At 45.4% G+C, this 66,277-nt stretch overlaps 3 protein-coding genes across 3 annotated transcripts in view; all 3 read right to left on the bottom strand.

The window, feature by feature from the left end:
* Positions 1 to 12,542: 12,542 nt before the first annotated feature.
* On the bottom strand, positions 12,543 to 40,167 carry CENPI (centromere protein I). The gene is made up of 20 exons (XM_065411070.1): positions 39,948 to 40,167; positions 39,406 to 39,543; positions 36,752 to 36,870; positions 35,905 to 36,012; positions 34,200 to 34,248; positions 33,730 to 33,776; positions 30,753 to 30,842; positions 28,549 to 28,677; positions 28,096 to 28,260; positions 27,717 to 27,837; positions 27,380 to 27,471; positions 26,918 to 27,035; positions 26,762 to 26,826; positions 25,861 to 25,958; positions 24,790 to 24,925; positions 21,951 to 22,075; positions 18,238 to 18,286; positions 17,849 to 18,082; positions 13,749 to 13,790; positions 12,543 to 12,674 (listed from the first exon to the last, which is right to left on the bottom strand). Exons 1-20 carry the CDS (start codon positions 40,165 to 40,167, stop codon positions 12,543 to 12,545), a joined length of 2,277 nt encoding a protein of 758 aa, XP_065267142.1.
* A 4,731-nt stretch (positions 40,168 to 44,898) lies between these two features.
* Positions 44,899 to 48,589, bottom strand: TMEM35A (transmembrane protein 35A). The gene is made up of 2 exons (XM_065411257.1): positions 48,408 to 48,589; positions 44,899 to 45,297 (listed from the first exon to the last, which is right to left on the bottom strand). The coding sequence occupies exons 1-2, from the start codon at positions 48,525 to 48,527 to the stop codon at positions 44,911 to 44,913; spliced, it is 507 nt and encodes a 168-aa protein (XP_065267329.1). The 5' UTR covers positions 48,528 to 48,589; the 3' UTR covers positions 44,899 to 44,910.
* A 7,429-nt stretch (positions 48,590 to 56,018) lies between these two features.
* The window catches only part of TRMT2B (tRNA methyltransferase 2 homolog B), a 13,193-nt gene continuing 2,934 nt past the window's right edge, over positions 56,019 to 66,277 (bottom strand). The window contains exons 3-13 of the mRNA XM_065411015.1: positions 64,983 to 65,037; positions 64,010 to 64,141; positions 63,368 to 63,467; positions 61,499 to 61,569; positions 60,790 to 60,936; positions 60,275 to 60,369; positions 59,358 to 59,572; positions 59,090 to 59,191; positions 58,245 to 58,364; positions 57,310 to 57,409; positions 56,019 to 56,345 (exon numbers count right to left, since the gene is read on the bottom strand). Coding sequence (XP_065267087.1) covers positions 56,219 to 56,345; positions 57,310 to 57,409; positions 58,245 to 58,364; positions 59,090 to 59,191; positions 59,358 to 59,572; positions 60,275 to 60,369; positions 60,790 to 60,936; positions 61,499 to 61,569; positions 63,368 to 63,467; positions 64,010 to 64,141; positions 64,983 to 65,037 — 1,264 coding nt within the window. The 3' untranslated portion in view covers positions 56,019 to 56,218. The remainder of the gene's footprint in view (positions 56,346 to 57,309; positions 57,410 to 58,244; positions 58,365 to 59,089; positions 59,192 to 59,357; positions 59,573 to 60,274; positions 60,370 to 60,789; positions 60,937 to 61,498; positions 61,570 to 63,367; positions 63,468 to 64,009; positions 64,142 to 64,982; positions 65,038 to 66,277) is intronic.

Below are 66,277 nucleotides of genomic sequence, written 5' to 3'. Positions count from 1 at the left end.
AACCCTGACCGAAGATATCGCCAAGCCCTGCTGTTTTAGGGATAGGAGATATTCAAGTATAAGAGGAATAGGTGCCTGCAAGGGGGGCGTGGCTCACTGCTCGCACCAACAGGAGAACCGTTTCCACTTGGCTAAGTAAGTGGTCCATGTAGAGGGCTTTCTACTTCCCAGCAGAATCTGTTGGACGGAATGCGAGCATTGCCGCTCTGTCCGGTTCAGCCATGGAGCATCCACGCTGTGAGGTGGAGCGATTGCAGGTCGGGGTGAGATAGTCGGCCGTGGTCCTGAGAGATGAGATCTGGGCACAAGGGAAGCGTGATCGGTGTTTGAACCGATAGCTCCAAAAGTGTGGTGTACCAGTGCTGCCTTGGCCAAGCTGGAGCGACTAGAATTATCAAGGTACTGCGTAGCTTGAGCAGTACCCTGTGGACCAGTGGAAATGGAGGGAAAGCGTAGAACAGGTGGTCTTTCCAGGTTAGAAGGAACGCGTCCGACAGAGAGCCCAGAGATCACCCTTGTAGGGAGCAGAACGCGTGGCACTTCCTGTTGGCTCGAGATGCGAACAGGTTGACCTGGGGAAATCCCCACCTCTGGAAGACGGAATAGATGATGTCCGGGCGAATTGACCACTCGTGTGTCTGGAAGGACCTGCTGAGACGGTCCGCTAGCGTGTTCTGGACTCCAGGAAGGAATGATGCCGTGAGATGTATCGAGTGGGCGATGCAGAAGTCCCACAGGCGAATGGCCTCTTGGCATAGAAGCGACGAGCGGGCTCCTCCTTGCTTGTTGATGTAAAACATGGCCATGGTGTTGTCGGTGAGGACTAACACACAACGGCCCTGTAGGAGACTGAGAAATGCCTGGCACGCCAGGCGCACCGCCATCAGCTCTCGAACATTGATGTGCAGGGCTAGTTGGGGTGCGGTCCACATTCCCTGGGTATGGTGCTCCCCAAGCTGAGTGCCCCAACCTAGAGATGAGGCGTCCGTGACCAGGTGCAGGGAGGGTTGAGGGGCGTGGAACGGCACTCCTGCGCAAACCACCTTGCGGTCCAGCCACCAGGTGAGAGAGGCCAGGACCGAGGTCGGGATCGTGACCACCATGTTTAGGCTGTGTTGATGAGGGTGGTACGTTGACGATATCCAGGCCTGCAGTGGGCGAAGTCGAAGTCTGGCGTGTCTGGTTATATAAGTACAAGAGGGCATGTGACCCAATAGGGCAAGGCACATCCTTATTGTGGTAATCGGAAAGACCCTGAGCCCTCGAATGATGCTTATGACGGTATGAAAGCGAATGTCTGGTAGCATAGCTCGGGCACGTCTGGAGTCTAGGACTGCCCCAATAAATTCTATCCTCTGGGTTGGCTCTAGAGTGGACTTCTCTTTGTTGAGTAGAATGCCTAACTCGTGGAATGTTTGTACTATTATGTGGACGTGAGCTTGAACTTGCTCTCTGGTGCGGCCGCATACCAGCCAGTCGTCTAAGTACGGGAACACCTGTATCCCTTGTCGACGAAGGTATGCTGCCACGACAGCCATACATTTTGTGAACACTCTCGGAGCCGCGGACAAGCCGAAGGGAAGGACTGCAGATTGGTAGTGCACCTTGTTTACCACAAATCGAAGGAAGCGCCTGTGAGGGGGATAGATCGCTATATGAAAATATGCGTCCTTCATGTCGAGGGCGGCGAACCGGTCTCCAGGATCCAGGGAAGGGATAATGGTCCCCAAGGAGACCATGTGGAACTTCAACTTTACTATGAATTTGTTGAGTCCGCGTAAGTCTAAAATGGGTCGCAGACCCCCTTTTGACTTGGGGATCAGGAAGTAGCGGGAATAAAACCCCCTGCCCCTTAACTCTGGTGGAACCTCCTCTATGGCCCCCATAGAGAGGAGCCCAAAAACCTCCTGTGTAAGGAGTTGCTCGTGAGAAGGGTCCCTGAAGAGGGACGGGGAGGGGGGGTGAGAGGGGGGGAACGAAGAAAACTGGAGAGCGTATCCCCTCTCCACCGTGCGAAGGACCCAACGGTCCGAGGTTATAAGGGACCAAGCACGGTGGAAACGGGAGAGGCGATCCCGAAAGGAGGGAGCTGGATCCTGGGTAGTGGCTGGGGCGCCGTCCTCGACTGCACCTTCAAAAGTTTTGCCTAGGGCCTGAAGGTGGCCTAGGCGGCCCCTGGTTCTGACCGGGTTGAGGGCCGGTCGACCTCCGCCTACCACCTCGGCCCCGCCTTCTGGCGAAGTCCTGTCTTGGACGAGGCGGGGGAGGGTAGAACCTTTGAGGCTGGGGCCTAAAGGGTCTGTGCTGGGGCCCTGGGACATGCATCCCCAGGGAGCGCATGATCGTTCTCGAGTCCTTGAGGCTCTGCAGCCGAGAGTCCGTCTTCTCCGAGAACAGCCCGTGGCCCTCAAAGGGTAAATCCTGCAGGGTCTGCTGCAGTTCCGGCGGCAAGCCCGAGACCTGGAGCCAGGAGACTCGCCGCATGGCGATACCTGAGGCCAGCGTCCTGGCAGCCGAGTCCGCTATGTCCAATGAGGCTTGTAAGGAGGTCCTCGCCACCTTCTTACCCTCCTCCACTAAGGCCCCGAACTCTTCCCTTGAGTCCTGGGGAACCAACTCTTTGAATTTCCCCATAGAGTTCCATGAATTAAAGTTGTAGCGGCTCAAGAGCGCCTGCTGGTTTGCCGCTCTGTGTTGCAGCCCTCCCGCTGAGTACACCTTACGCCCGAACAAATCGAAGCGCTTAGCGTCCTTCGATTTGGGCGCTGCAGCCTGCTGGCCGTGACGATCTCTTGCGTTCACCGATGACACCACTAGTGAACACGGTGGGGGATGAGTATATAAGTACTCATAGTCCTTAGAAGGGACGAAGTACTTCCTTTCCACCCCTCTGGCTGTGGGTGGAATAGAGGCAGGAGTTGCCATATTGTAGTGGCATTAGCCTGAATCGTCCGAATCAGAGGTAATGCCACCCTGGATGGGGCATCAGCCGAGAGGATGCTCACCACCCGGTCCTGCACCTCTACTATCTCCTCCGCCTGGAGATCCATATTACGCGCCACCCTGCGTAATAGGTCCTGGTGGGCACGAAGATCTATCGGGGGCGGGCCCGAGGCTGTTGTGCCCGCCACCGCCTCATCTGGGGAAGATGAGGAGGATGCCTCAGGGGGCAACGGGTCTAATGGAGGGTCCTGTTCTAAGGGTCCCTGAAGCGGAGCATCGCCTGCCCCTGGGTCCAGGGCCTCAGGTGGTGTAGGCACGGGAGCCTCCATGCCCCCTGGGGGAGGACGGGAGATGGTGGCCTCCGGGACTCTGGGCTCAGAGCGTGCCGAGCGAGAGGCTGATGGTAGGGCCCCTTGCGCCTGGTGATACGCCCACGGGGTCCAGAATGACCAGTGCGTAGGTCCCTGCGCAGGGTCCTCCGCCGCCTCCTGCCAGTGGCCCAAGTCAGCCGCAGCAGCCTGACCCTGAGGAGGGTATGCTGATCTCGAGGCCCCGTCGGAGGAGCGAGACGCTGATCTCAAGGGCCAAGGTGGTGCCGAATGCGTCGGAATCGGCTCAGGACGATACGGTGCCGATCGGTGCCGGTCTGCAGGTGATCGGTCCCTGTGCGGTGCCGGTGAGCGGTACCGGGATCGGGATCGGTGCCGGTGGCCATGTCGGTGCCGAGATCCGGATCTGGACCTAGAAGACGACGACCGCGAGTAGACATGGTACCGGGAGCGGCCCCTCGAACTGGAGCGGCGCTCGTACCGGTGCCGAGAACTACGTCTTGAGTCCGATTGGTACCGATGATCGTGACGGTGCCGAGACGTAGACCGGTGCCGTGAAGAGGATCTTGCCCGCGAGTACGACCGGTGCCGAGGTGATAGTCGGCGCCAGGACTGCGAGCGGCATCGGGACCTGCTCCGAGACCTGGAGCGGTGCCGTGAGTCCACGTCCGGAGACGGCGGGCGTACCAGGGCAGGCTTGCCCCTGGATTGCACTGCGCAAGGAGCCACCGGGGCCGGTGGTTGAGACGGCGCTGGCTCCGTGAGAGCAATAAGGTCTCTCGCCATCACAAAGGTCTCTGGAGTGGATGGGAGACAAGGCTCCACCGCCGACCGAGGTGGTGATCCAGTCCGCACCGGACTCAACGGCCGCGGTGCCGGAGTCGACGGTGTAGCAGGTACTTGCTTCTGGCGCTCTAAAGGCGGACGCGGCTCTACCCCCGGCACCGGGGGAGCCGGCGTCTGCAGGACAGCAGTCTCCTGTGCCTTGCGGGATTTCTTGTGTCCCGGAGACAGGGAACGCCGCCGAGGTCCCTGTGGCGGGCGCGGTGCCGAAGGAGGCCGGTGCCGTGAGGCCTTGTCCGATTCTGCCCGCGGTGCAGTACCGGTCGGTGCCGCAGGGGCGCTGCGCACTGAGGCGCTCGGTGCCGGGGCTGGGCGCGCCGAGGGAGGATCCGGGCTAAGTGCCGCCTCCATGAGGAGCTGCCTAAGCCTAAAGTCCCGCTCCTTTTTGGTTCTCGGTCTGAAGGCCTTACAGATCTTGCACTTATCTGTCTGATGGGACTCTCCTAGACACTTTCAGACACGAGTCGTGTGGATCACTCGTAGGCATAGGCTTAGCGCAGGACGCGCACGGCTTAAAGCCAGGAGCCTTGGACATGAGCCCGGCTATGCGCCGGGGGGAAAAGGGGGGAGAATAACCCCCTTAATCCCTGCTAACTATTTACAACTATTAAAAACGAAGATGAATAACTATCTAACACTATACAACAACTATGACTACAACTGTCTACAGAATTAACAGGATAAGCTAGGGAGAGTGGAGAACAGCTATGCCGCGCTCCACAGTTCCAACGACCGTCAGGGGCGGTAAGAAGGAACTGAGGGGGCGCTGGGTCGGCTGGGGTATATATCCAGCGCCATGAAGGCGCAACTCCAGGGGGCTCCACAGCCAACCCACCGGTGTTGCTAGGGTAGAAAATTCTCCGACGATCGTGCACGCAGCGCGCGCACACCTAATTGGAATCGATATGAGCAAGCACTCGAAGAAGAATGGTTGTTCTTGCGGCACGGTGCGGCCCAGGGAGAGACAGCTGCGTACCAAAGCCGAAGTCCTGACTAACGTGAGACTCACCCAGACAGCGAAGACACTGATTGTGTGGATTGCTTCTGGGCACGGAGTTGCGACAGGAGTCGCACAACTTGAAGCCTGGGCCACGGGGCATGCCTCGAGCCAGGCACTCGCGAAAGAAAGTTCAGCAAGGAAGAGATCAGTGAAACTGGATACCACTAAGGCTAGAAACGCTGCAGCTAAGCTAAGCTGGAGCAAGTTCCGACTACCTTCACTGGCGGCAAGAAGAAACTGAGGGTGGGGGGAGCACGCAGCCCCCTTTATGGCGCGATATGTCCGGGCCCCTCCAGGGGTCGCAACGGTGCTCCCCCTCTACGGATACTGCTAAGGGAAAAACTTCTGGCACCGGTGCATGTGGCGAGCACGCACACCTATAGTGGAATACACATGAGCAATCACTTGAAGAAGAATGAGAGCTGCCCTGCCGTTGGAGAAGCGCGTGGCGATTGCACTTTGGAAGCTGACTTCTCCAGACTGCTACCGATTGGTCGCTAACCAGTTCTGAGTGGGAAAGTCAACCGTTGGACTCGTGTTGACGGAAGCAGTGCCATTAATCGCATCCTGCTTCGAAAGACTGTGACTCTGGGCAACGTCCGTGACATTGTGGATGGATTTGGACAAATGGCCTTCCCTAACTGTCGAGGGGCACGAGATGGCATGCATATTCCAATTCTGGCTTCAGACCACCTAGCCACCGAGTACATTAATTGGAAGATGTATTTCTCAATGGTTCTAAGGCACTTGTGGGTCACCGTGGGCGTTTCACAGACATTAATGTAGGCTGGTCCAGAAAAGTGCATGACGCATACATCTTTTGGAACACTGGCCTGTTCAGGAAGCTGCACGCAGGGACTTTCTTCCCAGACCAGAAGATCATTGTAGGGGAAGTCAAAATGCCCATTGTGAACCTGGGAGACCCCGCCTATCCCTTAATGCCATGGCTTATGAAGCCATACATGGGGCAACTTGACAGCAGCAAGGAGCGGTTCAACAGACTGAGCAAGTGCAGAATGACTGTTGAGTGTGCTTTTGGCCATTTAAAGGCCCGCTGGCGCTGCCTCTGTGGGAAGCTGGACCTGGCCAATGACAATATTCCTATGCTTATAGCCGTGTGCTGTACGCTCCATAATATTTGTGAAGGGAAGGGTGAAAGCTTCACTCAGGGTTGGACCATAGAGACTCAGCACCTGGAGGCTGAGTTTGAACAGCCAGAGACCAGAGCTATTAGAGGGGCAAAGTGTGGGGCCACAAGGATCAGGGATGCCTTGAGGCAGCAATTTGAAGCTGAAAGCCACTAATATTTGTTGCTATGCTTGGGAGTGCAGTGCTTGTAATGCTAGGTGGTGATTGTGATGGATGCAGACGATGCAATATGAAGGTTTAACAATTGTCTGTTGCTTTGCAGGGCTCTGTTTGCTTTCAATTAATAGAATAAAGATTGCTTTCAAACTAACATAATTCTTTTATTAAAAAACAACAACGGAGGAGAGAGTCAAACAAACACAAAAAAACCATCAGCATTGAGGGGGACGAGGGAAGGGAAGGCCCCAGGAGGAGGTGGGGTCCCGGGATGGCTAAAGATTTGTGTATGTCCAGGGATCATATCCAACCTTCTCCTTTGCAGTACAATGCAGCGGGTACTGTACTTCAGCAGGGCCAAACTGCAGAGGGATGAGTGTTGAGTGCAGTGGGTAGTGGGAATCTGCAGTGCTGGACTGTGATAAGAGAGGAGTGGAATGCCATGGGTTTAAACTGGAGCCAGGAGGTTGATAAGAGTGTGTTGGTGGTGTCTGGGGGGGAGCATGGGAAAGAGTTTTGTGACAGCAGCTGCAGGGGAGGGCGGGCACGGAGCTAGTATCGCCTGGAGTGTGTCTGCTTGGCACTCCATAACATTTAAGAGCTGCTCCGTGGCTTCATTCTGGCGTGCCGCGTTCTCCTTTTGATCCTTCTTCTCACTGTCCCGCCACTCCTTCAATTCCTGTTTCTTGGCTGCTGAGTGCATCATAACATCACATAGAAAGTCCTCCTTAGCTCTTCTTGGCTGCTTTCTAATTCTGCACAGCCATTCAGCTGCCGATAACAAAGAGGGAGGCTGGGCTCTGAAGGTTCTCTCTGTGATTGTGAAGTTTAAATGCAATTTTACAGAAGCAGTATTGTTTGCAACACACAGAACACTGATTCAGTGATTTAAAACACAGCCAGTACTCACACACCTGTCACTAACTGGCTGACCCCAGGCAAGCACACATGAGCCACAAGACCTCCAAAATGGTAAGTAGCCGCAGGGGCAGGGTAAATCACTCTTCCCGGACCCTGCTGTACACTGGGCACGTGGCTTTTGGGGAGAGCCAGCACTGGGGGGGGGGGGAGGGGGGCTTGATAATCATTCCTCTTCCCACACTTTCCACAGGATGTGTTCATTATGGAACACATTGGGGGGAGGGATAGCTCAGTGGCAATTCAACAAAAAAACTTCAAAAACAGACTCCAGCAAGAAACTGCAGAACTGGAATTAATTTGCAAACTGGATACCATCAAATTAGGCCTGAATAAAGACTGGGAGTGGATGAGTCACTATAAAAAGTAATTTTCCCCTCTGCTGATATTCACACCTTCTTGTCAACTGTTGGAAATGGGCAATGTCCACTTTGATTACGTTGGCCTCGTTAGCACTACAAAAGTAATTTTCCTCCTTTGATATTCATCCCTTCTTGTCAACTGTTGAGATTAGGTCACTTCCACCTTAATTGAATTGGCCTCGTTAGCACTGACCCCCCCACTTGGTAAGGCAACTCCCATCTTTTCATGTGCTGTAATATTTATACTGCTTTCTGTATTTTTCACTCCATGAGTCTGATGAAGTGGGTTTTAGCCCACAAAAGCTTATGCCCAAATAAATTTGTTAGTCTCTAAAGTGCCACAAGGACTCCTCGTGTTTTTTTCATCAAGTGGGAGAATATTGTGTGACTCTGTATGCAGGGATGGTTAGCTATTAGTGCTGCCAGGTGGACTCTTAAAGGAGCTTATACATAATTCCAAGCTCTTTAGTGACAGATAGTCCAAGTCTCCAAAAATTATAATTGGTGTTGGCCCCAAATAGTGAACAGTTTCCATTTGGTAGAATGTGTAAGTTTGGTAGAATACTTCCTTACGATGAATTAATATATTTTGGACCTCTGAAGAAGATTGGAGGTTAGCCAGCTGGCATCCATGTGTAATGAAGGAGATGTACAGTACCTCCTTCTGGAAGAAGTAGTAAATGTAGTAGAGGATGGATGGATAGTTTTATGTGTTCCAAAGCCACAAGGGACCATCTAGTCTGACTCCCTGTATAACACAGGCCACAGAACTTCCCCAAAATAATTGCTAGACCAGATTTTAGAAAAACATCCAATCTAGATTTTAAATTTATCAGTGATGGAGAATCCACCACAACCCTTAGTAAGTTTTCCAATGGTTAATTACTACTCTCATGCAGTATATGTTAAAAAATTTACACCGTATTTCCTGTCTGAATTTGTCTGTTACAGAGTGGCTGGCCCCTGTGATTAAAAATAGGCCCAGTGCCCCTCTGTCAGAGCAGGTGCTCCCAGTTGAGCCAATTAATGCAGAAGGGCAGCATCTGGGCTATAAAGGGTCAGAGAACATTCAGTGAGGGCAAAACTGCAGCTATCCTGCAAAGGCCCCCAAAGAAGAGTATTGATGCTGGGGAAGAAGACCCATCTCAAGGCTGGGTGGGAGATTTGTGGGGCTTTTCTTGGGGAAGGGGGGGTTGGAGCTTTGCAAATAAAGAAACCTGACCCCAAGGAGGGTTGTGATTGAATGAGAGAGACTATATGGGTTTTGTTTAAGGAACCCTAAATTAGGGGAAAGCTAGGGTGGGGCACCCTGGCCACAAGGAGTTGCTCAGGTGCCAGCCATCATGTTACAGTCTAGCTTCAACTTCTAGCCCTTGGATGGTGTTATACCTTTTGCTGCTAGCTTGAAGAGCCCATTATTAAATACTTGTTCCCCCATGTGGATACTTACAGACAGTAATCAAGTCACCCCTTAACCTTTTTTTTTTTTTTTTTAAGCTAAATAGCCTCAAGGAGCTCAATCTATCACCATAAACATAGGTTTTCTAACCTTTTAATCATTCTCTTCTCTGAACCTTCTCCAATTTATCAACATCACTCTTGAATTGTGGGCACTAGGGCTAGACACGTTATGCTAGCAGCAGATGCACCAGCGCCAAATATAGAGGTAAAATAACTTCTCTACTCCTACGTGAGATTCCTGTTTATGCATTCCATGATCAAATTAGCTCTTTTGGCCACAGCATCACACAGGGATCTTATGTTCAGCTGATTATCCACCACAAACTATCAAATCCAAGAACCAGAATTGCATTGGCCAAGCCAGTAGTGGTGCTACATGATCATCGTGACTGAGCTCTAGCTGAGCTCTGTTAGAACCCATGATATCAAAGCACTTAGCAGGTAAGCATATATCATCCCTGGAGTACAGACATGTAGGAAGGCATCTGACAGGGAACCAGAACTTTGACACACGCACCCCCTGCAGCAAAATGTGTATGGGTGACTATACCTCATATGATGGTGTCTTTGACTGATTACTTGTGGTTGGTTGCAAATTGCCTGCTAAGGTGGTCTGCAAGGACTAGGTCTGCAAACCTAGTAAGTGGAAAGCTCCTGGAGTAATTTCATGGTGAATAAGTGAGGTTTATACCCACGAAAGCTTATGCCCAAATAAATCTGTTAGTCTTTAAGGTGCCACCAGACTCCTTGTTGTTTACATCAGTTCCTGAAACTCTCAGCTTTTTGACATGGGGAGGGGAAGGGAAGGAATAAGAAATAGATCATGCTCAACACTGCCTGCTGCTAACACATTACTGAGGCATTGACTGTCCTGATCTGTCCATCCCTTCATTACAGAATGGAATGCTGCGAATGCCTGATAAATAGCTCCCAAACTCCAGCATGCTTATTTCAAGGCAGACTTCCTGGGAAGTCAAGACTGTGGGTTTGGAGATGGCCTAAGGGGGCTCCCTAGGAGAATGTGGAAGCATGTCAGCGGCAGCCTGATGGCAACAGTAGAAAAAAAGAAGGGTACCCTCCTTGCATACCTTTAGAGAATTCTTCCACAAGTTCAATTGTTATCTGTATAAGCGTAGCATCTAGAAGTCCTAGTCATGGAGCAGGACCCCACTGTACAAACATATAACAAAGATGGTCCCTGTCTCCAAATGAAAATTGGGGAATCTGGTTTCTTTTCATCTAGATGATGTATGTTAGGCAGAGATTTTAACCACTCGCTGCCCAGAGCAGGTGAAGTCTGGCATGCTGTGTTACATAAACACAGGAAGCCACATGCCCTACAAGTCAGAGACAGGCTCTCATGATATTTGTGGATGGGTCTATAACTAGTTGAGATCCACTATGGGGAATGGCCATAGTGAACCCCTAGGTCTATTAAAATAAAATGTGCTCCAGATTCCCTACTGGAGGCAAAGGAATTAAATGAGAGAGACCTTGAAGAGCAATTAGGTGATATCTCCCTGCTATCCTCAGAGGCTGAAAATGAATATTTCACCTCTAAAAGTGGAGTTTACTTAACAGGAGCTCCAGGCAAAACCAGTCTCTGTACTACTACTGCATGGTATTAGTGGCCAGTACCATGAAGGGTATTTTCACCACAGAGGAGAGGTGATTTGGGTAGAGCTTGCACTGCCAGATCATGTGACACCATAAAAGCTTTCGGTACTGGGATTGATGATACCCAGGAGAGCTGGATGGAGGCCATTGGTACTGATGTGGTGGGCTGAGCTTCAGTACTGAGGAACCGTCACCAGGTAAGAGAGCCCAACCTGAGGGGATACTGGAGCACAGTGAGAATGTCAGTAGGATGCATTCTGGGCCTTGAGCTACCCTTTAAAGAGGAAGGATGAGGACATATCTTTTTCCTATTAGGACCCCATGAGGGTGACCTAGTTTTATACTCCACAGAGGGGGGGGGGGGAAAAAGGCCTCAAGACATCACAAGTTAACGTCAAACAAAAGTTAATTCTGTCAAGAGTGAAAGTCTTTCAGCAAAATATTCTCCCCCTATCTGGGAAGATAGGAGCCACACAGGTGGGCATAGCCACAGATGAGAAAGTAAAAAACCATTTCTCAGACCCACTGTTTGAACATAAGAGTTTATTAACAAGATCATTAGCCTTCAACAATGTGACCCCAAGACTAATATGGTATTGGAAACAAAGGAACAAGCAGGATCTTTCACAGGCAAGACACCACCACCATGTTGGTAACCATCGCTGAAAAAGGAAAAACATGTCAACATTTCCTGAAGTGTCTCCTTTTCAGAGGCAGAAAGAAAGTACAAACTACTTGGAATCATGATCAATGTTCTCTCTCTTGTCCTCTGAGCATGGAAGTTGAAGAGTCCCAACCCTGCTTTACACCATCAGTATGAAGTTCACCCAAAATATCCAGCTTAGGAAATGGAGTTCAGTTTCTTTTAACTGGATCTGAGTTTTAAAAAGGGCGGGAGGGAAGAAACATTTCACAAGAGAGAGTTCCTCTGCAGTGGCACTAAGGCAGTATTTTACATAATATAAACATATATAATATACAGTTATGTACATTGCTACAAGTACAAAAGGGAAAACTGCATTTAGACTTGTCACAAGAAAATAGTGAGCTGTTAGCAATGCCCCTAGGGTGCTCAAAGCATCCATAAAACATGAACTTCAGCACTAAATCTTCCAGCTGCAGTGCGAGAATGTCCTACAGACTGGTACAAAGGAAAGCATCCTCAGGAGGTTTCATACTGAAAGCAAAATCTAAGGGGTCAGTTAGGCCAGCCTGTCACAGACCCTCAAAACCAGTATAAATAGACTCCACCACAGAGGACCCAGCAGGTTCCTTAAAGTCCCCGAGTCAATATATACAATACCTTAGAAAGGTGTGTGTGCATGCATGTATGCGTTTATACACACAGGGTGTTCCTCATTATACACTGCAGCGGGAGGTCAGGAATCACTTCTAAGTGAAGAAGCACTGCTAAGTGCCATAATGAAATAAGAAAGGCAGCAGTGTTTGCAGCTTAGTTGAAGTAGACATTCCAGTACGAGGAAGTTGATAGTGAACAGTGACATTGCACAGGATACAAACTCAGCAGCATCACACCACACAAGTTTGGCAGGGACATCCAGGTTCAGTGCACTGTTGAATAAGGTCAGTTCAACCATTCTCTCTGTCCTTGTTTTCCTAAGGTGATGTCAGTATCAAAATGTAATATGGCTAATGGCTCTGTCTACAGTACTTCTTCCCCTAGACAGAGGTGTCAGAGGCAGGGCCTGCTATACTCTGCTTTCCTGGTCTGGACAACCAGAAGAATCCATATGAACCAGTCTGTTACACCTGAACATTCCCTGACTTGGTTTGGGAGACCTGAGAAACACGATTGATGCTGCTTTCGATGAAGAGTTTCAGGCCTTGTAACCCCTGCACGTAGAGATATTCCAGATACCAGTTCCACCGCCTCCCCTATAGAAACAGAAATAGGGCAGTTAAGTGTCTGGGGCCATAGATGCAGTTGTGGCCTCCTTTTGCCTTAACCTGGAAATACGGAAATACAGACAGTAAAAGCCTGAATACACCTGTCCTGCCACATGATTATGCACCGGCACAAAGATTACATCCCACCCCAGGCTCCCAAGTGACTGGATGCCTCATAGGATCTGACACTGAGCCTTTTACCTATAGGTCACCATTTCAAATCTGGCCTACCCCGATAGTGATCTCAAGTCATTACCATTTGGTAACTACTCAGGGCCTACATAAATCCCATTTCTGGTAGACAGAAGCCCACTAGTTGTCTCCTTGGAAGGTCCAGCGAAGTGGCTGAGGATTGAATGAGCCATAAAACTGAACTCCCCATCCCACAATGAGAAGTTACCCTAGTTCAGCTTTGAGGTACATTGACAGGGCAGCACAAGGGGAAGCTTGAACGGTCACTGCCCAGGCTGACCCTATTCAGTGGAGGATTTCTGTCTCTAGCACCGTTCACGTTCACTTTCGCAGTACATTCACTTTAAAATTAAAGAAAAGAATATACCGCTACCCCAGAATGTGAACGCTATTTAGTCTGATATTGGAAATTCTGACAAGCTTAATCCATTTGTGAGAGAAGAATTTTCCCAGGAGCAAATTCTCCAATAGTTAAGAGGTAACTAGAACTTCTTGACCTACAATAAATGCAGCCTCAGGACAGAGGCGTGTAACAGTCTCAGTCCACTGGCTGTACATGGCTGCTACACCAAAATGCTCCCAGACCAAAGTACACTGCTCTAGTCATCAGGTAACACAATGTGCTGTCCTCATTGTGAACAGCTGGAACTTTGTAGTGGACACAACAGAAGCAAGCTTCTCTGGGTCCACAAGTGAGTCTTCATCTTTGATAGAGTTCTCATGTGTCATGACCAGATGAGAGCATAAACCCTCCTTTCGAGCTCCTTATTCTTCTCCTGGACATGGTATTTTTGAAGATGTATTTATATTACTAACCTATAGCTAAATACAGCCAGTTTTCACATAATATTTAAAAATAGAACACATTACCTTAATTAAGTTGAAGTTCAGGGTTTTATCTTCTGGCCAAGCCTTGTGGGGGAAAAAAAAAAATTAAGTAAACAGAAGTCAGATCAGATAAAACCCTCTGTCCTGAGTTGCCAGGCCTCAGCCCTGCTGAGTCCCCTTAAGGCAGGAGCCCCATGAGTGCAAGGAAGCTATGGCAATTGTGAATATGCTGTAGCATATTCTCCTGACACCAGTCCATAAATAGCAAGGTATCATGGAAAGTACTCTACCAGAAGTCAATACTTCTGGACAGAAACAAGTAATATTTATAAACTTATTGAATTCCTGTGCCTCAAAGGCTAAGGAACCACCATCTCAACACTATCAAAGGGAGCAAGAGTAGAGAACCCCATGAGGCTTAGTTTATTACCTCACTATTTCAGGGACTCTTCTCTGAATCTGCTGCAGAGCAGCACCCTCTGGTGCTCTGGAAAGATTTACTCAACAATGGAGCATGTTTTCGGGAAAAGCAGGCACTGTATACAAGAACTTTTCCTCTCCTTTGTTTTCCTAACAATCTTTAAACCAGTTTGTGGTTCCCATGTAGAGAACAGTCTGTACTTCAGGATGAGAAATGCTGGCACTGCCCATCAGCAATGTCTTCTACAGGTGTGGGGAGGTGTAAGAGGACCTCGGGAGAAAGATGGAAGGAAAAGAACTCGACAAAGAAAGTCTTGCTATAATGCTGGAGAAGTCAGAATTCCCTTCTCCCAATTTTTGTTTATCATGTAAAAGCATTTTTAAGGACATAAGGAAAATCCCTTCAAAGTTCAGTTAAGTGAACAAACAGCACAGTTACATTTTGTAATTAGAGCAACTGGGTGGTGCAAGGTAACATGCTGTGGTCTTAGAATCTAAGCGGCTATTCTTGGGGGAATTCTGTGCCACTGCGCAAGAACAGAATTAATGTCCCCTGCAGATTTTACTCTTTCTTCAGAGAACATTTGATTCATGCATCCCTCCCAGGTAGCGGTTGGGGGTGGGGTGGGGTGGGGCAGGGCACATCTGGTTCGGGCATTGAGAAAAGCTGGGAGACACTTAAATCACCACTTTGGGGGTGGTGCTGGGCTCTCTCTGTCCCTCTTGCGGTGCACCCAGAGCCCCGTCGGTGGCTCCTACGCTGCGCTGGGCTCCAGCTGCTAGTTGCAGCTGGGCTGGGAAGAGGGGCAGTATACAGGACTTTTTTCCCCTGAACAGGCCGCTCCCAGGGCCGGATCAGACCCATCCCCAGGTCTGCAGGAAGCTCCACACACCCCCTGCTTCCTGCTCCCATCATGCCCTGGGCGAGGGATCACTGTGCAAGGAGCTGCCCTCCCATCTGCCACCCAGTACCCAGACTCCCCTGCCGAGCCCCACCCCTCTCTATTCAGACCCCCACCCCACTGAGCTCCCAAAAGCTGCACCAGGACCCCCGCCCCACCAACTGCACTTAGATCCCCACCCCACTCAGACTCCCCACCGAGCCTCACTCCCCCAGCACCTGGACCACTCCACTGAGCCCCCTGTACCCAGACCCTCTGGCATACCCCATCCCTCCCATACACCCCTGCTGAGCCCCAACCACCTTCACCTGGATCCCCCCAGCAAAGTCCCATTCCCCCTGCTCCCAATGAGCCCCTGTGCATCCAGATCCTCCCCACTGAGACACCCATACCCAGGTTACCCCACACCTAGATCCACCCACACTAGGATCCTGCTGGGCTGAGCCTGCTTGCCCTACATCTGGATCAGGGGGGTAGAGCTGGGCATATGTGCAAGACACTGTCCCCTCTCGCTCACTGTGGAGCCATAGAGATGTACTAATATTCTTAGCAAGGAAATTATTTGTCAAAAAACATTTCCTGAATCTTTTTTGTTGACTGTATTGTTACAGACATAGTTGCTGATAGGTATTTGAAATAAATTACCAAAATAATTGAAAATGGTGTGATTATTTTATTTGTCAACATAACACAATATATTGTGCCCAGAATTTTTAATATTTTTGGCATAGAATTCCCTCAGGAGTATAACCTGCACCCCTGCACTGAAAGTTCAAGGGTAGGATAGAGCTTGGCAGTTTTCAGAGAATGCATGTTGTGCATATCCCTTACTCTGTTTGCATTCTGTTTGCATGGGCTCCTTTTGGAAATTCTGTCCTGAGACCAAAGACTTCTGGTTTAAGAGCAATGTTTTAAAGTGCTCTAAAACACACCTGTAGACTTTGATTTTACGTTAGAAGTACGGTCAAGGAAATTAGCAATGAGTGACTAGAGAGGAAAGGTGAAATACAGTTAGGATGATGTAATGATGTTTCCTAAACAATGGAATTGAAGGCTTGCCTACAATTGAAAGTTAACTTGGATTAAGGTCAAGAGTGAATCTGAAGCAAAACAGCCAGCTCCAAGTGTACAAGTATCAGGGGGTAGCCATGTTAGTCTGTATCCACAAAAACGACAAGGAGTCCGGTGGCACCTTAAAGGCCTGGTCTACACTGTGTGTGTGTGTGGGGGGGGAGGGTAGGGGGGGAGGAGAGGAGAGGAGAGGGGAGGAGAGGAGAGAGAGAGAGGAGAGGAGAGGAGAGGAGAGGAGAGGAGAGAGAGAAAAACGTTAGACCTCTGAAAACCAGAAATACAAAGTTAGATACATGCCACCCCCACAATGTGACCTTAGCTCAAAGATGGCAGAATAAGGTCCCAGCATGCCAATAAAACACATACTAGTACTTCCCTTACAGATGCTGCAAAACCCTTTGGCAAGACAGCACATGAGCACCAAGTCTAAACACCTGTTTGCTGTGGCAAAACTCACAGGAGTAGCAAACAGGACCTACTTACACTTGGCCTACACTCAAACACTGAGGGTACGTCTACACTGCAGTTAAAAACCCACGGCTATCCAGTGCCAGCTGACTGGGGTTCACGGGGCTTGGGCTAAGGGACTGTTCTATTGCATTGTAGACGTTCCAGCTCAGGCTGCAGCCCAAGCTCTGGGACTCTCTCTCAGAGCCCTAGAGTCTGGGCTCCAGCCAGAGCATCTACACTGCAGTTAAACAGCCCCTTAGCCTGAGCCCCGCAAACCCAAATCAGCTGGCATGGTACAGCCGCGGGTGTCTAACTGCGGTGTAGGCATACCCTGAGCTTACTCTGCACAAGCCACCCCAGATTTGCTAAACGTTACCCCCTTTCACCCATGTCCTGAGGATTCCTTCTGAGACATTGCCTTCATTTCCTCCTCATTAAGCCCTAAAGACCACTGTTATGTATGCCACAGAATGCTGACCATCCCCAAACCAAGACGACACCTATGCACACCTCTGTGGACACACTGTACAAAACTCAGTGCTGAAATGGGGCATACTTCATCCTTCCAAGTACACATGCATCTCATCATATCACAACAGAACCTGCTCCAACTTATTCCTCCCTCATTCAATACAGCTATAAGTAACACAACGAAGGCATTTGGAGTGCATGCAGATAAATGCTGGAATTCAAATCTGTGGAGACCACCACAAACTCCTATAGAACAGCCTCTTCTCTATTAATTATGCTGCCTTCCCTGCTAATTGAACTATTGCCAGTAGTTAGTGCCAGCTCCAGGTGACAGTTAAAGTTGTGTTGCGGGGGGGCATATCTCTTAGTTTTGCATTTCCCTGGTTTTCAAGAGGTTTAAGTTTAGCCACTCTCCACATTCTAGAAGGGCACAAGGCATCACTGGGCAACCTTAATTCCATGCTTATGAAGTTTTTGGGCATTTAATATTTATCTATATTACTTCTACCCATGCCTCAAAATGATTTGGCCACACTATAATCATGGAGTTTAAAAGCAAAGCATGTTTAAAACCATTGCCTTATGTACTTTTATACCAAGCAAACAACCAAAACTAAACTGTTCAGACTGAGCTGCTGGGCTGAGATGAACACAGAGCACTGGTTTCAGCCCACCTAGCAGAGTACCAACGCTTGAAAAACACAAGTGAACTCAAGCAGTGCAAGGGGGGGGGGGGGGGGACAGTTCTCCAGCTGAATTCTCAAGGTGGAGTGACTCATTGGCAGTGCAATAGTGGGGGCCACTCTGAAACACTGCTCACACCCTTACCTGCTGCAGGAAGAGGATAGCATAGCCCATCAGGGCTGGGTGGTGGACAATGTTGAAGCTGTTCCTGACCTCCTGCACTCTGGTTTTCTTCAGTACTTCCGGATCTAGGCGAATGCCCTGAGGGTGGATATCCTTCTGGAATGCACTGGATGTCCACAGACAGCCCACCATGGCCATTATGTACTGGTTGTACTCTTGGTAAGTCTGGCTACTGAACTTGAATTGCAGTATTGTCTGATGGGATCAGAAAACAATTCAGTTGCACAGCACTGGTGCACTACCCTTATTCCTTGCAATTGTGTCATTAAAGCACTTCCTCCCCAACAACTTGTTTATAACCCTTTTATTACCGTCCACAGTACTTTACCGCAAAGGTTTGTTCATGGTACCTTTTTAATCAGCTCATTTTCTTTCGCAGCTACCAAGTTGGTTCGATACCTAAAGGAATGAACAAATGGAAGAGACTAAGGGCTGGTCTACACTAACCCCCCCACTTCGGACTAAGGTACGCAAATTCAGCTACGTTAATAACGTAGCTGAATTCGAAGTACCTTAGTCCGAAGTTACCGCGGTCCAGACGCGGCAGGAAGGCTCCCCCGTCGATGCTGCGTACTCCGCTCGCCGAGCTGGAGTACCAGCGTCGAAGGCGAGCACTTCCGGGATCGATCCGGGGCACTTCCGGGATCGATCCGGGATCGATTTATCGCGTCTTAACCAGACGCGATAAATCGAACTCAGAAAATCGATTGCTTACATCCGGACCCGGATGTAAGTGAAGACGTACCCTTAAGTGCCCTCTGAATTCTAACGCAGATAAATACTAGAGAAGGGCAGGAGTGCTGCTTCAGAACAAGTTAATGGCAGCTTTTATCCTCCACTAGTAAGACTGCTGAGCTTTTCTCCTCCTCATAAGGCTACATTTTAGTCATGGGTATTTTTAGTAAAAGTCATGGACAGATCACGGGCAGTGTCATGTTATTGACTTGAACTGGGACTATATAGATCATTGTTGCAACCAAAGTCCTGTAGTGGCACCAAATCTTGTATAAAGGGGGTCAAATAGGGTGTCTAAGACAAGGTTATGGTTTGCTGGTTATGGTTATGCTACCTGTATATGTGTATCATTTTTGTAGTTGAAGTTATGAATATTGGCTCTGTACGGTCTGTATTTCAAATCTCTGCTATGCTTCTGGGTGACACCCCAGACAAGTTGGTGTCAGTTCTGCCTAGCCTGCTTGATGGCCCATTAAGGACCATCAGCTATACAACTGACCCATTGAGAGAAGGCAGATACGCCTTGTAACTCAAAGTATGCAGGGACTTCCCATGTGACTCCAGTTTGCTCTAATTTTCCACATTAAGGACAAAGAGGTGTTCTTACACCTGGAAAAGACTATAAAAGGCTGATGCCTCATCTCCATCTGGTCTTCAATCCTGCTTCATACCTCTGGAGGGACTTTGCTACAAACAGAAGCTCTACAAAAAGGACTGAATGACCCATCCCAGCTGGGGATGTACTCCAGAGACTTGATTTGAACCTGCAGTTTATTCTATCACTGCTGCAAGCCTGAACCAAGAACTTTGCCATTATTGTATGTAATTAATTCCATTTAACAGATTCTAGCTCTCATCTATATCTTTTTCCTTTTATAAATAAACCTTTAGATTTTAGATTCTAAAGGATTGGCAACAGCGTGATTTGTGGGTAAGATCCGATTTATATATTGACCTGGGTCTGGGGCTTGGTCCTTTGGGATCGAGAGAACCTCTTTTCTTTTACTGGGGTATTGGTTTTCATAACCATTCGTCCCCAAAACGAGTGGCACTGGTGGTAATACTGGGAAACTGGACTGTCTAAGGGAATTGCTTGGGTGACTTGTGGTTAGCCAGTGGGCCAAAACCAAAGTCCTCTCTGTCTGTCTGGTTTGGTTTGTCTTAGAGGTGGAAAAACCCCAGCCTTGGGCTGTAACTGCCCTGCTTTAAGCAATTTGTCCTGAACTGGCACTCTCAGTTGGGTCCCGCCAGAACCAGCATCGTTACAAGCAGTAAACAAAAATTCATGGCCTGTGGCCTGTCCGTGACTTGTACTATATACCCCTAACTAAAACTTGGGCTGGGGGGCCAAGGGTGCTTGGGGGGGATAGGGGTGGTGGTCCGGGAGTGCCGTGGGTGCTGGTGGCCCGAGATCCCTGCTGGTGCTGGGGGTGAAGGGTTGGTGGGACTGGTAGGCTCCCTACCCAGCTTCGCGCAGCTCCCCTGAAGTGGATGGCATGTCCCTGCATCTCCTAGTGGGAGGGAAGGCCAGGGGGGCACCATGCGCTGCCCCCTCCACGAGTACTGGTTCCACAGCTCCCATTGGCTAGGAACCACAGCCAATGGGAGCTGCAGGGTGGTGACTACAGGCAGGGGCAGTGTGCAGAGCCCCATGGCCTCTCTGCCTACAAGCTGCAGGGACATGCCGGCTGCTTCTGGGGAGCTTCTCTCTCTCTCTCCCCCCCCCCCCCCCCCCCCCCCCCCCGGTAAGCTCAACCCCTTACCCCAGCCCTGAGCCCCCGCCCATTCCCGAACTGCTGCTGCTGGCCATGGGGCTGCCCAACTCGGAAGTTGCAGAAGTCATGGAGGTCACAGAAAGTCACGGAATCTGTGACCTCTGTGACAGACATGCAGCCTTAATTATAAACACTGACGGAAGGATGAGTTCAAAGGGACTTCACCACTTGGCACAGGGCCAGCCTCTATCCAGGGACTAGGGAGAAGGAAGATACTAAGAGATGAGCTCTCATTCAACTAACAGACTTTGAGGTTCCTTAGTAATAGAGAACATAGGACTGGAAGGGACCTCCTTATTGCATGAGCAATATGTTCCAACCAAATCAGAGACAAAATCGCCTTCATATGACTCAACAGGCTATATGCAGTGTGCAGCCCTGAAATCTAGCACAAAAATGCAGTGTGCTTTTAAAAAGGAGCCTTTCATTCAGCGAGTATAGAAAATGGAAGCCACTGGAAGTAATGGAACCTGACAGTTGTTCTGTATAAATAAGCACTAGCTGCTCTTATCTCCTGGAGAGCGCCCTGTCACGTTAATTACCCTGCAGTCTTCTCAGAGAGAAAGCCACATGGACAGCCCTATGCCAGCTGTCAGCAATTGGCTACTTTTCTTATCAGATGCAACCACTGGAACTAACACCACCAAGAACAGCAGCAGTTCAGTAGGTCCTACAGAGAAATGAACAATGCTCTCTCCAGATCTGCAGGCAGCCTCCAGGCCTCCGAGACTCAGAAGCAGCAGAACACCTCATACTCAGCGCTGCCCTAAACTCCTCTTTCTGCAAATCTGAGTCTAATGGTTAGAGCAGAGGTTCTTAATCTTTTTCTTTCTGAGGCCCCCACAACATGCTAAAAAACTCCATGGCCCACCTGTGCTGCAATAACTGGCTTTCTGCATATAAAAGCCAGGGCTGGCATTAGGGGGTAGCAAACAGGGCAACTGCCTGGGGCCCCATGTCACAGGGGCCCCCGCAAAGCTACATTGCTCAGGCTTCGGCTTCAGCCCTGGGTGGCAGGGTTTAGGCACCTGGGCTTCAGCCCCATGCAGTGGGGCTTTGGCTTTCTGCCCTGGTTCCCAGCGAGTCTAATGCTGGCCCTGCTTGGAGGGCCCCCTGAAACCTGCTCGAGGACCCCTGGTTGAGAACTACTGGGTTAGAGCACAAGCCTGGGAGTTTGACACTCTAGGCATCAGTCAGGAATTGAACCTATTAGGTGAGTTACTTAAGGTCTCTCAAAGTATTAAAGGAACACCTACCTACCTCAGAGATGGCATCCTGGGGAGGGAGCAGTGACCTGAAACTTGGTTTTATTGTTACTTGGGATAATAACATGGAAAAGGTTGAGAATCACTGCTGTAAAGTATATGGCCAGCACTCAGAATAGCCCAAGAACTCCCCCTCCAGCCCCTTTCACACAGAGAGAGGGAGAGAACACAGAAGACTTCATGGAATTCCAATGCTCTTGTTTCGCAACACAAAGAGTGGCATCTCCACAACGGATGATCAGAATAGAAGATGTGATAAAGTTGAAAGCCCTCCCCCATCTTTGGTACCTGTACATAATGTAGCAGAGCTGGTTCAGACTGACAGCATCCATGCTGAGCAGTGCTGGGTAAAAAACTCCAGGAGGAGGCATCACCAACAAGGGTAGGTTATACTTAAGATACACATCGCACACCTGCAGGAAGGAAACAAATCCAGACAGGTTGTTACAACCACCGTTATCAATCCCCACAACACCTACAGGGAAAAATGAGCATTACGTCACTTGTCTGTGCTCCTGTTAACTCGGATACCTTGGAAGGGAAGGTGGGAGAGAAGCAATTCCATTTGTTCTCTCCCCAACCACATCACCAAGTCCTTCATAGATTCCAAGGCCAGAAGTCACCACTGTGACCATCTAGTCTGACCTCCTGTATAAGGCAGACCATAGAACTTCCCCAATATAATTCCTAGAGCAGATCTTTTAGAAAAACATCCAATCTTGATTTCAAAAATTGCCACTGATGTAGAATCCACCATGACCCTTGCGCAGGAGCTGGTGTAAATGTCAGTCTAAACCCTGAAAATTAGCCTACACTCTAGCACTGGGTAGTGGAAATCTAATTTTTCCCTTTAGCGAACATACAGCAGCCACCTTCTCTGATCCTTCATGCTCCTTCTGTATCTGTAGCTTGGATTGGACCAGACCTGACCTAACAGCAAGTCTGGGTTAGGTATTACCAGTGAACCACATAACAGAGACCAAATAATTTTAACAGTTAAACAATTCAAGTAATTATAATTGGCCTGTTGGGATTCCATGGTCACAGCAGAAAGCTTTGCCCCCAAGAGATTTTAAATTAAAATGCTGTTTTTGTGCACTTTGAATTGAATTTGTTTCCCTCTACATATAGCTTGATACAGAAAAGGTGTGATTTATTCATGATTTAAAATCAGCAGGCAGTAAACCTTGATTTAAAATCAGTTTTAATCTTATTTTATATTTGTACTTTTAAAGTTATTCTTCTAAAGAAAGGTTGATTCTCATTAGTGGGTAACCATTAAAACACGTAGGATTTGCAATTAAATAAATGTATGCTAAATTTGGTACTTTTTGCCAACTGCGAGACTACACTATATATGCATTTATTTAAATCAGTTATGTAGATTACATACATTCATTCAGATTCTTAATTTTTTTTATATTAGAAAAGGGTGAATGAGGCATTTTGGATTTAGTAGATTAATATTTTACACTTGTGATTTGTATCATGCTGTATGTGGATAGAAACTGGAATTCAATTCAAAGGACACAAACAGCATTTTAATGGTTTTTGTTAGTTAAATAAAACCACCTTAAATGTGCTGGACACAAGAGAAAAAATCATCAAAATATGTTTTACGTTTAAATAACTAACCAATTAGTAAATTCAACTAAAAGAACAGGAGTACTTGTGGCACCTTAGAGACTAACAAATTTATTTGAGCATAAGCTTTCCTGGTGTATATGTATATCTTCCTACTGTATTTTCCGCTACATGCATCCGATGAAGTGGGCTGTAGCCCACGAAAGCTTATGCTCAAATAAATTTGTTAGTCTCTAAGGTGCCACAAGTACTCCTGTTCTTTTTGCGGATACCGACTAACACAGCTGCAACTCTAGATTCAACTAATTACTTCTGGTCACAATATCCTTTAAGATTTTAGAACTAGGATGCCTCATGCTATCACACATTGTTTTTATTCATTGATTGAAAGATGAAGACAAGTTTTCTTGCTTTTTCAACTCCTCATCAATTTCTCCACTTTCAATGAACTAGTTGATTCAACCAGGTCTGTTAAAAGCTGGTTTAGCACTTCAATAAACTCTGGTTCCAGGAGTTTAGCCAGTGACTTCCTCCAAGTTAAGTAGTTTGGCCCCAAACATGGACTGCTTGAGTGTTGGTTTTAATTTAAAATGATTTTAATAGATTATAATAAGTTTAGACCTTAACATTGTCGTCAGATTCAAATTTTTATTTTTAAAAAGAAAAAGTAGTTTATATAAAATCCCTTTATTTTTAAATCATGTTTTTACCCACCACACTCTGAAACAAATAGTAAAGAAAAGGTCTTAATTTTTTCAGAAAAATATTTTTGAAAGTATTTAAAAGTATTAAAATTTGAGTTTTTTCAAGTTAGTTGTATCCCTTTAATATCTTGCTATTCCGTGTGTGTGAGAATATCAATAGCACCCAACCCCCTTAAAAAACAATACAAAATTCTCTATGATAGCTATTTGGATCCATGCTTCAGGTCTTCAGTTAGTCTCCTGGAAGGGGTCAGGCAGTATAGAGAATTCTCTCAGATGCTTTTGCTCACATGCTCAGGATCAGACTGCCCTTTTTGGGTCCAGGAAGGAATTGTCCCCCAGGTCAGATTGGTAGGGACCCTGTGATTCTTTTGCCTTCCACTGGAACATGGGGCTTGGGTTGCTTGCTAGGCTCATCTGGGCATCTCTCACTTACTCAATTCCGTGCCATTACAGAGGCCGTGGGCATTAGTACCTCTTGATCCCTCCTATTCTCTGTCTGTGGCACACAATTTAGTCTCCAGAGGTCTGAAGTACTTGAGTCAAAAAAATCTGGATTAAACTAAATTTGGGGGTAAACTGGGTGGAGTTTGTCTAGTCTGACCTGCACATTTCAGACCACTAAACTGGTAGTCCCTCTGGCCTTAAACTTGGATGCAGCAGCTATCATCTATGACTAGTGGACCGGTCCAGCAATTAGGAGGATGTAGCACTTAATCAAGCATAACAGCTACAAATTATTACAAGGAAGGATATGTTATGCTCTTGCACAATGAGTGGAAACTGCTCTTAGAGAGGTTGGACATCTTAAAATGCTAAGAGTAATGGGATATACATACTGTCTCATAGAAATCCAGAATAAAGTACAGCAAGAAAGTAGCATTGTTCTCCAAGTGCAGTGCTACAGTGGCGATCCACCCTACAAAGTGGATCAGCTCAGCCACAGAGTTCACCAGTCCAGAAAGAGTGGTGTTCCTAGAACAGCAGTCAGAGAAACAGACAATGTTAACACAACTCGTCAGCTTTAAAATACAGAGCAGAGTTAAGCAGAATGACAAGAGAACTCTAGGTTTCCCCACCCTCAGTGTTGAGGTCAGCAACATTAACTTGGATACATTCACAAATTAAACAGAACAGAGTTATCCAAAATACTACATAAAACATGGCCACATCTTCATTGCTGGAGGGTTCTTGACTTCAATTTGCTGACTTTTGGGCATGTATGTTCTCAATGTTAGTATTTTTAAACATAGCTTTTTGCATCACTGCTTCAGTGTTACAGCCTCAAGCCTGGATTGACATAACTAACCCCAACCTGCCTGCTTTGTGGTCTAAGATAAGTTGGGATATTTACTATTTTGACAATTTAAAAGGCGCTCATAAGTCAGAAAGGGAGGGATATGAATTAAATGTTCAGATACTATGAGGAAGAGTTGGGTATGAGACCCTAGGCAGATGATAGTATTTTCTAGGCATAGAAAAGAACGGTTTGTGTCATCAAGTAGAAATGAGTGAAAAAAGGAATTTTGACTTGGGCAAACAAGGATTATGCAGAGGCTATCCAGCCATACCCCAGAACTCCCTTAATAAAATGCTGCAAGTGTGGTTCATGCTAGTGGTACATTCATTCTATTTTGAGTACTACATTGCTGAAAAGACATACAAAACATTAAGATATGTACTTTTAATGATGTTACTGCAAGATACAAGATATGAATAAACCATAGCAACCTTGATTGCAATACATTAAAAAAAAATAAAGAACAGGATTCACAACTAAGCTAATTGTCACAGAAGCAGTAAAGCATTTTCTGACTCTTTAGTCACTTTTGTGGTGGGGAATAAAAACAGGATATTTTCATGCACAACACACACAAATACTGCATTGTGTGCAATTCAGATGAACTTACAAAGGACTGATTTTAGGATCAGACTCCACATCCAACTGCATCACATGCCAATTCAGCCAGTTCTGCAACAGCTCCTTCAGACTTTCAAGAACACTACACTGCAGGAGGGAAAGAAAGCAGTGAATTATGTACATTGTAGAGGAGTGTCTGAATGCTAAATAAAAATGGGCCATCATTTTCAAAGTATACTGTGAAGGTTTCAGACAGTTTATCATCAGGACTACGAGAAAGACTGGGGAGAGAGCAAGCTGAAGCCTCCATGTAGGTCTCCATGTAGGACACTTGCACTCAAGGCAGGGAGATTAACAGAGGGTGTAACAAGTGCAGGGACACAGAACTCAGGCTGAAATGATGAAACAAAAGAAAAAAGTTGTCTTACTGGATTTTACCATCCTAAATCAGCAGCATGGTGGGTGCAAAAGATATTTGTACACTTCTACTTCGATATAACGCTACCCGATATAACACAGATTCGGATATAACGCGGTAAAGCAGTGCTCCGGGGGGGGGGGGGGGGGGGGGGGCTGCGCACTCCGGTGGATCAAAGCAAGTTCAATATAACGCGGTTTCACCTATAACGCGGTAAGATTTTTTGGCTCCCGAGGACAGCGTTATATCGAGGTAGAGGTGTATTTCCAATTCAAACACGGTTGCTTATTTCCAGTTGAAATCGCCTTTAAAAAAAAAAAAGGGCCAGAGGGCTTCCTAAAATAGTTACCTCCCCACTATACATTTTAACTCTCTCTGTAAACTGGAGAGGACCCATGTTGGACGGGTCCAGATCCAACGCCAAACTGGGAAGCTCATTTTACTGTCTGTAGATTGCTTTACCTACCTCCCGTAGTGGGGACAGCAATACCAACTAGATCTGCATGTGACCAATATAATGACCTTGAATTACCTTAAAATAAAGGGATGATGTAAAAAAAAGCTGTGCCAGAGGTTCACAAAGATGTGCTTTCATTTCTGAAAACAGAGGAGAGAAGTCAAATATCTATGGAAGAATCCAATCCAGCCAGATCAGATATAGTACAAGATCATAGTCTAGACTACATACCTGAGAAGCTGCTGAGGGGGATCCAGCTCACCAGCCTGAGGATTTGCGATCGACAGCAGAAACCATCCCAGAGGGGAAGGCTCTTATACAAGAATTCTTCACAGGAAGAGAACCCCTCCTGAAGGGTACAAGATTAAAACCTTCCAAAAAAAATTTCATCACAATCCCTTCCCTTTTCTGACTCCCCGCCACAATTCACTAAAGAAGGGCAGAGTCCCTCCCTCTTCCCCTCCCTCATGCAATCCATCAGCTAATGACTGCTGCTTCCCAAATTATCATTCCTCCCGAAAGAGGGGGCAGTTCAGCAACCTGGACTTGCCCTTTGAATACATTTTTGCTGATCTCTTATTGCTGTTTCTAAGATCGTAATCTTTAAGGCATCCCACAGGAAATGGATGACCCACAAATACATCCTAAGCAAAGGCTTAATTGAGAACAGGGCTTCATTAAGTAGGTGCTTACTTGCAAGAAACACTCTGTCTTGTAGACAATATCCAGGAAGTCCTTGAACTCTTCTTCATACTGCTGGTTATCAAGCTTATACCAAGTGCATTCTAAACCAGAGGGAATAACGTAACAGAGTACAAGGAGTACAGACAAGGATGCAACAACCAGAAGCAGAATGCAAACCCTCCCCCCCCCACCCCCCATGGGTACTGTTAAAGTCAATGCTGTCATCTCAGATAGTATTTTTATGTACCAGTAAAACAATCACATATGCCGGTACAGCTAAGTACCATTACAGCCTCAAAGTTATCCCTTTTCCTCCCCACCATACCTGGTAATGTTAAGTTCCTACCTTCTTGAAGAGTCTGGCCCATCCAATAGTAGAGCCTTAAGTAGATAGATTCATCTTTGATACAATTAATGTAGTGAAGCAGCAAGGAATTCCTTAGCACTGAGCCCATCTGGGAAGGAAACTGCAAGAGAAACCGGGACAACCAGCTATTGAATATCTGCTTCTGAAAGGTACCAAAACAAAGCTGACACTAGTCCACACCCTTTCCACCAGGGAATACACACAGGTTCCAGGTTTTCATATCACTCCCCAATACAGTATATCCCTTTGGAGATGGATAACGTGTGCACCTATTCCCCAATAAATAGGTTATTGATATATATCCCTAGGTCACCTTTAAGATTACACATGCTCAAGCTGAGGCCTTCATGACACTCACCTCTAGGCGGTGGATGTTCTGTAAGAGCTGGGAGAAGGTGTGTAGCTGCTCCACTGGGAAAGATTCACTGTGACTGAGGATGTCAGCATGATTGATCTCCTTGCTCCTAGTTGGGTTGTTTGTGTCAGTGCTGCACACAGGCAAAATCAACTGGGTATTCCATTTCTGGAGAGAGAAACAGGAAACCAAAATTAATAGTTGCAAGCAGGATTTCAGTGCAGTAAGATAAATACACTATAAACAGGACAACTAATATTAGCACAAACTGGGAATCACTCACTTGCTATCCTGCAAAGTGCTATCCTGTGAATCACATCCCAGACTTGCAATATAAAGACAGAATTTCCCATTAAGTTACACTACCTTCCCCAATGTCTATCCAGATCCCAGCTCCTTTCTACAGTTCAGCATGCTTGGCATTTTCTAGGATTCACATAAGTTCTCATAGCTTACTCTCTTCCGGGACTGAGGGTGACCTGTGCCTAGAATCAGTTGCTGGGATGTTGGAGACGTTCCCTGATTTCTTCGCCTTATGGTGTTGATTGCTGCCTTCCACAGGCTTTCTGAATTCTTGAAGTAGGTCTAAAAACACAATCCAGGCACCTATGTGTGAGACCAAACTCTAAGGCAGAGTGACAGAAAAATCAATTGCCAATTGGATACATGTCACTACAGTGACATTTATGTGCTCTATTGTAAGGACTGCGCTTGACAGTCCAAAAGGTGCTAGGTCTCTGTCACAGTACAGTACAGCTTTTATTTCTCTGGACTCATTATCCTTTGACTACAATCTGAAAGATATGTATGTAATTTTCAAGGCATATGACCTTTCCCAAAGGTAAGAAAAAAAGTCCCCGGGATCTCAAAAGCGTGGAAATTTGCATCTATTTTAGGATCCTGATGCTGATATGCTGTCCATTCATAAAGACTGGATCTAAAGAATTTCATGTATTAAATAAAACCTGCCCAGGTATACGAGTGTCTTTATAGTGAAGATCCCATGCATTCAAACAGCGGTGAGATCTGCCATAGAAGTGAACTGGATAATCACAGCTTTCACTGAACATTGGATTAAGTTTCTAGATATCATGGTTGTGAAAACTTTTGAAATACAAACCAAACGCAAAGTTACCAGCATAAGGCTTTATCTGAACTAAGTTTGCACCACTGAAGTTACAATCAGCTTTTAAATCATAACCTTTAATTAATACAACCCTTCCCCTCCTCCCCCCATGTGGAAACTCTAAAATTTGTCTTATGAACCAATTTAACTAAAATAGATTATAATTTTTTTTTTTAGGTGAACTGTCCTAAGCCTGGAAATTTCTATCTCCCATGCATGTGTGGGTACCAAAAGTTCCAACTACTCACACAGATAAATCTGCAGCACAATGAAAACTGAAAATTTGGGGCAATGTAAAATAATCTGAAATGAACATTAAACAAATGCCACAAGGAAAACTTGACTGCTTGTGTAATTTGCTTTCATACTGTAGTCAGTAAAAGCCTCAATTTTTAGACCTGGACAAATCTGCCTCACTGGAATGCCAGAAAAACCAGGCAGCCTTGCTGCAAAATTTAGGTCTAGTTTGCTGCAGAGTTCTTGGGGTCTTTGTATAGTATTAAGCATATAAATAAGATATGTACGCTGACTATCTTAACTTCACCAAATACCTTGCTGCATACACAGCACACAAACATTTATGAAAATAAAGCCATACAGTCTGTTCCTACCTTGAAACTCCCCCAAATCCATCTCAGAACACATTGTCAGCTTCCCCACCATTACTTTTCATATAGCTAAAACTTTCAATTTAGATATCAGGCCTGCAAATAATTTAATACAGCGGTTCTCAAACTGTGGGTCAGGACCCCAAAGTGGGTTGCAACCCCATTTTAATGGGGTCGCCAGGGTTGGCTTAGACTTGCTGGGGCCCAGGGCCAAAGCCCGAGCCCCACCGCCAGTAGCCAAAGCTGAAGCCCAAGGGCTTCAGCCCTGGGCGGCAGGGCTCAGGTTACAGGTCACCCTGGCCTGTGGCTGAAGTCCTTGGGCTTTGGCTTCCCCCCGCCCCCTGGCCTGGGGTGGTCGGGCTCGGGCTTTGCCCCCCACAACCTGGAGTGGTAGGACTCAGGTGGGCTTGGGTTTCAGTCCCCCATCCTGGGGTAGTGTAGTAATTTTTGTTGTCAGAAGGGGTTCACGGTGCAATGAAGTTTGAGAACCACTGATCTAATGTTTACTCTGACTGGTGTCTTTCATTATTGTGCTGCAGTAGCACCCAAAGGTGTTTGGACAATGCCCAGCAGACTCATAGGAAGATATTACCTTCCCCCGCAATGCTTATGATCAAATATACAAGACATAAAAATAGTATAACAATAGGAGGGAAACAGGCAAGGGAGGATGAGAGTAAGGACATGGTTACACCTGTTCGCTATGTGCTCTTCTCTGCTGAATCGTTTTATATGTCTTCTCACTTCAGTATAAATAAATGGTAGCAATTCCCATAGAAAACTCTAATGGTTTCGTTTTACTGAGTGGAGAGAGGGTATAGAATTATTCTTTCACCACTGAATCATGAAGCAAAGCTGCTTATGTAGGAAGGACAGTACAGACTTTAATCCCAACACAGACACATCAGAGTCACTCCATTCCTCACCTTCATCTTTGCAGGCAGAGTTATGGACACCAGCTCAGGGCAGAAAAGTTTGTACAGTGATAGCAGAGCCTGCAGATGAGGCTGCATTCCCTAGAAGAAAAAGAAGAGAGTTAAAATGTGCACCATAAGAAACAGCAAGGAAAACCCAATTGATACTGCAAGTCTACACACTAGTGTGTTATTAATCAGTCCAAATTAGCATTGTGCAACTGAGGAGGGAGGAAAAGGAGGAAGAAAAGAACATCTCTACTGAGGACTGGAAATAGTAAGGAAGTTTGGGTGGGAAAAGAAGATACAGTTTAAATTGCCATAGATCAGACTACTAATAAATCAAAATTACTGTATAAAATGTATATCATAGATCTATTTTGCCTAAATACACATGCAAGCAGTTTTCCTGGGATACCCATACTCCCCAATTGCACTTCATTACCCAAGGAGTGAACATAGCATTATATAGTTAAACTTCTTGAAGTGCTACTGATTTTGTAAAATATATTAATAGCTAGCTCTTACAGGAAGAGTTCTCATTGTACAATCTGTAAGATATATAATAAGAGAATATCCTCTAAGATTGTCTGTTACAAGTACCATGTAAATGTTAAATTGACATTAAATTGAGGGGTGAAGAGGGATGAGTTGTGCCACAAAGATAAGAAAAAACTGACAGTTGCAGGAGTTTAACACCATTTTAAGACCTCTGTGAATAATACCAATCCTTCTGGGATAGATGTCTCTAGCTAGATTATCCAAATGTAGCCATTGCCCCACATTTTGTAGTCTACTCTTTCCCTCAAAACAATCATACCAGAAGCATATATTTCCAGTCATGAAGTCTCAAAAGCACCCTTCGCAAATCATCATCATGGCAAATCCCAAAGGGACAGGCTTCCTGCAGATCAAATGCCATTGAGATCATATCTAGCTACATCCTTAAGACTGTCTAGATGGATGCCAGTAATGGACATAGACTGAACAATCTTTTTGCACCACAGAAATTTTTGGTGCCCAGGTGATTGTTAGCTATGTAGCAACATTCTTTGGTAAACGCATTTCATAATTCATTGGTCTTCCATTCTAATAGTATGTCCGTACCAAAAAAGTCAGCAAGACTGAACCAATGCTGATGAGGGTGGTGGATGGGTTTAGCTATCAATATGCTCATTGCTGATCTTGTCCTGCCACTTAACATGAAGCAGCCAATGAAGACAATGAGAATAGAAGACGTCAGTCTGATGCTCTTCAGCCTCCCCAGCACCCATGTTTCACTGGCATACAATATCCTGTAAATCCACAGCTTCAAACTCTGACATTTCCACAGAAGTCAATCAAGGACCCAGAACTTGGTGGTGGTGGCTGCTGCTCTACGAATGTACACATCTTTTGAACATTCTCTAAAATGGTCTGTTTCCCAAAAATTCAACAGTTGCCAACTGCTCAATATCCCATCCAGAAAGATTAATACCAAGCTGGTCAGATGACAGAAAAAGTGAGACTTTGGTCTTTAATGCTTCAGTGGCCTTGAGCAGTTTGGAACAGAAAGCCATCCGCCCCAATTAACCCCTCTGCAAAAACTTCAGCAGCAAAGCAGTCATTTGTTTCCTGCCATTGCCAGATCCTAATCAAAAGCAGCATAGCAGAAAGTGGAGTTTGATGGTTTTAAAAAGTTAAATTATTTTCTTGGCATTTTTGTATTCTGAGAATCCAACATAAAGATGACAACTATTTTAATGGCAATAGCTTTGGTGGGTGGAAGAAGGGAGAGAGTCCTCAACATCCAAATGTTGAGGAACTTTCATATTTTTCAGTTTTCCACCCATATGTCCTGCACAATGTGAAACGTTTCAGAGCCAATAAAACCCAGAAGTGTTATTGTTGAATAGACAAAAGCTCTCTCCCAAATCATTTATATTCTATGTCTGCATATCTGCAGACATATTACATTCTGTGTCCTGTTCTAATACTGTGATGGACAGCTTGTTAGCCATCAGTGTGTGTTTTACAGTTCATGATCTCACTTGGTAGGTCTTTTAAAAATCTCAGTTGGTCTGTAGAAGGTAGGGAAAGAGCAGTAGCTGCTCTTCCCTCTGGATTCAGGTTCCCACTACCTTTCTAGAAGGGGAAGAAGAGATGCTGGGATAACCAAGAAGATGCTGCAGTTGGGAGTCTAATGCAAGAGTAGGTTGCAAAGGATAAGAGTACCAAAGGAAAATAAATGCTGTCCAAGATTGATTATAGATGCAAGAGAAGGGGAAGGGAAGACAAGGAAATGGAGGACACCTAGAGAAGGCAAACAGGGGATTGGCAGCAAAGGGAAAGAGAGAACACCAAAAGATAATCAAACAGAAAGAAAAGGTATAGAGAATAAAAGTATGGGTTGGGAAGAAACAGTTTGGTGGTTAGACGAAGTGACCCAGAGTCAACATCCCAGGTTTTATTCCTGGTTCTGATACTGACATGGGTACCTTGAGCAGTTCACAGCATTTGTGCCTCAGTTTCCCTTTCACAAAATGGAGATATCTGCCCACTGTTTTGTTATTCTTGGATAACAATGCCACAGAAGTATAAGAAATATGAAGTGAACAGGAGAGTGGAAGATAGAAGGGAGTGAAGGAAAGGAAAAGGGAAGCCAAGAGATCGCTTTCAAATTTATGTAATTTTATCATCCCTAGCTGTAAAATGTGTAATTTAAAAAAAAAAAAAAAAAAAAAAAGTGTAAGTATCATTGTGTGGGTGCTTGGAAGGGACACAAAGTCCAAATTAGAGATGTGTGCAGGTTAGGTGCAGCCCTTGTGCTAAATGGCAAGCTGTGTGTGCAGCCCCTGGCATTCCGAAGGCTGGAAGCTACTATTCCGAAGTCTAACAACCTCATCCTTTGCAACGATATTTGCCATTCCTGTGAAAACATTAACCATAAGAGTTGTAAGCCTAATTCCAGTTATACTGCTTACTCGTTTCAGGATTTCTAGTGACTCACCATCTTTGCCTGTAAATCTACCAGTCTCCTCACCCGAAAAGGCTTAACTGGGAAAAGAAAAAAAATTAAGAACATTATGGGTAGAATACAACATATCAGACATTTCGGTACAAATTAGAAGCCTCTTGGCCAATACACCAAAACAGACCAAGTTACACAAGGAAAAGGGCAGGAACAGACAGATCCATTATCAGCTGTATGCAGAAATTACTGGTCAAGGTTTTTTGGCCTGTTATGCAAGTCAGCCTAAAAGAGCATAATGGATCCTTTCTGGCCTTAAAATTGATGAATTTTTGAAGCCATCATGTTAGCACGGTAGGAAGAAAGCACTAGGGAAGATAATGGTCATCCCTTTTCTGAGCACATGAAACCAGCCCTGTATCACACAAATGGATGGTCAATGCATATTTATGTTCTGTATGGCCCAATCAACTGGACCCATAGGAACTGTCAGGACTGAATGGACTCACCGCTCTCTCTTCTGGTCAGCAGATACAGCAGATGACAAACATAGGGGCACTGCAGAGAAAAAGGATCAGTAAGCAATCTGATTCATCAGGATGGTTAATAGGCTAAATTCAGAAACTACTTCCACTGGACACAACTAACAGGCTGGTATCTCATACTTAAGTAAATCTCCTCAGGATCCTGCTGCCATACTGAGGTTGAAGTGCTTCAGTCAGTTACCAGGATGCAGAACACGCACTAGATTCCTCAGGAAGAAGTCCTCACTGTCATATGTATACAGTACCAGTACAGTTCTGCATTAGAACTGACAACCAATGCGTATGCCAATAGTTTCATTTAACACCATTATGCACATTCGTTGGTGAAGTTGTTCAGTCAGGGTCCATTTGGGAGATGGCTCTTGTTTCTCAAATGAAGGCTAATCAATTCAGAAGTTGGTGAGCAAAAGGACATGAATTAATGTACACAAAACCAGCTCACAGTTTTATCAAAAACAGCTTCTTTTATCAGCGCTTATAATTGCAGCAAATGCATTGGGGGTCTGGCATTGATTTTTTTGTGCCAGATATTAATCTTTGCTGCACTTTCAACTGACCTATTGTGCCAGAAACTAGTATTTAAAGGGTAGGAATTCAGTTGTAGGAATCCAATTTTCAGCAGAGGTCACAAGCGAAGTTCAGCAAAACCAGCCAAACATACTGCAGGAAATATATCCTCTTTGGTGTAAGTCTACTGTACTGCAATACATTTTAAACATCAAGAACATCATGCAGGACTTCTCACAATTAACAGCAATTAATGTCTCTGCTCTCTCATTGAAAATGCCTATGGGATTTAATAGAAAATACTCTCACTATAATATTTTTTTAAAAACCCTACAGAAATAGAATGATGCTCCTGCTAGAGTATTCCATATGTCAGTTAAAAAATTCTACAGAAATGGCCTCATTGTCTCAAATTCTATAGGTTTCTAGGGTCATTTCTATAGAAGTCTATGTATCTTCATTTGTTTGATGTTTTCTAACAGTCCCAGAGGGCAGCATATGAAAATGTTACATGCTTTTCTGACCCCAGGTACGGTTCTGAAGAGATCAGTATTTCACACCTTCACGACACGAGACAATGGGTGACCTTACATTCCAGATAATAAAATACTTATGTAACTACCATATAAAAAAGTCACAACTGCCTGATTCCCACTTAAGTTACATTTATCTTAGTGGAATGGCATTTGGATTCAGTTTATTAAATAAGCATTACTTTAAAAGGCTCTTTTTTGCCTATGATGTACAGACAGTTCCATCCTGGGAGTTTTACCTCTTCGCTGTCTGACATTAAAAGCAACGCTAGACACTGCAGTGTCACAGTGTCTCTTGGGAACTGAGACAGCATTCGCTGTCACTTTGCTCTTGTTACAAAGCATGAAGTCCTGGATGCTCATTTACACAACCTTGCTGTCGGTGCCAAACTAGAGTAATCTTATGTTGAACTTCCATGCTGGGTGTCCTAGGTTCAGAAGAAATTTTGGAATCATTGGAAAAAAGCAGAGTGAAGAGGGCCCGTCACTCTACTATAAACACATACTACAGCACTAGAGGAAAGGGCTCCACTCTCTAGTTACTCCAGGCCAGCATAATAAGACATACAGTACAGGTGAACACTCTAAATTTGTTCAGAACCAAAGGAACATTCTCCTGTTTTCCTTACCAGCTTCTCATCTTGCAGGGAGCAGAAGAAGAAGCCATAGAGTGCATGAAGCTTTTCTTTGTGATCAATGAAGTCAAACATTGCAATCAGCCATCTTAAGAAGAGCAGCTGCAGCGAAACAAGAGAATCATGCTGCAGTAAATGAGGGAAAAGACCAGACAGACAGACCGACCATCACCCCACTCCAGAGGACTTATTTAAAGTTGTACACCCTCCTTGAGATCAGCAAGGCAGCTGGGGACATCTTTGAACAGTTTGGTATAGCCAATCTCCTTGTTATCGTGCTACAGCTTGGGGAAAGCAGTAAACAGTAAACTTAGAATGGAGAAAGTGCCCTGGTTTTGAGTACATGCTAACCTCTAGGGAACTGATCACTTGGATTTAGACTGCTCTGACTAGTCTCCCATGCAGACCAGTCAGACATAAGGGATTCCAAGAAAAAGCCTTCAATCTATGCTCCTTCAAGGATTAATTGAGGCCATATTTTGTTCAGATCCTGAACTATCATGATAGGCAGGAACATCTTGGTGCATTTTGGGGAAATGCTTGACACCACAGAGGCATATTGAACATCTGATGTAAGTAGCTTCCCTAAGTAGCTGATATAAGTAGCTTCCCTAAGAAACTCAAAAGTACAGAATAAGCAGAAGTTGTGTCTACTTCCCACACAACTCTGTCAAAGACCTGCTATTCCAATGCCTAGAATTCTCTGCCAGTTTTGCTAACGGGTACCAACTATGTGATGACTTTGCACATTAAGCCTCTGGATTTCCTCTTCCTACAAGCAGCCTGCTCTGAATCATCTGTCCCCAGTAGCCATTACTACTACAAGTGTTTGTAAAGTTACCTGGGTGCTGCCAGAGCATTTGCCAACACAGAGCCAGGATACTGCTGAAACCACTGAACTTTCTGCTATTACTGAGGCTGGAATCAGGCACTTCAAGATCCGAGTATTTACTGTATCAGCTACAAAAGAGACCATTCAGAGTGAGACATTGCTTCAAGTGCCAGGTTCTTTGCCATGTCATATGCAGGTGAGACCATCATGTCCTTTCTGGGACAGATTATTTACCTATATGCAGCTATCACAGGCTGGAATAAGAATCTAACAAGGACTTACTGGAAAAAATTCTTACAAAAAGCCTTAAGACTGGTTAATAGTCAAAAAGTAGGAACCTGATTGTCCTCACACCAGTTTTACAGACGTGCAACTCCATTAGCTTCAATGCAATTACTCTGGATTTACAGCAGCGTAACTCAGAGGGAAAAAAAAGAAAAGAAAAAAAAAAACAGCCTGTTGACGTGCATATTGCCTTTATTAGCCTAGATACCTAGAGTTTATGGAAGTATGAGCTGGAGAAAAAAGGGAATTTCCTTTGAATCAGCATAAGGTCAGAGTATCCGAAACCATTTCAGATTATAAATCCAAGTGGCCTGAAACCTAAAAACCACCACCTTCATATTCCTATATTATTAGCCAGTGCCAGGTTCATCCTAATTACAGGTATTGGCTAGTGGACATAAAATTAGACCACCCCAAGACTTTAGTATTTAAATAGTGTTTAGTTCTTTAGTTAGAGTCAGGCAAAAGTAACAGGAATTCTTTATAGCCAATATTTGACTAAGGAACAAACAACATAAGAAATCAATACAAAACACATGCATTAGCAGCTGTTCTTTTGTTGCCATATAGTATCTGAGTCAGTAGCTTGACAGTGCTCGAAAGAGACTTAGGACTACAAGCCAACACTATTCAATACTGGTGTATGATGTAAAGCACTAGTGTGCCTATTTTAAACTCAACTTTAAAGGTCAGAAGGGACCACTGTGATCATTTAGTCCAGGGATCAGCAACCTTTGGCATGTGGCCCGTCAGGGAAACCCGCTGGCGAGCCGGGCCGGTTTGTTTACCTGCAGCGTCTCCAGGTTTGGCCGATCACAGCTCCCATTGGCTGCAGTTCGCCGTTCCAGGCCAATGGGGGCTGCAGGAAGCGGCGGCCAGCACATCCCTCAGCCCAAGCTGCTTCCCGCAGCCCCCATTGGCCTGGAGCGGCCAGTGGGAGCTGCGATCGGCCGAACCTGCGGCCGTTGCAGGTAAACAAACCCTCCCAGCCTGCCAGCGGATTTCCCTGATGGGCCGTGTGCCAAAGGTTGCCGATCCCTGATCTAGTCGGACCTCCTGCACATTACAGGCCACAGAGCCTCACCTACCCATTCCTGTAATAGCCCCCTAACCTCTGGTTGAGTTACTGAAGTCCTCAAATCATGATTTAAAGACCTCAAGTTACAGAGAGTCAATAATTTACACTAGTTTAAACCTGCAAGTGACCTGTGCCACATGCTACAGAGAAAGACGAAACCCCACAGGGTCTCTGCCAGTCTGACAAGAGGGAACATTGAAAGTTGAAATGAAACTGGCAGGTCAAATATGGACTAAAAATTGAGTTTTGTAAACATAAGACCAATAGAAATGTCTGCCTAGCTCTTTTCAAAATTTCAAATACAGTATATTGAACTGCATTCCATTACAGCATTTGCAACATGGTGCTAGTACATGAGAGCTAGAAAGTGAAACCGACTAGTCTATTGTGATTACTCAGGACAAGGGAAAAAGTAAAATCAGAGTAAGAGTGAGAACTGAATTAAGTGTTTAAAATTTCACTCATGGTTTGTAATGTTATCAACATAAAATGTGAGATTGTCAGTTTCACACCAGCAATTTAGTTTTGTAAAGAGGCACCAATTATTTTATGCCAATAAAAGGGACCTACTAAAGTTGTAATAACCAGAAGAAAAATATCCTCCACACTCTAACATGCATCTTTAGGTTTTTGAGGTGGAGGATTGTTATTTGTTTTAAATCCATTGGCTCATCACCAATTTAAAAGCAAAATGGTGGTCAGTAATTTTGAAAAAACACACTTATCAAGTCTGCACTGACACGCCATTCCTTTGTCTGTATGAGACACTGCAAGAGTTGAAGCTAAAAATAAGCAGCCATGTCAGCTGCATGTCAGGGGAGAAGAAACCCAAACAATCCCCAGCATGGAAGAGGAGAGAAAGGTTTCTAGGGACTACAAGCCTGTAAGAGGAGATTTTATAAAGTAAGTGACACAGCAGTATTCTTTTAAATATTGAAGACAATAGGTTATATAGTTATATAGTATATATATATATATATATATATATATATATATATATATATATATATATATATATATATATATACACACACACATATACACACACACACACACACACACACAATTTTTATCCGAAGTATTCCTTGTCCCTACTAAGTTTGCTACACTTATTTTAGCAAGAACTCAGAATGTACATTAAAGAACTTTAAGGATGCTGTACATTTACAGTAAGGGACAAACCATGACAATACAACCACCATAACATATTCTCTCAAAGCCATGGATATGGTAAGAAAGTGGCAGGAGGGAAGGAAGACACATTCACAGTGGACATGCTAGCAATTTCTGAATGTTTTACCAAGGTGGCCACTGAGTGCCACATTCAGCAACACATCAAGTCCTTCTGGGGATAATCCTCTCTGCAGTGCAATGCTTTCCACAGTAGCCAAGTGTTTCTGCAGAACCTCATTCTTTTTCAGTGGAATGTAGTCTTTAACTAAAAGAAGAAAAAAAATGTAGGGATTAAAGTGCATCCTGATAATCATCCTCCTGAGAAATGTGTATGTCCACAGGGATGCATTCTACCCTCAAATCTGTCTTCTGCTCATAGTTTACCACTTTAAGAGAAAACACCCTGGTTTTCAAAAGCTGCTGTCCACCCACAGCTCCCATTAATGGTTACCCTGTATAGTTTGTTCTCTCTGTCTGGGTGTTTCACAAAGCAATAAGGGAGAAGAAGAAAAAAAATCAAGATAGGAAAATAATTATAAAACCACAAAAACAGCCAGATGGACTCAAGTTGCATGTGAAACTATTTTAAACTCATTTAAAAATGGACTACATTTCAAGTTGATAGTGCCCTTTTCAATATCAGAAGCAAAGTTATATCACTGCTCTTACCTCTCTCAAAATAGGTCAGAGCTTGCTCCAGATGGTCTTGTGTGCTGTTGCCTGCCTTGTCACTGGCAGATTGCTGCTTCCCTTTCTCATGTTTCTGGGCACTTTTCAAGTCCACAGTCTTTGGGCCAGCTGTTCTCTCTCCTATTTGCCATGCAGAGAGGCTACTACGGTGAACCTGCAAAGCCTGCTTTGGATTCTTGGCATTCTCTCTTTGCTGCATCCCTTCAGTCTCCCAGCTGGGAAGGGCGAATTAAGTACTGACTCATCTGCTAGTCTGGTTCCAAATCTTTCCCCCAAAGAGGCAAGAATATAAATCAAGGCCCCAAAGCCAGATATACCCCCAGCAGTTGAAGAACATCAAAGAGCCACTTGCCTGCAAGAAGATGAAAGTCAGTTTATCCACAGCCTTTCCAACAAACCCACTACAGGATTCGGCATAAAGTAACTAACTATGACTTGCCATAAACCACTTAGAGCAGCATGTGCCCCAGAAAGGTCAGATAACCCAGATAGAAGAGTACCTATATACACAGGCCATCCAGTGTGTACAGACAAGCCCAATTCTTCCCTCCAGCAGAGAAAGATGAAGGAAAGCTCACAAGTAGGAATTTTTAAAGGGGAATATGTCATCTTGAAAATTAAGTGTCTGAAAGACATTTACAATTATAACACATAACACTGAAAAAGTTAGCAAAAATAATCAAAACAGAAGAAATGCTGGGGATTACTATTCTACCCCATGCACGAGCAGTTTGGTATTGTTGTCTCTCCAGGCCACCGAAGTCCCCCTGGCTAGAAAGGTTCTTAGATACATCAGTAACAGAGCAGAAAAACAAACACATATATTCTACAATAATCAATATTTAAACATTCAAGTTGACAGGGCCCCTTTAAATAACCCACAGCTCTGAATTGCCAATAAAGGGGGAAAGAACAATGCAGAGACAGAAACAGGACGGTGAGCAGTCAAATCAGGCAGGAGGCTGCCCATCGCCCACATGTCTAGGGATCCCTGCTCTGCGGGCTCACACCCCGCGCTCCCAGCTCCCCATCTTCTGGGCCATTGCTCTGCGCTCGGCACCCGCAGCAGGGCCCTCAGCATGGAGCACCCAAAGGCCCCCGCGCTGCTCGGAGCTGTCCCGGCCCTAGCGAGGCTCAGAGACCGACCTCAGACAGGCCTGCGAGGTGCCCAGCTATCCTGCGGGGCCAGCCCTTGGGCCCTGCGCGAGGACTGTCAGCCCCTGCCTCCCTCACCCCCCGGTGGTTACCGACCGGCCCCCGTAACACGCCTGTCCCCCCAGGATATCTACTTCCTCAGGTGGCTGCCCACGCTGCCATGGTAACATCCCCCCCCTTTACCTGACTCCACTGTTACGGGTTTTTTTTAACCGTCCGAAGCAATTCAAACCCCCGCGCCACTCCCTACGCATGCGCAGAACGCAATCGTAAGGCAGTAGTTAGAGCGAGGAGGTGATCATTGCGCGCAAGCGTGGAGCTCTCGGGTGCGGATTGGTCGGACAAAAACTGACCTCATGAGAGCGTCAATGTTCCTTGTGAGCATGCGCAACTTCCCACGCGGGAGGGGGAAAGGAGCAGGATGTCTTTACGCATGCGTATTAGGGTCATTGAGGTTGGTGACTGGGCTATGCGCGTGCTCAGTGCTATGGCGGACTTTTTTTTGTCGGTTGGGTCAGGGTCAGGGGGTCACGCGACTGCAGGGGTGTTGGCACGCGGGCCGGAGGAAGAACCTTGAGTTAGCCAAGAGCGAGGTCGAGCGTGGGCCAGGCCTATGTAGGGGACCCTCCCTCATCAGGGCAAGGGGGCTGCCCCCTTCCCTGACAGCGCCACACCACGCAGGGGGCAGACAGGCAGAGAGCCTGCGAAGTGCCTGCCCACAGAGGAGCCCAGGGGGCCTCTTCCCCAGTGCACTGGAGATGCAGGGGCGCCAGAGGCTTCTTACCGGATGTCTCTGAGGCGTTCACACAGCCCTGCCCACGAACAGACCTGTGTGCCCTGTGCCCAGGAGCGTGCAGGGGAGCTATGCCCACCTCCACCCCCATGCCCACCTCCACGTGCCTGCCTGCCTATTCACCCAAGCCAATTTACACCTGCCTGCCCAAGCCAACCTGCCCATGCCTGCTTGCCCACCCATGTCCACTTACACATGCCTGCTGCCCACCCATGCCCACCTACATGCATATGCCTGTCCACCCCTGTGCATATACCCCAATGCACCTCAGCATAGGGGGCAGCAACATGTGCTCTGGCATGCATGCCTTGTGCAAGTGGAAACACAGCAGAGGGTGTGGGGTTTTCAGCAAGCCATGAAGTCGATGCACCAACTCACCATCCCTCTTGCTTTGTCAGAGCTGCCTTTTGACTCCCACAAAGAGAGGCTTTGCCCTGCAAGCCCTGTGCCTCTATCAGGGAAGTCACTGCAGTGCCACTCGCAACAAGCAAGGTATCACTCCTGCAGCTCCTATGTTGTTTCTAGGGAGGACAGGCCCTTGAAAGGGGCTGCCCTCAGCAGAGCTGAAGTGGTGGCAGCATGATGGGAGGGGACATTGCTGAATTTACAGGCAAAAGGAGGAAAAAATGAGAGGAGTAAAAAGGAGCCTGAAAGGGGAAGTTAGCATGCTAAGATGCCATGTATGGGGCCTGGATTCAATTTCTGGCCCCTTACCTCTTCACCTCTAGCAAGCAGGAATGACTAATGCTCCAAAAGTAGCATGCCAACACACATTGGGGCAAGGAGAGAGGGCAACCCAATATAGGCATATAGAGTTTTGTTGGTGGCCTTCAAAAAGCAGGCCCTATCTTGTTCTTTAATGAAAGATGTAGCTGCAATTGGGGATCATAATAATAGTCCAATGTGGGGGAACTGTAAAGGCTCTGAAAAGGGGATGGAGGTGGAGAGATGGGAAGGTTTTCAGGCTTTCATGGCATATGAAGTGCTTCTAGTTTGCATCAAATTGGTGAAATTTTCAAGATTTTATGCTGATTATGCTTTATTGGTAGGGTGTCCAAAGCTATATGAGGTACTTCACTAAAGACATGAACCTGCTCCCAAAAGCTTTATGTAAATTTTAGATGTGACACAAGTGAGTGGCAGACATGCAGAGGATCACAGCAATACAACTGTGGACACTTAGTTTAAGCATGTGCATGTCTTGGTGGTTCTGTAAAGATATTTTAAAAATAAACACAGTGACATTTAATTTTGGGTATCAGGTAAGAAATTACTTCAGAAGGTGGAACAAACTACATATGCATTTGGGCTGACTTTGGGGTAGTCCCTTAAAACAGAAGATTCTGTAACAAGCATGGTCTCTTTTATAATTTTCGCTGTATTCTCCAGGACAGCTGTTGTGAGAGGTAACTAAGCACAACTGGAAGTTCTGCAAATGTCAGCCTCAATCCCCCATATTCACCCAATTCTCCCCATAAATGTCTTTTTTCACCCCCAACCTAATCTGTTCTGCAAGGTATCCTTATGACTGCATCATGACAAGACCTCAGGGAACTTGAAATAAAAATGGGGGCGTTTATATACATGCAGAACAAACTTACGAAAATGGTATCTCTCTCTTAACAATGGATACATCCTTAACATATATGCAGTTGAATGCTGTCATAATGTGCTGAATACAATTTTTCAAGGGCTGGGATTGAAAGTTTCTGCAATATAGGTGGCACCTAGTCTATTTCTGCTACATCCTTAAAAAAGGGGCAAAGTGGGTGGCTAGACCTGACACACTACTCCAGGTTAATACGTATCCTTGGTTTATATAATAATATTTTCAGTATTGTTCTCTAGCTCTTTCTTCGTATACCCTAGCAAGTTTGCCTTTCTGATTGCCTCTTCACACTGAGCAGAGATTTTTTCAATGGTCATAATAATGGTCAGTCCCTTTCTTAAATGGTTATAGTAAATTTAGAACACAATGATGTAGTTCAGATTGTTCTTTCCAATGTGCATTATCTAGCACTTTTCAGCACTACATTTTCCTTTCCATGATAGAAATGGTCATACTCAACCAGGAAGGGACTTTTAGGCAGATGTCATTCTAGGAAGACATTCAACTCTGCCAAGACATTTTCCTTCAAATTTCAAAAAGTTTATTTTCATGAGTAATTAAAAAAAACCACACAAATGAATACCAAGAAAAGTAACAAAATTTAAATGCATCTCCCAAATTTTCAGATATAACACAGAGAATCAGGCTCTTTGTGACAAGACTGCTCCCCTACTTGCTCCGTGACCTCCTGTGTGAATGTGGAATGAGGATCCTGGGCACCCATAACAATAGCTGGCAATTCCATAAAGTCTGGGTGAGCAGTTGGCAGGAAAGGGGATTTATTTATTTACTTATTTATTTTTGGAGGGAGAGACTGACCATGGCTGCTCTTTTTGTCAGCAACAGGTACGTGGGTTTATTACTGGGCAAATACCAACCTTTGGACAGTTCTAATCCGTAATCCTTACTCTCCACTGAGAGAGGTGGAAGGGATGCAACAATTGGCTCATGGGAAGCAGGAAAAATAGTTTCTCTGTCCAGTTCATTGTTCTAGTGTTAAACCCTGTGCAAAAGGGAAAACCCAGGCAGGTGAGGTATAAAGAGATCACAGATCTTTTTCCCCATAACCAGTCCACACAGAAGATTTGTCACAGAGGTGGTTCTGAGTAGGGGCTCCTTCCCATGAACACACATTCAACAAGGTACATTTTTCCTCCATGGACTAATTAAAAGACAATGTGTATGGATATGGTTAGGGAAGAGGGTAATTCTACGGTGTTTGGGTTGCACAAGCCATCATGTGGTGATTGGCTGACAGACTGTGTTTCCTAAGCCCCCAGTGCAACCTTTTAAACAAACAAAAAATAATAAAAAAACTGATTTTTTTTTTTTTTTTTTTTTGGAGAGAGCTGCCTGGAGGGTCCATGTCCCTCAAATGCATTCCTCTAAGACACCTTTACTTTGCCTTTCTCAGGAGCTGCCTCGTGGGCAAGTGGCTGCTCATCACCATTCACCAACAGGATCCTCTTCTCAGGTGGCTGCTCCTCAGGCTGGCGGGCGATCAGTAGGCGGCAAGTGAGCAGGATCCCAAAGACAAGGGCATGGGCATAGCGCTTGAGTGGGTCACCCACTAACTGGTGAAAAAAAAGTACAGCGAGCACAAGCAGCAGGAGGAAAAAGTTGGCCATGTCCTTGGGGCGTCCAGGCACCAGTGTCATGACAATTCCACATGCCACCTCCAGGGCACCAATGCTCTTGCGGAGAAGGATTGAGCTGACTCCCATCTTCTTCAATATGGGAAGGGCCCGGACATAACTTTTGTAGGCTCGTTTCTGGAATCAAACAATTGTACATGTACAGCACTCATTAACAGAGAACAGTAAAGGGTAGAGAAGGATAGACTATATCTGACATTTCATCCCACAGGATTGCACAATGTTTTATTGAGTTAACCTCATATATAACCTGTACATAAAGATCACTTCACTCATCACTGTTGTATAGATAGATACCTCTGGGGTGTTATACAGCAAATGTTTGGCATCCCCACTTGGGAATCTGTTGGAACAATATTCCCACTCACCCCAACTCTCAGTATCCACTTTCATGGTCTCTTCTTTCCTAACTGGAAAACATAATTCTTTGAGATGGGAATACAAGGCAGTAACTGTTAGGCTAGGAACTGGCTAAGACACAGTGTAGTGGGCACACATTCTATATGTTCTTGGGAAATGAATTACTAAAATCTGAAGATGCTATTTATTGTTAAAATTAACAATGCAGAAAAGGGTTGTCAAAAAAAAAAAAAATCTCTCCCCTAAACTGACATGCCTTTTTTAATTAAAAGAAAGATCCTAAATAATGCATCTTAGTCCCTGCAGAGCCAAGGGACAGAAAATAAAAACAAGATGCATGGTGAATCTCTAAGTGGCCTAGAAACTCCCAGGGTTCTAAACTTCACATACAGTGGAGACTTAGCTGAGGGCTGTACGTCAAAGGTAGGATTTGCTAGATCAGTTTGTTTCTCTCCACATACCCTTTTATGATCTTTTCTTTCCTGTACAGAAAGCAGGTTGGCATTTGTCATCCTGGTTCTGAGGGTTATGCTAGATTTACAAACAGCCTTATTAATAACAACCTTGTTCCCCGCCCCCAGACCCCAATTTGCCAAGGGGAGAAAAGTAGGTATTGTACAAAACAACCTAACTTACCTCCCCACGAATATTCAAGCTCTTGCATTCCAGCATCACCCAGTGAGAATTTTTTTCTCTTTGAACACACTTTCAATTTTTCTGGGTTTTAAAGAGGCCCCTGGTTTACTAACAATGCCTAACACTATTTTCACTTCCACTGGAGTGTACCAGTCACCACAGATATTCCTGACATACTGGATTTACACCCCATTTTCATCTTTCTTAGGAGGAGAGAAATGGTAGACTTAGATATTCCAATCAGTTCTGATCTAATACGAGATCAGCAAAGCTGACCGGTAAGAATCAGTGACTTAGCCAATTTCTCAGTACAAGTGCTCTCAATGTCATTATAGAAATGTGGTCAGAACATGCAGTCAGATGCATGCAGACAGCTTTGCTTTTTCAGCTTTGTAAAGTTGACACTCCCTCCCAAGAGCAGTTGGTGATGTGTTACGCACACACACACAAAAGTCATAGCATTCTTGTTGCTATAAAGATGTTAGCATTTCTGTTCCAAACCTACATTTTCAGGCTTTAAAAATATGCTTTGAAGCAAAGCTTCTTCCCAAAGCAGCAATCTTTGTAATCAGATGTGTAAAAAATACTGGTTTAAAAATGAAATTTGGCAGTAGTACTCCCTAATCACTAGATATTTTTAATGCTGTAATAAACTGATTCATGAGTATGTTCTTTGGATGGACTTAGAACTTTTCAGCTCAGTGTTAGGTCCTATGCTGTAAACTGCTAACAGAGGTTCTTCCCTTAGCTCAGTTGCAGGGGCCTGTGCTTTTTGGAGCATCAGGATCTGAGTTCTAACTCCATTTTCCCCATGGAGTTACAAGAAACCATGGGGTTCTATTGGGCCATGGCTATGTTGCAATACAGTATAGTACAGATAATGGTGATTGTGTCTAATCTGTGTGCCTCAGTTTCCTGATTTATAAAAGGGGGATAATTTTTACCTACCCACACAGGGCTGTTGTGAGGCCTAATTCACTAATGTTTGCAAAGCAGAAAGGAGCAAAGAATTATAATCATAGTGATCAAGGATTTCGTAGTGTGTTTAAATTTAAAATCTTGTTTGTTAAATCTTATTTATTTACATTTATTTATCATAGCTTGGGAGCTGTGGCTTCTGGATATTCTCTCCTTCCTTTCGCCCCTGTCACACAAGTGATCTCTTCACACCCTCCCCCTACTGAGAGACCCATTCTGTGGGCACCGGCAAGGCCACTGAGACTCAGATGTTGTTTGGGAGGTAGGGGAAGGCAGCTGAGCAGGTGTACTGAAGAGAGAGAACAGAATGTGCTGGAAGCTTCCACCATTGTTTCCCAGGAATCCAAAGAACCTCAGCATGCAACACCTTCTAGCCATGTTAGTAAATAAGAAGAGAGAATGAAACATAAAACCACAGAAGAGGGAATTAAGCAGAATTGCATTGACAGCCTGCAGCTCGCAGCAGGTCAATTTCTGCAGCAGGTTCCTCCCTGGGCAGAAAGAGTGAAGGAAACTCACTGACTGACAGACATATGCGTATGCTGATCCCTGCTCTCCTTCCAACCCCTCTCCGGTGTTACAGAGAGGCAGGCAGGCTCATTGCTTGGTGCTGAGGAGAATGATAATATCTAGTCCTTTTCTAGCACCTTCTGCAAGGATCTCAAAGTGCTTTACAGTCATTAATTAGTCCTCACAACCCCTGGGAGATAGGGTCATTCAGTGTCATCACCTCCATTTTGAGGCACAGATAGTTTAAGGACCTTTGAGTATCTGGTTGCCAAAGCAGGCACATTCCCCTTCTCCACCCCAAGTCCTTTTCTTGTCAGGGGAATGGAAATACTCCTTACTGTGTGACTGACTGGTCCTGGTCTCCCCCTCTTTCCACAGGGGCACCAGACTGGCTTTAGGTTTCATCCTCCTTGCACTGCCCTCCCTCTTTTTATTCATCAGAGATTACCTGCAAAATCAGCTCAAACAATACCAGACCAAGGGCTGTCGGCAAGATTTGATTCTCAGCAGCTGGGTTTTATCTGTTTCTTTGTTTAACACCAAAAAAGGAGGAGTATGAGCTTCCTGCTGCCTGCCCGCCCCCCCCATCCAGAATTCAAGGCTCCACAGCATTGCTGCCAGTATATTCTCCAGCAGAAATTCCTTCTGCATGGCTGCTCCTGTTGCAAGGTTGTGGGGAAGAGAAGAACATGCAGCCCTGCTAGCAGTATGTCTCCCATCACTGCCACTGCTGCTGTACTCACCATTTCATTGTAGGCATCTTTGCTGAGCCTTGGGGTCAATTTGATCGTCCCCATGAAGACAAAGAAAAGCCCCAGAGCCACCGAGAGAGCCACAATGGTTACAGTTCTGGGAGATGCCATTGGGCCAGTGAGAGGACGTCCTAATTAGGCCTCTTGCTCTCTGTCCGTGCAGGAGGTGGTCAGTCACCATGGAAGGAGATCAGGAGCAAAGCTGCAGAGGCAGTGAGAATGACAGACACTGAGAGAGGGATTCTACCTCTTCCACCCAGCAACCTCTGGGTCCTAATGCCCCACCAGTCATGCTACCTCTTAGTTGCATTGTGCTGCCACTTGCCCTATAACAAAATAAATAATAGTAAATAAATATGATTTATAACAGGGTTACATTTATGTAGCACCTTGCCTCTCCAAAGATCCAAAAGTACTTTATAAATCACCCACCTCTGGGGTTGAGAGAATCAGCCAGGTGCATAGCACAATGCACCCCATTGGGAGGGTGAGGCTATTTTGGCTAACAGGACTGGAGCTGGAGCAAACCCCTATTCTTAGGAAAGGCGCTCTATGATTGTTAATGCCCAGGCAGAGGAGTCCGCACTTCAGTTTTCAGGAGCTCATTCAAATGTTACAAACAGAAAATTGCATGGTGCTCAATTTATCTACATCAGAAGGATAAAAGACAGAGTCATCCCTGCTGGAATTTGAGTCTGTGCTTCCAGTGGAGTCTGGTGTTTGAAAGCTGAAACTCAGCCCGCTAACTTGTACCCTCAGCTCAGAGACAAGATATATAGCTCTTTGCTCCATATGTTTAATACAAGGACTCAATACACAGATGAAGTGTCTCTCTAAATCCTTTATTACCCATTGATTTAAATTCATCATCTCTTCTCCAATTTACAGTGCAAACAATGTCACTTTCTTTTTGACAAAAACATACCCTGGCTGAGAGAAATTCATTCAAATCCTACCAAGAGAAGCCAAGTTATGGATTCCTAGGGGTGTTTCAAGCTCCTGGAGCCTGAATGGAGTCCAGCCACTGCCCCAATCTCAGGATCCCGAAGCATATACTCAGGATGCTGACATTCTATCTGGCACCCCCTCCAAGTGTTGGAACCTGCTGTCCAGCTGTCTAGCCCCTTTGGGCGCAACTGACATTTCAGACTTCCCAGGACTCAAACATACCCCTGTGACGTTGCAATCTATATGATTTTATAAAAATATTAATGAGTGAATATAATGTAACTGGGATATGCTTCATGAAAAAGGTCTCTTGTAAGGTATCATTACAAAGCTTATAATCTACTGAGTGTGATCATCCTATTTGTATAAATGTACCACTCTTGTATCTGAAACTAGAAATATGAAATATAACTCTGAGGGCCTATTGTAATTATGCAAAGTGTGGGCCATTAATGGTGGTTTGGAATCTTGATGACTCCCATTAACCAGACAGTGACATGTGATCATGTCACCTGAACTGGAATCCATCTTTAACCTGGTGTCTTTCCATTGAGAAGGAGGGGGTGGGAACCCAGAGAGGGACAAACGATTCCCGCCTTATGCAAAAGATATATAAAGGGGTAGAACAGAACAAAGCGGGAGGAGCCATCATGAAGAATCCCCTAGCTACCACCTGAGCTGGAATAAGAGCTGTACCAGGGGAAAGAATTGTGCCCAGGCCTGGAAAGTGTCCAGTCTGAGAAAAAACTTACTGAAGCATTTCTGAGGGTGAGATTATCTGTATTCAGTTTGATTAGACATAGATTTGCGCGTTTTAGTTTATTTTGCTTGGTGACTTACTTTGTTCTGTCTGTTACCACTTGGAACCACTTAAATCCTACTTTCTGTATTTAATAAAATCACCTTTTACTTATTAACTCAGTATGTATTAATACCTGGGGGAGCAAACAACTGTGCATATCTCTCTATCAGTGTTATAGAGGGCGAACAATTTTTGAGTTTACCATGTATAAGCAGGGTAAAATGGATTTATTTGGGTTTAGACCCCACTGGGAGTTGGGCATCTGAGTGTTAAAGACCGGAACACTTCTGTAAGCTGCTTTCAGTTAAACCTGCAGCTTTGGGGCAAGTAATTCAGACCCTGGGTCTTTGTTGGAGCAGACGGGAGTGTCTGGCTCAGCAAGACAGAGTGCTGGGGTCCTGAGCTGGCAGGGAAAGCAGGGGCAGAAGTAGTCTGGGCACATCAGGTGGCAGCTCCAAGGGGGGGTTATGTGATCTAACCCATCACAACCCGTCTCCCAAAACTCCACCTCAAAAGGTGAGAAGCTTATGGGTTACAGTTTAACTCCCTGGGGCATGCAGTAGCTGTGCAGCAGTCAACACGCACACACTTTGTTCAGTCTATCAACTTTATGCTCTTTATATATAGATCACACAAAACAATAAAGCATCCTAAATGCAGTGTCCGTCCTAGCTCGCTGTTCCCTTGGGGGATCATCTGTGTTCTGGCAGGCAGGGTCCTCCAGCCTCTTGCCTACCCTGCCCTGTAGCAGCCTTTCTCATCTTAATCTGCTGCATGATGGCTCCCTCCCCCCAGTACTTCTCACCCCACCCAGTCCATTTATAGACTCCTGCTGGGGTCACTTGCTTCTTTTGTTCCATCTTGTGATAATTTTCCATTACTCCCAAACCCCCTTCCTTTCAGACAAGAGGAGGAAGTGTCTTCTCCCAGGCAGAGCAAACCAATTGTCCCAAAGTGTTTGAATAGATGATAGTTGAGTGCTCATCAATCACCATTGTCTCTGGCCTGGCAGCGACATGACCCAACCCTTCTAACTCATGGTAGATTCACATAGATATAGGCTTTCCATGACAGAGTAAATTCATGATACGATTTCATAAAATCATCCAAAACTCAGAAGTGGTACAGACAGAACCCCAATTCATCACAGTGCTACCCTGTATCAGTGGACTAGCGGAAAACAAAAAAAATTAGTCAGGTTTCCACTGCCTAAGAAGGGTGTCAGACACTGTCTGCATCTGTAATAACTTGGCCCTGGCCCCCCTTCTGAATGGGCCCCAGCCTGTTGTAAATGGACCCAACTCCTGGGGCCACTTGCTTCAAAGCCTGCTGCGTCTGGGTAGTGACTGGTCACTGTTCCTAGTTCTCGGTCTCTTAGGCCTTGGCTACAATTGGGACTTCACAGTGCTGCCGCGGCAGCGCTGTGAAGCGCGAGTGTAGTCGCGCCGCCAGCGCTGCGAGAGAGCTCTCGCAGCGCTGTATGTACTCCACCTCTCCGAGGGGAGGAGCTTGCAGCGCTGTGAGCGAGCGTGCAGCGCTGCAGGCTCTGATTACACTGGCGCTTTACAGCGCTGTACTCGCTGTGCTCAGGGGGGTGTTTTTTCACACCCTTGAGCGCAGCAAGTTGCAGCGCTGTACACCGCCAGTGTAGCCAAAGCCTTAGGCACACTCCGAGGTGTAGACCCTGTGTCTGCAGGGCCGGCTCCAGGCACCAGGCAACCAAGCTGGTGCTTGGGGCGGCACCTGGAGGGGGGCGGCGCGGCGCTCGGGCCGCCGGGGAGAGCGGGGCCACAGCCGGGCTCGCTGCCCTCCCCCCGGCGCTCTGGCCGCTCTCCCCCCCCGCGCCCTCCCCCCGGCTGCCGGGGGGAGAGCGGCGAGCCCCTGCCGGGGCTCGCCGCCCTGCGCTCTGGCCGCCGGGGGGAGAGCCCCCGGCCGCCGGGGGGAGAACGGAGCCCCCGCCGGGGCTCGCCACCCTCGCCCCGGGGCTCCGGCCGCCCTCCCCCCGGGCTCCGCCCCTCCCCCCCCGCGGGGGGGGGGGGGGGCGGGGCGGCCGGAGGCTTTTTTGCCTGGGGCGGCAAAAAAGCCAGAGCCGGCCCTGTGTGTCTGACACTCTTCTTAGGCAGTGGAAACCTGTAGTTCCTCTGCCTAAACCATGGAATCACTGCACAGCCTTCCCAAGCCCCAGTGGCTTAGACATGTTTTTCCACAGAGTGCACCTGTCTGTGGGAGATTTGGTTTCCTAGTTACCCCTTTAGAGATAATGTGGCAGTACAGTAAGGAACACAGACTTAGCAAAAGAATTTCTTGTCCACAGACACTTTACTATTAAACAACCCTAGAGAGATACATATCTATGGAAAAAAAACTGAATTCAATTCCTCTGGTCTGAATCTGATCTCATCCCTCCTGTGAGTCATGGGTCTAGTCCAAGTCATTAGGCCAGGCAGCCCTTCCTGCCTTCTTGGCTGGGCTCTTTGCATGTCACCGTCGCTCTAAAATAGTGTCTGTCCCTCTTTTACCCATATGCTAACTATGGGGGAATTCTGAGTTCCAGTCCTCTTTGGGGGCCCCTCCCTGTCAACATCAGCTTCTGTATAGAGAGTCATTCAAAAGTCAATAGCCCAACAGGTAGAAAACCATTGTTCAAGTCATTCAACACCAAGGGCTCTGCCATAATTTCTAAGACATAGTGTTTCCACAGGGTATCACAATTTGACAAATGTATGTCCCCAATCTGTCACAACATCATCCTTTGAAGAATTGGGCAGAGCTATTAATCAGCAAAGCATAAGGGTAAAATGGAGTGATACACAATGTCAAAGAGTGAGGAATGCAGTACAAATGCGAGAAAGGCCAGATTTCTGAATGGGACAGGGCAGACTACTTTATAGTGAATGCAATAAGAAAATGGCAGCTTGCTGCTGACACCTTGCAGGGACAGTTCTTGTTGCAGGGATCAGCAATATACAGGAGAGGAATTTATGCGTGGAGGGGAGATACTCTGAAATCTGTTTTCGCCTCATTTTGGTCCATACACATAGCCATTTCCAAACAGACTGATGGTCCAGCTAGTTGGGTATCCTGTCTCCAACAGTGGTCAATGCTAGATTCTGCACTTTGTAGTTGGGGTTTATATGAGAAATATCTTCCTGACCCTAACAGGTGATCAGATTCTGCCATGAAGCATGAGGATTAATAGTCCCTGCAATTTTATCCTACTTAATGTCACCATAGACTTCTTTCATATTAATTATCTAATTGGTTCAATGTAGGGCTGTCAAGCGATTAAAAAAATTAATCACGCGATTAATCACACTGTTAAACAATAATAGAATACTATTTATTTACATCTTTTTGGACGTTTTCTACATTTTCAAATATATTGATTTCAATTACAACACAAAATACAAAGTGTACAGTCCTCACTTTATACAGACACTCCCCAGGTTACACAAGACCTGACTTACACAAATTCGCACTTATGGAAAAAGTTCCAAAAACCAGAAATAGGATTTTCGAGTTGCGGAAATTTTTGCGTAACGTACAGGTATACCTTTCCGACTTATGTAACTCGAATTTTGCATAAGGCTTTCCGGAACGGAACGATTGCGTAAGTCGGGGGGGCGTCTGTATTTATTTTTTATTACAAATATTTGCATTGTAAAAAACAAAAGAAATAGTATTTTTCAATTCACCTACTATAAGTACTGTAGTGCAATCTTTTTATCATTAAAGTTGAACTTACAAATGTAGAATTATGTACAATAAAAACTGCATTCAAAAATAAAACAATGTAAAACTTTAGAGCAGTGCTCCCCAACCTTTTCCGTGGGGCGGGCGCCGGACGACTAGCTGCCAAGGACCGTGGCCGCTGAACAAGCAGCCGCCGAAATGCCTCCGTGAAGCAACGTCATCAAGAGGTGTCACCGCTGAAATGCCAGCGGTAGCACTTCTTGATGTTGCCGCTTCTTGGCGGCATTTCAGCAGCTGCTTTTCCGGCAGCCAGTAGGCGGGCGCACATGGATGCCCTGGCAGGCGCCATGGCACCCGCGGGCACCGCGTTGGGGACCCCTGCTTTAGAGCCTACAAGTCCTTGTTCAGACAATCTGCTCAGACAAACAAGTTTGTTTACATTTGCAAAAGATAATGCTGCCTGCTTCTTGTTTACAATGTCACTTGAAAGTGAGAACAGGCGTTTGCATGGCACTGTTGTAGCCGGTGCGCAAGATATTTACATGCCAGATGCTCTAAAGATTCTTATGTCCCTTGATGCTTCAACCACTATTCCAGAGGACATGCATCCATGCGGATGATGGGTTCTGCTCGATAACGATCCAAAGCAGTGCAGACTGATGCATGTTAATTTTCATCATCTGAGTCAGATGCCACCAGCAGAAGGTTGATTTTCTTTTTTGGTGGTTTGGGTTCTGTAGTTTCCGCATCAGAGTGTTGCTCTTTTAAGATTTCTGAAAGCATGCTCCATGCCTCATCTCTCTCAGATTTTGGAAGACACTTCAGATTCTTAAATTTTGGGTCGAGTGCTCTAGCTATCTTTAGAAATTTCACATTGGTATCTTCTTTGCTTTTTGTCAAATTTGCTGTGAAAGTGTACTTAAAACGAACAACATGTGCTGGGTTATCATTCGAGACTGTTATAACATGAAATATATGGCAGAATGCGGGTAAAAACAGAGCAGGAGACATACAATTCTCCCCCAAGGAGTTCAGTCACTAATTTAATTAACGCATTATTTTTTTAATGAGAATCATCAGTATGGAAGCATGTCCTCTGGAACAATGGCCAAAGCATGAAGAGGCATATGAATATTTAGCGCATCTGGCACGTAAATATCTTGCGACGCCAGCTACAACAGTGCCATGCAAACTCCTGGTCTCACTTTCAGGTGACATTGTAATTAAGAAGTGGGTAGTATTATCTCCTGTAAATATAAAAAAAAAACTTGTTTCTCTTAGCGATAGGCTGAACAAGAAGTAGGACTGAGTGGACTTGTAGGCTCTAAAGTTTTACATTGTTTTGTTTGAGTGCAGTTATGTAACAAAAAATCCCTACATTTGTAAGTTGCACTTTCATGATAAAGAGATTGCACTACAATACTTGTATGAGGTGAATTGAAAAATACTATTTATTTTATCATTTTACAGTGCAAATATTTATAATAAAAAATAATATAATGTGAGCACTGTACACTTCGTATTCTGTGTTGTAATTGAAATCGATATATTTGAAAATGAAGAAAAACATCCAAAAATATTTAATAAATTTCAGTTGGTATTCTATTGTTTAACAGTGCAATTAATTGCGATTTTTTTGAGTTAATCGCGTAAGTTGACTGTTAATAGCTCATCTTAATTAATTAGCCTCTTACAGTTGGTATGGCTACTTCCACTTTTTCATGTTCTCTGTATGTATATATCTTCTTACTATATGTTCCATTCTATGCATCTGATGAAGTGGGCTGTAGCCCACGAAAGCTTATGCTCAAATAAATTTGTTAGTCTCAGTGCCACAAGTACTCCTGCTCTTTTTGCGGATACAGACTAACACGGCTGCTACTCTGAAACCTGCGATTAATTGACAGCCCTAGTTCAATGATATCTAAATAACATGGCAATAGTACTGAAAGCACAAAGGATTTGACTTGTATTTAGTATATTTAAAGCAGTTTCACCAAATCCTGCCCATGAAAACCCAGAACAGTAGAGTAGGGGTTAAGAAGTGTCTAAACCATTTTGATAGCCTGGCAAAAGGGATAGGGTTTGAGTGGGAATGAGAAACTACAATAGAGGATCTTTTCACACAGAAAATCTCAGTGCACACTGGCTTCATACTTCATAGGATATGCAAGGGACAGCACAGCGAGGCAGGCTGAGAATTCCCAAAAGAGTTTTAATTTACAACTTTCAAAAGAATAAATTAAATCAGAGCCATGACCATTCCAGCTTTCTGAACATTTGTAGTTCTTTCTCACCCTCAACTTTTAAAGGTATGAAGTCCTGTTTTTTAGGAAAACACATAAACCAGGATGGCCCCTCAGCGAGTGAAGAGCATCACCAGCTCACAGTGAATGGTTTGGGGAAACATGTCAACCGGGACAGCCAATAGAGGGGCAAAAGGCTCTCCCACAAGCTTCTTCCCAGAGTCTGATGGGCAGCAAAACCTATAAAAAAAGAAGGATCAAAAGGCATCAGTTTCCCCATTAATCCAGAGCTAGAGGAGCATTGTCCGTGTTTCTAAAATTCTTCCCCTCTCCATTTCCTTTTCTTTAGTAATACCTGACTCCTCCCCACCCATGAAGAATCAGAAGATGTATTAAAGATACTTATTATTTGGGAAAGAACAACCACTCAGACTGAAACTGACATTGGTTTGAGGTCTGGAACCTGCTCTCTTCAGTCCTGGACCAATTCCAATAAAGCACGGCTAATCTGAATGACCAGGGACAAATTTAAGATTTGATTTCTCACAAAACACCAGAGCTAGGAAAGGCTTTATATTGTTAGAAAATAATCCTAGGTTTTGCATTATCTAACCATCTTCATTGTTCTTCTGTAGACCTTTCATTATCTGCTCTATGGCCCTGACACCGCAAAATACTTAACCATGTGATTAACTATAAGCATGTGAATGGTCCCATTGACTTCATTTGCCAGCTGGGAGCCTATTTTCTTTACGGTGAATATATTGGATACTGTAACCCAGATGAAGGCACGCTGCTTGTTTGATTCAGTGCCATTACAATAAGTTTTACATTATTTTCTATCCCTTTATGAATGCATTTAAGCATCACGCTCACTTTTCCCCCCTCCCCTTTTTTTAAAACAGCAGTTACCCACTAAGCCCACATCCTCACTGAATACTTTACAGTGACTCAGAAGTCTTTTATCACAATGTGTAACTTGTGAATAGACACACCAGTAGGCACACAGGTGTAGTAACTTCTGGCCATGTGCTAGGCGGGCAGGCCTGAGTCCTACAAGACCAACCCCAGTAAGGTTCAGACCAAATTAAAACCTTCCCAAGCAATTTCACTCCTTTGCTGTGCTCTTTTCCTCTGGGCATGGCACTTCTCCCTCATAACAACAGAGACAAAACCAAAAAAAAAAAAAAAGGCTCCTTCTCACTCAAGGAAGTTCCTCGTGGCTTCTCCTTCAGGCTTGCAGGAAACATAGATCAACGTACGGATGGCCTCGCAGTTTCGAATGGCCCGCACCACACGATAATCTGAGAGCAGAAAAACATCAGGCATTTACATAGAGAAACACCCCCAGAATACAGATTTCTCTAAGGACTGGTCAACATTTTCCTATAAGGCCAACATCACAGAACTACATTTGGATGACCAAAACCAATCACCCTTAACAAGGAAAATAGAAAGGCAGCAGGTGGAACAGGGAGTGCTCAGGCGCAAGGGAGTTCAAATTGTTAGGGTCCAAGGTGACAGGTTAGTGTCACTGTTGCCAGGCAAACCACACTAGCAGGATCCAAGCTGGTTCAGACAGAGCACTGATGTGAAGGAGCTTGTCTCATCTTCCCAAGGAAGTGAAGGATGACTGATGAACTCTCTCACCAAATTGATGAGAAGCATGCACAAACTTCCATATCAAGACGGATTTAAAAGATTACAACTGTTTAAAGAGGAAAACTGATAAAGGCATAGAAAAATAATGAATGGTATAGAAAAGGTAGACAGGGCACTGCTACTCAATCTCTCTCAAAACTATAGCAAGAGGGACATTCAATGAAATTGAAAGGCATCATATTTTAATCCAATTAAAGGAAATACTCTTTCATACACAGTTAGCCTGTAGAACTCATTGCCACAACACATAATTGAGGCCAAGGTTATTCTACAAGTGTCTACTGAAGAGTTTCTTGCACTTTCCTCTGAAGCAGCTGGTGTTGGCCATTTTGATGCCAGCATGCTGAACTAAATGGGCTATGACAATATGACATTTCTTACGTTTCTATTTAAAGTTTTTTTTCTTTTCTGTATTTTTTCCCTTCAAAACAAGAGAGATATTGTCAGGTCTTAAAAAGAAAAAATATGTTCTCTTACGGAGTCCAGCCCGGGATGGGTTTACCACTGCAACAAGGAGCTGGTCATCCTCTCGCGACATCAGGAACTGCGGTAACACCGTCTCCGCCTTTCCACTGTGAAACTCACAGTTTGAGATCCCTGTGCAGAAAAATCATTCACCCAAATGCTCCCTGCAGGCAGAGAATCAACCCAACTGGAAGATGAAGAGAGAGTACCCCTCAGGCACAGCAAACCTCAGGGTCTCTCATCCCAAGAGGGTGTCTCCCTGAGAAATGCATACCTGGCATAGGGATGCTTTCCATGTCAACACAGAACATCTTACGGATTTTCCCTGCCTGCACCCTCCCAGATCATCTCCTTCCCTTGCCACATTCCCCCAATTTTCATCTAAAGGTAAGTCTACATTGCTGACTTCCCATGTGGGGAGCCGCAAGTTCTTGCCCATACCCCCCCATCATTGAGACCTGAGGTGCGTGTGGAACCCAAGATGGCATGCTCATCTGGGCGTGTGGGTCAGAGCACATGTTAACCTTTGCCCATTTTGTAATGTGGCGGTAGAAAAGGCACGAGGACCTGACATCAAGTCTAGATAGTCCTCCACTGCCATTCCCACAGCCATTCTCTCATCAACCTCCATTCTCTTTAGCCACCAAGACCATTTCATGCCCCTTTCATCACAGAGTTAATAGAAAGGGGGGAGGAGCACTGTTGTGAAGTAGAAAAGGAAGGAGTGAGGTGGTTATAGCATGAAGCTTCTCCCTTTTACTGGAACATCTGCAGCCCACCTTGGGACTATTAGGAGCCCTCCACTTAGGAGATACTTTGTATTTTGCAGCAATGGATTTTAAACTCCTTCCTCACACCATTGAATGCTGCATTCCATCTGGCATCCTCTACAGCCTGCTCCACCACCTCGACACCAACAACCTTAGATGCTTGCTGAGCCAGAGAGAGACCAATGGCACCTGGAAAAAAAGAGAAAGAGAAAGAAATTCAAGGTTTTAAGATGAAGAAATAGGGAGCAAGACAGTGGTTAAATTCTGGAGAGACCACATCCTTCACACCCAAAATAAAAATGTGACCTTGTCAAACACAGACTTGTGTCGACTCCACTGCATTGTCAGTTCTCACCAGTTCCACAGCAGACATCAAGAAGGACAGTGTTCTTATCAGCCCGGCTTAATTTCCCAACTGTCTGGTACAGAACTTCTGCCCCAGCTGTGTTGATTTGGAAAAAGGCATCTGGAGAGATGCGGAACTTCAAGCCCAGGACCTCCTCAAAGATGTATGGTTCTCCATAGAGGAGCTGATAGGGGGATTGCTGGTGGGAACTTCGAGTCATGATGCTTGAAGGGGATATAAGAAGAGAATCCATTAGAGAACAGGATTTTCAACAAAGAGCCAGTTTATTTCACTTCCTTTTAGTACAGTGTTAAAATACAGGGAGAACAAACCCCTCACCCCCCAACATCCATTGATCTAGACCAGATCTCCATCTAGAGCAATTCTTTGACTGATTTATTCTCTAATCTAAAGCACCACCTTTGAGTTATTATTTTCTGTGAACACTTCAGCAAGTTGAAGTGATCATTTACAAAAATTCTGTCACTTTCAAAATCTGGAATTAATTATTGTGGTCAAAACAGAAGACTGGGCGTGAGACCTTCTATTTGTAATCTTGGAAAGTCACTTCAGCTTTGTTCTTTAGTTTCCCAATCTGTAAAACAGGGGTAAAAATATTTATTTACCTGCTTCTTAGGAGTTTTGCAAAGCATAATGTATTAATGTTTCCAGAGTGCTTTGAAATACTTAAATGAAGACATAGCCATCCTAAAATGGTGTCTGTAGAAGGGCTGCCCAAACAAATATCACTATTATTTGTCAGTCTCTAGAAGAATTGTCCTGATGGGAGAGTAGTTGGATTGCAGGTTTGAGGATATGGGTAAGAAATAGGGGGTACCAGTGAAGTTTCATTTTCAGTATTCCTGTTGCCTCTCCCTCCACTTTCTGACATGATGCAAGTTTTATCAGCTGTCGAAAAAATTTACCTCTCTTGGAAATAGAGTGAGGTCAGGTTGCAGACTGCTCCAGGCCCACAAGTGAAAAAGTCCTTAAGCAATGCTTTCTGAGTACACAGTTCCTCCTGCCAAGAGCAAAAGAAAAAGATCCATCTGGTTATGCTGATTTTTATAATACCTATCCTCAGCTATACACCATAGCGATCTCATATGAACGAGCAGGTCTGGCACTGCCATGGTTATATCTACCATAAACATGGTAGACCTTGCACTGGCATTACTGTAAAATGGCATTAGGTTGGTTTCTGATATCAGCACTGCTATAACCCTCATGAGCAGCATAGTTTTGATATTATCTCTGATATGCTCCCACAGGGTTAGTAGTTCTTGTATTGATACTGCCAATATTCCCTTTCTTCTATAAGCCCCATCAACTAGATGTTCTGGTACTGCCACCACTTTGACTCACATTGCTTGGTACTGGCAATGTCCCTGGGTTCAGAACAGTGGTGGAGGGTAGCTGTCATTGTCACTAACATATTCACCTGACTGAGATCCTGGGGGTGGAAGGTGATGATGGCCATGGTGTGTCCACTGCTATTGGTGCGTACTATGAGCTCGCGCCAGTGGCCACCCTGGTGAAACAGGAGGCAGGGATCCAGTGGGGACTGCTGAAGAAATTCCTCATAGCACTAAGTATAAATAAAGTACAGATAAATACCACTGATATTAGGAATTCTCTTTAATCTATAGTCCTATACATAGTATCATAATTCTAACCTTATTAGAAAGTTTACGCTGCACATGTACAAAACTAATTTTTCTATTGCTTATAACTTCACTTAAATGTATCTATAAAAAGCTATCTTGAAGATTAGTTCCCAATGAAAACAAGCCACTTCGAAAGTTTCAACTTGTAAAATTCAGCTATTTGAGCATTACTGTCCTGGAATCTTAACATTTCCTCTGCCCTGCAGAAAGAGAGTGACTTTACAGGAATTCAACCGTAGGGCAGTTTTAAGGCTCCAGGATTCAATGCATGTGCAAGAATGGACAAATTAACTGCACTCAGTTTTCAGAAATATTTACTTTTTAGTCAGGACCGAGCTTGGACAATTTCAGTATGTTACAAAGCATGTGAATATGGATTTATCGTGAAAACTCAGCGTAATCTCAACTATAGCGTTTCCTACCAAATAAACATTGTCACGTCCTTTCTTTATTCTGTCTACATGCACACATGCTCTTCATTACCTGGGCCACTTGTTTGTGTTTTTCGGGTATGTTTTCCAGGTGGTTGGCTCGCACACAGACAATATTCCTTGCTGTGGAAAGACAGATGGGTGTTTAATCTCTCATTGTGGTCTTGTAACAATACCCTGAAACAGGGAATAGTAAATCGTTGTACTAATGCCAGGTACTGCACAGTAGATAGATAGGAAGGTCTATCCCTAGATCTCTGGGAACTGCACTACACTGGAATAACAGACACACTTGTGTCTCAATTCCCCCTACTCCATCTTATTTGAATCAGGGTCTAAGGCAGCCTCCACGAAGTATCAGGTTTGTCCTTGCCCAATTATGTAATTTCAGTATTTTGCAAGAAATGTTTAATGCTCTGACAGCTTCTTTAAATCCATTTTAATGCAACTGCTTCCTTTGAGCAAGATGTTTTTAATAATAGCTATCAAGACCAATTCACTCTGCTTCTGCTAACTGGGGAGTAATGGAATGGGCCCAGAGCGGTGACACAGTTTAGACTGACATGGCATTGCTCAGACTGGCTTATAGTGGGATGACCAAACCCTGTAGTTCAGCAATCAGAAGGCAAAGTCAAATGAACCCATGAGATTTATTTCCAAATGAAAATGCTCACGATCACTGCCCCCAGTGCATGAGTCTGCATCAGGCACATGTGCAGCATGGCACCATTGCTAGAAAAGGGCTGAAAATATAAAGGAAAATAGACTGGGTTTGATTGGCTGAGGCTGTGCTCCCTCTTTAATCTAGCCTCTCACCCATGATCCACTTGCAACTAAGCTACCTCAGAGCTCTGGTTTTTGGCTATATCCAGGGCCCTCTATTCCATGGCTGTGAACTTTGCCATGGAATTCACCCCTTGCCACAGAATTTTGATCTGGAATTTAAGTTTTCTGTTAAAAAAAAAATTGTGGCTAGTTCTCATAGTTACAAAGAAAAGCTTAAAAACTTGACCTGAGGGCTAGTCTACACGGTGGAGTAATGCACCCTACAAGGGTGTGATTTCTGAAGCACACTAACGTGTTGTGCATTAATTGTTTGATGTAGACCCTGCTGGTGTGTATTAAAGGTTCCTTAGTGTGCTTTAATTTAGTGCTGTTCCTAATGATGTTTGGGACAGTACTACGTTTAAAGCACACTAGGGATCCATTAGTGCTCACCAGCAGGGTCTACACAAACCAATTAATGCACCAACACACTAGTGCGCTTTAGAAATCATACCCTCATAGGGCGCATTACCCCACCACATAGAGAAGCCCTGAGTACAAACAAAACAGCAGTGCCTTCCTGAGCCTGCAGACAGCTGGAAACAACATCTCAGAAAGGTGTGAACTGGACCATTCAATTTATGAAATGTTAATCATGGCCAAAGATGACAATTTAAATGTCAACATTGCTAATGATTTTACTACCAAACTTTTAGAAGGAAGAGCCAGCTGATGTGCTTATCCCACAATCCCAAATGGTCTCCCATGACTGCTCAGGTGCCCAAGCCACAACTGCCACCTACCAAAACCTCCGGCTTCCCCCTTGATGTGCTTCTGCAACATGGTTAGCCTTAGTCAATACACACATCTGCAGAATGCTGAAAATGTGGGCTCAGCATAAAATCAGTATAACAATATAAACAGAAAGAACAGGGGCTACTAACTTGATTGTGGTGTTTACTTCCGAATTTATTAGAAACCTATTTTTTTTCCAATTTATCCATAGCCACTACAGAACTGCTAACATTTCCACCAAAGTTACGCAGAATTCAGGGACCTTGCTACACGATTAGATCCAAAGTAGAGGGCCGTGACTATGCCTATGAACCAGTATGATCTAAGTAGCTTTCAGCCTTGTGCTTCGTCGTGCACTGACCTCTGCCAGTTCCCACATAGAGCCCCACAGTTTTCGGGTTCCCATCAGGTCCTCGGTTCACAGAAAATGTGGATTTGTTTCGGTAGCCATTAACGACGGGCTGGGGGAGAGAAGAAGAAAGGGTAAAGCCAGGAAGCAAGAAATGATGGGGGATGGGAATCAATTCTAGGCATTTTATTAGCAGCATGAGACGTAGCACATGACTGTCAAAGAGTATACGATGGAAGGGTGTGTAAGTACCTAGACCCCAGAGTGTTTGCCAAGGGAGCAGTTTAGCCACCCCCTTTTTCCCAGTCGTGCTCTGTGAATACAGGGCAGGAGGTTTATTGGGGACTGGGATCCCTGGGATACTTAAGGTGGTGGAGTGATGATTGGAGCTTTTCATGGGCTATAGCCAGTGGATGCACACAGGAGGCTGGGGTTGGATCCAGGGCAGGGGTTTCTAGTGGGTAGAACTGCCTCACAGCCCAGGGCTCTCATTAGATGTAGAGTAGACAGTTTGGCAGGAGCTGGACTCACTGTGGTTGTTCTGAGTGCGTAGCAGTTTTCCCCACCATGGCACTCAGCAGAAGCAGGGGAAGAGATTTGTCAGGGGCTTAGCTCTCCTGACATTCCCATGAAAGATTTCTCTCCAGTACTCACAGAGGGGACAACAGAATGGAGGGGACAGCAAAGCCCATCTGGTCTTTGTGTGATTTCCACTTTGTCTGTACCAAGCTCCCTCAGACGAGAAGTCAGTGTCTGCAACACCTTCTTCTGACTCTCAGACTTCACCTGCAGAAAAGTTCCAAGGCACTAACATTTGCACTGGAGGAAGCTTGCTCATCACAGCTGGAGAGAGAGTGCACCCCACTGAGCAGGAGAAAATACTGTAACCAAGCCACAGCCCTATAAGAGCTTCATACTTGTCCTTAAGTTATACACCCTGGTCACTCAGAGCTTCACAGCAACAGCAGGGAGAGAACCTGGATCCTCATGTTCTTAAAGCACAGACCTCTACCACTTGAGCTAATGGAGAGTCTCAATATAACACCATAGGGCCTATAACACACTGGTTCTGATTCCATGTAGTAGAGGAAGTAGTACATGCATATACTTCTATCCAGTTCATACATGGCTCTATACTATATGAGGTTACTCTAAAACAGGGGTCGGCAACGTTTGGCACGCAGCTCGCCAGGGTAAGCACCCTGGCGGGCTGGGCCAGTTTATTTACCTGCTGACGCGGCAGGTTTGGCCGATCGCGGCCCCCACTCGCCACGGTTCGCCGTCCCAGGCCAATGGGGGCAGCGGGAAGCCGCGGCCAGCACATCCCTCGCCGCTTCTTGTCGCCCCCATTGGCCCGGGACGGCGAACCGCGGCGAGTGGGGGCCGCGATCGGCCAAACCTGCCGCGTCAGCAGGTAAATAAACTGGCCCAGCCCGCCAGGGTGCTTACCCTGGCGAGCCGCGTGCCAAACGTTGCCGACCCCTGCTCTAAAAGAATGAAACTGGAAGTAAATGGGATCTGAACAGTACTAGAGGATTACATGAAGATGAAAGATTCTAAGGAAGTTTCCTGGAGGAGGTGGGGAGGGAATGCTTGGTGGAGGAAACTCCTTGTGAGCACATCTTACCTTCAGCTGTTCTTCATAGGGGAATCTCCACAATGGAGTTGCCACATTGATTAGCCTGAAAAGCACAAGACAGCTGTAAACCCAAGAATCACTGCTTCCCAAACACAGCCAATCTCAGGCCCAGGTAACACATGGAGTGGCATGAGGCACTGCACCACACACCTAAATAAATTGATTGCTGGTTACCTCATGGCCAAAGCAGGTAATTCTTACACGCACTTCAGAAACTTGTAAAACCAGCTGTGCCCCAAATTTAAATCCCAAGTGGTCATCTTCACTATTCCTCTTTGGTGACTTATACTTCGAGCAAAGGAACCTTAAATGATTGCTCCCCTTCCCCCCAGAGGATTGGTCCAGACTTTTGCATAGCACTGGCTAGCGAAAGCCAGTTGTCCTGCAGATCCTGGCTACCATTTTGAGTCACACTGAGTTGACAGTGCCAGAAGAAATGTTTCCTCTCAAACAGACCAGGAGAGGTCCGCCTGAGCCCAGCATGAGGACTGACTCCAGGTTGTGAGGTAGGGGAACAGAGTGGTCATCTAATATTGTGTTTGGGGAAAAAGACTTTTAAAATGTTATGCTTATAAGAAGCACACGGAATCTTTTTCAGGGGAAAAGGCAATATGCCGCATTTATTGGAAATACAATTAGTATATGCATTCAATCTCTCTCTCTCTCTCCCCCCCGCCACCAGTCAATGTTACAGCTACCGTCCAGAGTCCGGATCAATCTAGTGGCCAGCTAGGTTGATCACGGGTAGGTAGGAGCCGGGTTCTATCGGTCACGACACGATGGTCCAGGGAAGTCTTGGCAGGACGAACCCAAAGTTTCATGGCAAAGCACCCTGTTTATATAGTGATTTTTCTTCATTGAGACCAATGAGTTTTGCACCGTCATGCTGTAATCAATTGTTGTTTGATGAGTGCTTGTTTTCTTAAATTGTTTTTCACATTTTTTATTTTGTTCTTTCATTAGTCTCTCAGGGAGTTACCCCATGCTGGTTTTGATCACAGCTATTTTGTCCCCATTGATAGGTGCCTATCTCATTTTTAGAGTTGTCAATCTGCCCCCCTCTGACATTTCAATAGGGGCGTGTTGCAGTCTCTTGGTGCCTTTACGTCCATCCTCAATTCCTCCCTAGAACATCTGGTCCAGTAATGGCCTTCACACTTATCTTCTAACACACACATTCCTCATTCACACACAAAACAGGATTGATTTACACAGAGCATTTGAACAGGAACATCCAATTGCAATGCAAGAAAAAACAATCATTGCATTCACAGAATCATAGA

Source organism: Emys orbicularis, chromosome 9 (assembly GCF_028017835.1).
Source record: "Emys orbicularis isolate rEmyOrb1 chromosome 9, rEmyOrb1.hap1, whole genome shotgun sequence".
Taxonomy (NCBI): Eukaryota; Metazoa; Chordata; order Testudines; family Emydidae; genus Emys; species Emys orbicularis.
Note: the sequence above shows the minus strand (reverse complement) of the source record. Positions and strands in the feature narration are given on the sequence as shown.

What these genes read in the sequence shown, in the direction of transcription:
- TMEM35A (XM_065411257.1), bottom strand. Translation starts at nt 48,527, where the DNA reads ATGGCATCTCCCAGAACTGTAACCATTGTGGCTCTCTCGGTGGCTCTG. An exon ending in AAGATGCCTACAATGAAATG is followed by an intron (nt 45,298 to 48,407) that starts GTGAGTACAGCA and finishes GTTTGATTCCAG; the next exon opens with AAACGAGCCTACAAAAGTTA.
- CENPI (XM_065411070.1), bottom strand. Translation starts at nt 40,167, where the DNA reads ATGCAGCAAAGAGAGAATGCCAAGAATCCAAAGCAGGCTTTGCAGGTT. An exon ending in GGCACTCAGTGGCCACCTTG is followed by an intron (nt 36,871 to 39,405) that starts GTAAAACATTCA and finishes TCTCTTTTGTAG; the next exon opens with CTGATACAGTAAATACTCGG. An exon ending in CTCTGCCTGCAAAGATGAAG is followed by an intron (nt 28,678 to 30,752) that starts GTGAGGAATGGA and finishes TTGTGTTTTTAG; the next exon opens with ACCTACTTCAAGAATTCAGA.